The sequence below is a fragment of the Pleurodeles waltl genome, chromosome 1_1 (genome assembly GCF_031143425.1).
Source record: "Pleurodeles waltl isolate 20211129_DDA chromosome 1_1, aPleWal1.hap1.20221129, whole genome shotgun sequence".
In the NCBI taxonomy this organism is placed as follows: Eukaryota; Metazoa; Chordata; class Amphibia; order Caudata; family Salamandridae; genus Pleurodeles; species Pleurodeles waltl.
Window position 1 is genome coordinate 732,962,347 of NC_090436.1, and position 72,089 is coordinate 733,034,435.

The window sequence follows — 72,089 nt, forward strand, 5'->3', positions numbered from 1 at the left end:
GGGTCGCTCCCTTATGCTAATTTCCTTTTTAAAAAAAACACATCCCTGGTGTCTAGTGGCCTTTTTGACAGCTGGATTGCTTTCAAACGGCTGCCAAAACACAGAGAGAGACTTCAAAGGGAAGGAAATACATTTCCTTCCCTTTGAAGCCTCTCTCGGCCTCCCCCACGTGATCGGAAGAGAAATGCAAAGCATTTCTCTTCCTCAGCTTCCAGCGCGATGGGAGGAGGCTCTGTGACAATCAGCGCGCGCTTGCGCGCTGACGTCACGGGGGCAGGAGGGGTCGGGGGTGGAAGAGGAAGGGCTTCCTCTTCCATCCCTGACTAGAGGGTGGTGGGGGGAGAACCCCACAGAGGGAGCGCTAGCGCTCCCTCTGGGCTGTGTGCCCAGGAGGTAATGGTTACGTCCTGGGCACAGCAGCACTGTGCCGCAGGACGTAACCATTACGTCCGCGGCACAGAAGGGGCTATAGAAGGTAATTTTGGAGATTACCCAGGCCCTCTTGACCTAGGAAATGACTGGCATTTTCCTTACACTGATGGGCATCCCATCACATGGATATATTCCACCTTGCACAAGGTGACATTAGCATACCAGTACAATCACTGCCATGCTTATGTTTCCTATTGCCATGTTCCAAATGCCCTCGAATCAATAGGTGTGCCTACTGAAGGCCCTTAGGGCATACAGGCAGTGGGTGATTGTAGAATTGCGGGGAGGGAGTGCCTCTGTTTGAGTAGTGCAGGATATGTCTATAATTTCTGGGTGTACACTGGGAGGGATTCCACTGTTGGCCCACCCCGGTTGGCCGTCCACTTTTGGAGTTGGTGAGAAAATTGTATGGTAACTTGGTAGGGAACTTTTTAACAGAGGTCACCATTTATATGTTGTTAGCTTCTACACTGGTATGCAATTGTTTGGAGAACTGTTCAAAGTGGACACTGTTGTTTGTGGCACAGTCCTCTGTAACCATAAAGGTTACCCAAAGGAGCTTGTTTGTAAAAAAAAACTTGAGAGAGGACAAGACATTGCCTTGCATAGTGCTGAACTGTTAGCTGTGAAATTTGCAGACAGGAGGAATGTCCACATGCTGACTACCATCCATGATGAAAGTACTTAATTTGTGACTGTTTGTGTTCAGGTTGCTGAAGAACGCAAACCTGTGTGCATTTTAGACTACAATAAGCACATGGGTGGTGTAGAGAGAGTAGATCAGATGTTGGAACCTTACACTGCTGTTTGTAAGGCTTACATTTGGAATAAGAAGTTGGCTATCCATTTATTCCATTTAGCAACCTTTAATGCTTTTTCTGTGTGTTCAACCATTGTTCTCCAGAGTCAAAGATGACATTTGTTCAGTTTGAGAAGTCTGTGAGAGGCAGCCTTATTTTAGTGGAACAGGCCAATGTTCCTAGAGTTGGAATCGTGTAGCATGTGGCTAGATTGAAAGATCACCACTTTGTTGATTACATTCCTCCCACGCCCCCCCAAAAAAAAACCTGCAAGAGATGTAGAGCCTGTATGTGAAGAGGCATGTAGAAGGAGAGTTGCATGCACTACCATCAGTGTCCTTCTAAACCTGGGCTCGTGTGCCCACATGTTTTAGATTGTACCACACGCAAAAGAGTTTTTGGAAGCAGTCATAAACGTAAAAGTGAACTGCCTGGTCTGTATCATATTACACTTTTTGTTCAGTTTCACTGTTGGCATTAGTGTGATGTATTTAGTTACAGCTGTTGTCTTTGTAGTTTTGTATTTACTTACAATTGGTTTGTGTTTTATTTTTTCTCAAAGAAATGTGATGGTTTGCATGGACTGGAGCTTTGCTGGTGGTGTGCGTGGACTGGCGCTTGGCTGGCGGTGTGCATGGACTGGCACTTGGCTGGCAGTGTATGTGAACTGGCACGTGGCTGGAGGTGTATGTGAGCTGGCATTTGGCTGGCAGGGTGTGTAGTGACTTGCTGCTGGTCACTACACACATTGATAGCCAAACGCAAGTCCACACACTCCATCAGCTGGTGTGATTGCTGTGTAATGCACTTGGACCATATGAAAATGATGGGCCCTCAAATGGTGCTCTTTGTTGATGTGAGTGTTGAGATGTGCTGGGCCTGCAGCTGGTGGTGTGAATGGTCTTGTGTGTGTCACAAATGAAAGGTGTGTGAATGGACTGTAAAGTGTCTGGTGTCTTGACGTGGCTTTACAGCTCACAAGCTATGAGTCATTGGTTCAGTTTTTTAAACTTTCAATTATCAACAGTGCAGTTCAAAATTTTACATTCTGGACCTTCTCTCACCCTTGTGTCAAATCCAACCATGATGAGTGCATGTCAATAAAGAGAGTGAGAGGAGAGAGCTTGCTCACCTACCCAAATTACTATCAACATCCACAAGAAGCAGTGAGAATGCTACCAAGTCTCTTACTTTATTGATGTCCCAAATACACAAATTATGAAAATCACAGGTTTTAACATATGTCCAAGGTTACCACAATTAAAAACAAGCCATATTGGTAGGTAACCATAAGACAATTTTATTGCACTTCAAACAAACTACATATTTCATACCACCCAGCATTCCCCTCCGATAAAAATGATACCTCACTTGTGTGGGTGCCCAATGTAGAGTCAGCCTATGAAAAAAAGCTCACTTTTGGACCCACTTTGATTCCCCCTCAAACTCTACGTGTTTTCCCCCCTCCCTTTTGCCAGCACTTGGCCTACCCACACAAGTGTGAAATCATTTTTATCGAGAGACCGAGGGGAATGCTGAGTGGTAGGAAATTTGTGGCTCCCCTCAGATTCCAGAACTTTCCATCACAGAAATGTGAGAAAATGTGTTTTTAGACAAATTTTGAGGTTTGCAAGTGATTATGGGTGACAAAACTGGTGAGAGCCACACAAGTCATCCCTTTCTGGATTCCCATAGATGTCCAGGTTTAAGAAAGGTACAGATTTTCTAGGTTTCCCTAGGTGCCGGCTGAGCTACAGCCCAAACTCTACAGGTAGACATGTTGCAAAAAAAGGGGCAGTTTTCAACGCAAAAATTTGATATGTCCATGTTGCGATTTGGGCCATTTACTGCTGTAGACACTGGGCCTACCCACACAAGTGAGGTACCATTTGTATTAAGAGAAGGATGTTTGTGGCTCTCCTCAGATTCTAGAACTTTCCATCACAGAAATGTGAGGCAAATGTGTGTTTTTAGACACATTTTTAGGTTTGAAAGTGATTCTGGGTGACAGAACCTGGTGAGATGTCACCCCTTCTTGGATACCCCAGGGGTCTAGTTTTCACAAATGTACAGGTCTGCTAGGTTTCCCAAGGTATGGGCTGAGCGAGGACCCAAAATCGACAGATAGACACGTTGCAAAAAATGGGTCCGTTTTCAGTGGAGAAATGTGATGTGTCCACTTTACATTTTGTGCCTGTTCTTGTTGCGGGCACTTGGCTTACCCAGTCAAGTGAGGTACCGTTTTTATCAGGAGACCTGGGGGAATGCTGGGCGGAAGAAACTTTAAGGCTCCCCTCACATTCCAGGACTTTCCACCATGCAAATGTGAAGAAAATGTGTTTTTTTGTACAGATTTTGAGGTTTGCAAGGGATTCTGAGCGAAAGAACCTAGTTAGAGCTATTAGCAAAACAAAAAGATGATGGATGGAGTGCATATGTCTGGGTCCAAACTGGAATGGCATGAGCAACAAAAAAACGATGGATTTAGGCCAAGATCACTGTACTGGGGGTGAATGTTTGACAGTGTTCAGCATTTTGTCCATCACGTTTTGTTTTTGCTTTGTCGCCCTAAGTGGGAAGGGTATGCCCAGTCGTGGGTCCAGTGCTTCCCATGCCACTGGATTCAAGCTAGCCTGGCTGATGAGGGGTGAAACCCCGAAACCGGTCCCAGGATGCTTGTTTCCAGTCCAGGGAAGACCTGGCCTAGCAGTTCGGGCTGGACTGTTCCCATGGGGAACAGGGTCAAGACTGATTTGCACATGGCTGGGTCCAAACTGGAATGGCATGGGCAGCAAAAAAACAATGGATTTAGGCCCAGATCATTGTACTGGGGTGAATGTTTGACAATGTTCAGCATTCTGTCCATCACTTGTTGTTTTTGCTTTGTCGCCCTAAGTGGGAAGGGTATGCCCAGATGTGGGTCCTGTGCTTCCCATGCCACTGGATTCAAGCTAGCCTGGCTGATGAGGGGTGAAACCCCGAAGCCGGTCCCAGGATGCTTGTTTCCAGTCCAGGGAACACCTGGCCTAGCAGTTCGGGCTGGACTGTTCCCATGGGGAACAGGGTCAAGACTGATTTGCACATGGCTGGGTCCAAACTGGAATGGCATGGGCAGCAAAAAAACGATGGATTTAGGCCCAGATCACTGTACAGGGGGTGAATGTTTGACAATGTTCAGCATTCCGTCCATCACTTGTTGTTTTTGCTTTGTCGCCCTAAGTGGGAAGGGTATGCCCAGATGTGGGTCCTGTGCTTCCCATGCCACTGGATTTAAGCTAGCCTGGCTGATGAGGGGTGAAACCCCGAAACCGGTCCCAGGATGCTTGTTTCCAGTCCAGGGAAGACCTGGCCTAGCAGTTTGGGCTGGACAGGGTCAAGACTGATTTGCATATGGCTGGGTCCAAACTGGAATGGCATGGGCAGCAAAAAAACAATGGATTTAGGCCCAGATCACTGTACTGGGGGTGAATGTTTGACAATGTTCAGCATTCTGTCCATCACTTGTTGTTTTTGCTTTGTCGCCCTAAGTGGGAAGGGTATGCCCAGATGTGGGTCCTGTGCTTCCCATGCCACTGGATTCAAGCTAGCCTGGCGGATGAGGGGTGAAACCCCGAAACCGGTCCTAGGATGCTTGTTTCCAGTCCAGGGAAGACCTGACCTAGCAGGTCGGGCTGGACTGTTCCCATGGGGAACAGGGTCAAGACTGATTTGCATATGGCTGGGTCCAAACTGGAATGGCATGGGCAGCAACAAAATGATGGATTTAGGCCCAAATCACTGTACTGGGGGTGAATGTTTGACAATGTTCAGCATTCCGTCCATCACTTGTTGTTTTTGCCTAGTTAGAGCTACACAAGTCACCCCATCCTGGATTTCTCTAGTTTAGTTTTTAAAAATGTACGGGTTTGCTAGGTTCCACTAGGTGCCGGCTGAGCTAGGGCGCAAAATCCACAGTTAGGCATGTTGCAAAAAAAAGGTCAGTTTTCAGTGGAGAAATGTGATGTGTCTATGTTGCATTTTGGGCATTTTCCTGTCACAGGCATGAGGCCTACCCACTCAAGTGAGGTACCATTTTTATCAGGAGACTTAGGGGATTGTGGGTAGAAGGCAGTTTGCGGCTTCCCTCAGATTCCAGAACTTTTCACCACAGAAATGTGAGGAAAATATGTTTGTAGGCAAATTTTGAGGTTTGCAAGGGATTTTGGTGGACAGAACCTGATGAGAGCCACACAAGTCACCCCATCCTGGATTTCTCCAATTTAGTTTTCAAAAATGTACAGGTTTGCAAAGTTTCACTAGGTGCCAGCTGAGTTAGGGCCCAAAATCCACAGCTAAGCACGTTGCAAAACTAGGGTCAGTTTTCAGTGGAAAAATGTGGTGTCCATGTTGTGCTTTGGGCCATTTCCTGCCATGGCACTAGGCCTAACCACACAAGTGAGGTATCATTTTTGTTCAGGAGACTGGAGGGAATACAGAATAGTAGAACAATTGGTATTACCTATTGTCTTTCTCTGCATTTGCGCCTTCCAAATGTAAGAAAGTGTGCAAGAAACAAGTCGTTTTGAGAAATACCCTCAAATTGGCATGCTAGTGTGGATAGCCACAAATTCAGAGATGTGCAAATAATCAGTGCTTTTAAGTTCCATAGCTTGTACCTGTTAGACCTGGCAGCTTTTTGGTGGTGTCTCCCCTGTCTTTTTGCCCTCTGACCTCCTGTTTTTGTTGTATACTGGACTTTTGCTGGTTTAGTGTCTCTGCGCACTTTACCACTGTTAATCAGTGCTAAAGTGCAAATTCTCCCTATATAAATTGTACTGTTGATTGGTTTATCCATGATTGGCATATTTGATTTACTGGTAGGTCCCTAGTAAAGTGCGCTAGAGGTGCCCAGGGCCTGTAAATCAAAAACTACTAGTGGGCCTGCAGCACAGATTGTGCCACTTACACAAGTAGCCCTGTAAACATGTCTCAGACCTGCCACTGCAGTGTCTGTGTGTGGTGCTAGGTCCAAACCTTCCCTTTTACGACATGTAAGGCAACCCTAAGGTAGGCCCTAGGCAGCCCCAAGGGCAGGGTGCAGTGTGTGTTACAGGTGGGACATGTACTGATGTGTTTTACGTGTCTTAACTGTGAAATACTGGCAAATTTGGTTTTCCCTGTTGCAAGGCCTATCTCTCTCATAGGTTACCATGGGGGCTGCCTTTAATAATTCTTAAAGTGCAGTTTCCCTTTGAGAGCAGATAGAGATTGGAGTTTAGGGTCTCTGAACTCATAATTTAAAAATACATCTTATTATAAAGTGGGTTTTTAAATTGTTTGTTTGAAAATGCCACTTTTATAAAGTGGGCATTTTCTTGCTTAACCTATTCAGTGCCTTTGCCTGCTTGTGTATTCCACGTCTAGGTCAGACTAACAGTTGGGCTGTTGTGAATTCTATTCAGACAGTGATACAAAGGGAGCTGGAGTGCAGCCTGCATATCCTGATGGACCCTCTGGGCTAGAGTGAAGGGAGGAGTGGTCACTTACACCTGAAAGGGCTGTGCCTGCCCTCACACATTGCAGTCCCCAACAACTCCCTGGAGTGTGTCTGGGGCCAGGTCTGTGCCTGTCAGGATCTTGTGAACAACAGAGAATTCCCTTTGAAGTACGCCTACTTCAAAGGGAGAAAGGGGTATAAGTAGTGGACCCAAAACCCCAGACTTGTAAAATCTTTCTGGTTCAAGAGGAACCTCTCCCAAGGAGAAGCACTGAAGAGCTGGAGGAGGAGTACTGCCCTTTTGCTGTGTTACTTTGCTGGATTGGCCTGCAGTTGCTGCTCCTGCCTTAAAAGAGAAGCAAAGGGTGAACTTTGTTGTGTATCCTGCTTGAGAAAATGTTGCCAGGGCTTGGAGCAGAGCTTGCCTCCTGTTGGAAGTCTCAGGGACACCAAAGAAAACAGTTTCATCTGCCTACAGCACTAGGAACTGTGTGTTTTGTGCTGTTCAGGAAGAAAAACCACTGCGCTGCCGCCAACCACAGCGATGGCCTGCACTGTGACCTGCCGACGCTACACAGAGCCGCACCATCGCGCTTTGCACCGCAACCTTGGTCTCTCCGATGCCGCCATCTGACGCCACCACCAAGCTGCTGCTTAAACCGTGACCTGTGGGCCCGCACTCCAGCACTGCCTTACTCACACCGCAGCCAGGGCATTTCCACCGCCGCCGCTCCTTCTGGCGCAGGCACCACTACCTGCACCGTGGCCTGTGGACACCGCTTGTGAGGAACACAAAACACCATCCCGTCCCACACCACAGCCCTGGCCCACCAATGCCAGCATCAATGACTCCAGTGTTGTCAACAGAAGTCCCTGTCTGCACTGCGACCTGTGGATGGCTCATAAATCCCATCCCGCGCCACACCGCTGACTTGGGCCCACCGCCAACAGTGCTTCAGCAATGATGCTGCCGCTGCCTGCACTGTGACCTGGTGACACCACACATCGCACCGTCCCACTTCACACTTCAACCCTGGTCTCACAAACCTCACTGGACCCCATCACTGAGCCGCTGCCTGCACTGTGACCTTTGGGTACCACACATCTCATGGTCCCACTTCGCACCGCAGCCCCGACACCATCCATGCCAGCGCTCTTGACTTCATCAGCTCAGAGTTCGATCTGCAACTCGTGTTACTTCAAGGGCGCAATGACCCCTGTACCGACCTCCAGACCCGACACTGTGACACCAGCAATGCCACTCTATGGATCTCACTGCGAGGATCACAATGCCCTGCAATCCCAAAGGTATTGTTTGCAGGTCTTCCTGACACCGTAGCTGGCCCGCGACACCCAGGTCGGCCTGAACTGTTGATTTTGTTGATCACGAGGCCGTGATAGCCTCAGGTGGAGCTATCGACTTCAAGGAACTGTACTTTTAAGTTAATTCTTGAAAAATTCATATCTTTATTACTGTATGTTGGATTTTTCTTGTTTTTATCTTATTTTACACAGATACTTATTGGCTATTTTTTACAACTGATGTGGTGTCCTTTTGTAGTGTTTTCACTGCATTACTGTTTGTTATGTGCAAATGCTTTATGCATTGCTTTTAAGATAAGCCTGCCTGCTCGTGCCAAAGTACCAAGGGGGTGAGCAGGGCTTAACCGAGCTGGGTATCTCCCTTATCCTGTCTAGAGTGAGGGTTCCTACTTGGGCAGGGTGCAAACCTACTGCCAACTAGAGACCCCATTTGTAACAGTACCCATTTCAGAAATATATAGGTTTCCTTGATACCTATTTTTCACTCTTTACATTTTACCAAATGAATCGCTTAATAACTGGTGCATAATGAAAAAACATTGCAAGGTGCAGCTCAGTTATTGGCTCTGAGTACCTCGGGTTCCTGGTGAGTGTTGTAACGGAGAACTCCCACACAACGGATGTCTTCATTAAATGTTTATTTAGATAACACTAAACAAGTGTGACCTCCACCACGGGCAGGTTAAAATAACCGACCCCAGTGGAATGTCCCAGTTCCTAGGACACCGCGTTCCTATAACAACCTACAAACATTCTAATATACCCAAGCTACACATTATAACATATCCTCCTCCTTTACATAATAATACACTACCCCCTTCTGATTTATAACAATAGTAAATGCACATACAACGCATAACCAAAAATAGATTGAAATAATGTTACTTACAATTTGTACCACTTTAAATACGGTTATCTTACATAATCTTGCAAATACGAAGGAGGGCGTCTCTGTCTCTGCCCTCGTGTAGACAAACATTCCTCCTTAGGACTTTGTATACACCTTGGGACACCTCCGGAAGATCCAGGACATTGTTCACCACCTGGATTAATGTCAGGAGATTCAATCCCTGATGTTTGGGAAGAAGACACACTGTCCTCTACAAAAACCCTTGAGGAAAATGTAGTACCCTTCTCTCTATCGTGTGAAGTCTCGCCCCTGGATCCACCCACCTCAACATTAAATGTTAGAGAGTTTGACCCAACCTCTTTAGTAGAACTCGGGCATTCAACCTCTTTAGTAGAACCAACTTCTTTAGTAGAACTCAAACATTCCGAAATTACTCCTTCCCTCTCACCCAAAACTGGCCCCTCACATTCACTCCTCTGTGTGCCAAACTTTGAGTCCTGCGCACCAAACCTAGCCACTCTCCTAAAATTCCACTTTTCACCATTTTCTAACACAACATGCCATCTGCCGATATGCTTAACCTGAAATGGCCCTCGAAATTTGTTTAATCCTCCGAAACACCGTCCCGATTTTATTTTCACCCAATCACCAGGAACTATTCTTTTACTAAGTTTCCTTTCACTCTCCTGACTTTCCCGCTCTACTCCATTTCCTTCCAAAAGAGCTTTAATCCAAAACGGAGTTAGCTTGGTACTAGGTTTTCTTCCCCGCATCAACTCGAAAGGCGAAGATACCGATGTGTTATTTGCCGTAGTTCGATAGGCCCACACCAAATCACTCACAACTTTTCCTACACTCAGTCCATTTGCCAAAGCTAGCTGAATGGCACCCTTAACCAGCATATTAGCCCTTTCTACAGTGCCATTTCCCTGGGGATTATAGAGAGACGTGCGTGCATGCTTTACACCACACTCATTTACGAACTGCTTCATACGATCTGATGTAAGTTGAGTACCATTATCAGTGACGAGACAATCAGGAAAACCTTCCTCACTGAAAATTTCTGATAAAATCCTCATTGTAGAGACCGTTGTCACCCCCGCCATAAACTTACCAACTAACCATTTGGTATTCAAATCAACTAAGACAAACGCAAACCTCTGACTGTAACCCACACCTGCCATAGGACCAATAAAATCACCACAAACCGTGTGCCAAGCTATGCCTGGATCCCGCATAGTCCCACACACAGTTTGTTTGCCCACCTTCAACCTTTTCTCACTCTCTATGCATTCAGAATACGTTTCCACCCAGTTTACCACATCATCGTCCATACCTGGCCACCAAAACTCAGCTCTGAGACGTTTCTTTGACATTGGGCCTGATTCTAACTTTGGAGGACGGTGTTAAACCGTCCCAAAAGTGGCGGATATACCACCTACCGTATTACGAGTCCATTATATCCTATGGAACTCGTAATACGGTAGGTGGTATATCCGCCACTTTTGGGACGGTTTAACACCGTCCTCCAAAGTTAGAATCAGGCCCATTGTCTGTCCTAAGTGACCTTTATGGGCTATATCAAATAACCTTTTCCTGACACCTAACAGAGGTATCAATCTTTCTCCCGTACCAAAACTCCATTGACCAGAATGGACAACTCGTCCAAGACTTTACCATATGGCCTAAGAGCTGGGGGTAACGTGCTTTCTCTCCTTCCACTATCATTTTGACAACTCCCTTCAGCACCTCATCCTGTGTCAAAGCTCGCTCCCACTCTTCCACACTCACCGCCCCCAGGGTCCAATGAACAACATCACAGACACTCGCAACTGCACCTTCACTCTCATACTTCAACACACCCTCTCCATCAACTATCTCCCAATCTAAAGGTAAACGTGATAAACAGTCTGCCTACACGTTCTTCCACCCTGGTATGTACTCTAAGACATACATATATTCCTGTAACCTTGCTGCTAGCCGAGCCAGTCTTGCAGAACACTTGCCAGCCCCACCGGAAGACAGAATCTTCAACAAAGGTTTGTGGTCGGAACGTAGAGTCACACAATTTCCCCATATGTAGACTCTAAAGTATTCCATGCCCCAAGCTGCGGCCAAAGCTTCTCTCTCGATAACGGAGTAATTGCACTCTGAATCCGTTAGAGAACGCGAAGCAAACGCAACAGTCTTTTCACCTGTTGGGTGTATTTGCGCTAACACAGCTCATATACCACATGCACTCGCATCCACCGTGATTATAGATCTTTTGCTAGTGTCAAAAGGAGCCAAAATGCTAGCGGAGCACATCTCCTCCTTGATGGCCTCAAAACACTCTTGTTGCACTCTGGACCACTCAAATCTTGTCCCTTTCCTCAACAACGCTCTCAAAATCTCAGTCTTAGAGGCAAAGCTCTTCACGAATTTCAAGTAATATTCTATCATACCTAAAAAAGACCTCAATTGATCTTTGTCCTGCGGTGATGGGACCAATTTAATAGAATCCAGTAGGTTGCTCTTAGGTTTGATACCTTCCCCCGAAAGTGTATGCCCAAGATATTCTGTCTCCCTGACCAAAAACACTCATTTCTCTTTCCTCAACGTCAGTCCAGCATTAGAGATTCTGTCCAGAAACTGTTTCAAAGTGAAATTATGACTCTCCACAATATCTCCAAAAATCAAGATATCGTCCCGGAAATATAGTACATTTTCTAAATCATGGAATACTTCAGTCATCACTCTTTGAAACACACTGGCTGCCGAACATAACCCAAAAGGCATGCGTGTAAAACGGAACGTGCCCTCCATGGTTATAAAGGAAGTTAAAGATTTAGGGGCATATTTATACTCCGTTTGCGCCAGAATTGCGTCGTTTTTTTTTACGCAATTTCGACGCAAAACTAACTCTATATTTATACTTTGGCGTTAGACGCGTCTAGCGCCAAAGTCCATGGAGTTAGCGTCATTTTTTAGCGTGGACACCTACTTTGCGTTAATTATATGCAAGGTAGGCGTTCCTGTCTAAAAAATCGACTCCGAGCCATGTGCGTCGGATTTATACTCCCGGGCAAAATTCACGCCCGGGAGTGGGCGGGTCAAAAAAAATGACATACGGCCACTTTTGCGCCGTTTTTTAGCGCCTGCAAAAGGCAGGCATTAAGGGACCTGTGGGCTCTGAAGGAGCCCAGAGGTGCCCTCCCATGCCCCCAGGGACACCCCCTGTCACCCTTGCCTACCCCAGGAGGACACCCAAGGCTGGAGGGACCCATCCCAGGGACATAAAGGTAAGTTCAGGTAAGTGTTTTGTTTTTTCTGTGGCATAGGGGGGCCTGATTTGTGCCCCCCTACATGCCACTATGCCCAATGACCATGCCCAGGGGACAGAAGTCCCCTGGGCATGGCCATTGGGCAAGGGGGCATGACTCCTGTCTTTGCTAAGACAGGAGTCATTTCTATGGGGGTTGGGAGTGAAACAAAATGGCGCAAATCGGGTTGAGGCGAAAAAATTGCCTCAACCTGACTTGCCCCATTTCTTGACGCCCAAGCCCCATATCTCCCTACGCCGGCGCTTCAATAAATACGGCGCCCGCATGGCGCTTCAGAATGGCGTTAGCCGGCGCTAATTTTTTTGACGCAAAACTGCGTTGGCGCAGTTTTGCGTCAAAAAGTATAAATATGGGCCTTAGAGTCATTGTGCAACTTGATCTGATGATATGCGTGCTTCAGATCTAGTTTTGTGAAGAATTTTCCACCCTTCAGTAGAGTCAAGAGTTCGTTGATATTAGGAAGTGGAAAATTGTCTGCAACAACACATTGATTCAGGCTCCTCAAATCAACGCAAAATCTCAATTTACCGTCAGCTTTGCGTGTGATTACCACTGGAGAAATCCACTCTGACGTCTACACTGGCTCAATTATTCCCCTTTTTAACATGTTATTTATTAATTTGTTGACTTCCTCTCTTACCAAAACAGGTACTCTTCTAACTTTATGTTGGACTGGAATCGCCCCATGTTTCAATTTAATCCTATGCACGTACCCCTTAAGTTCACCCATTTCCTCACGAAACACATTGTCTGCACCCCTGATAATGTCTTCCAATGTCACCTCATGAACAACCATGACAGGATTTTCAGCACGTGGATTTATAGTGATGTGTAAATCGTATTGATGAGCCCACCCGAGGATCGGTGGACCAGCTTCCGCAAAATATACCTTCCTTTGAATAATCCTTTCACCAAAGTGATATCAGCTAACATATAGCCTACGAGATCTATTTTTTCTCCCTGATAACCACCAGGGTTGATATCTTTCGGCAATAGCTTAGAGTTTGGCCACTTGGATCTAAATAAACCCTTTGATATAAAGAGACCCAGAGTCAACCATTAAATGAATAGCCTGTCCCGTTATCAGGAATTCAGCTGTGGGTCTTTGTTTCCTATTGCATTCGTCCTCCACTATTAATACTCTGTCCCGGCATCCATTCAAACTATCGTCAGACCCTTCTGACAACACTGCTACACTCATCTTTGCAGTACTTCGACACATCCTGGCAAAATGTCCTTTTTGATTACACTTCCTACAATCCTTTCCCTTCGTGAAACAATTTCTAGCTCCAGTACTGTGATTGTAGCTACCACAGTTATTGCATGTTTTCCCAGTTACTTTTACATTTTGACCACCTTTACTGATTTTGTATGTACTTGCACCACTTTTGCTATTAAAAACTTCACAGTCCGTGTGTTGACCAATGACTGACACACCAATTTTTTCCTCCCTCTTATCCATTACCCTCATGCAATAGTCCGATTCTTCTATTACTTTAGCTATCTCTATGGCATCTTTTAGAGTCGGATTCTTAGCAGCCCACAACCTTTCTTGCGACTGTTGCACTGTACTGTAAGCTGATCGTATCATCTCATCTGTCATTGGGCCAAACTGATATTTTTAACGATAACTCTCTTAACCTGGTGACAAAGTCATTAATCGACTCACCAGGACGTTGTGGCTGAGTATAAAATTTGTGTCGTCTAATCACAATATTCCTACCCTTAGCAAACCTAATATCTAAACGTTTACGCGCATCCGAATAAACGTCAACATCAGGTTGATCTTCCTGGATAGGTAACGCCGGTAAGTACTTAAAGATGTGTTGCCCTTCCTTGCCCAAAGCATTCAATAAAATAGCCTTTTCCTCCCAAGAGAAAAGTTGCGCCCATCAATTGCTTCTAAGTAATTATCAAAAACATCTATCCATTCTTCCCACTCCAGCGATGGCTCACCTGGTTGGGATAAAAATGGCGGTGGTGGCATGATGGCATGCAAATCCATGCTGATACAGATACTTAAATAAACTAATGTCTATAACAGAAGTAGTTGATCACATACTGTACGTTGTACCATGCAGTTACACAGACTAACTACAGAAAATGTTAACAAAAATGAATAAATAAATAACCACCATAAATACGATATGTAAATAATAGTGTGCACTTGGTATGCGCTCAACACATCAAACTGAAGATTTAAGGCTTTGAGTCAATGTCACATTGACAGCTGTAACTTTCCCACTGTGCTGCAAGCAATTCCCTGTGAACAAACGGTTGGGCAACCATATGCTTTTAAGGACCTTTCCTCTAATGTCCACAACTGGAACCAAAGGACCTTTCCTCTAAAGTCGTAGCGCCGGAAACACTCTCCGACACTCCCACTTGCCGTCAATACGGAGCAGAAAAGTCACTGTGCTCGACGTATTCCACTTGTGGGAAACAGATCAGCGAGGTGAGGTGAGTCGCAAACTCCTGTCCGACGCGCTGTTCCACTGCGCTCCACACAGCCAGTCTCACGCGCTGCGCAAGCAGATGTTCTGTATTGCCGCGCTCCACACCACATGCGCGCGGTGTTTAATTACTGTTGATATCTCCAGTCACATGCGCTGTACAAATAAATATTAGATATCAGCGCGCTCCACGCAGCGCGTGCACGGTCTTTTGTCACCGTTGATTTCCTCCAACAAACGGTAACGCTAGACACCATCCACTGTGTTTAATTGCCGTTGATTTCCACCAGTCTCACGCGCTGCACAAATAAATATCGGAAATCAGTGCGCTCCACGCAGCGCGCACATGGTCTTTTGTCACCGTTGATTTCCACCAACAAACGGGAACATTAAACACCATCCACGGCTTGAACTCACACACAGTACCTACAAAATATCTCTGCGAAGCATAGGACAGGCAAAGTCCTTTCGTCTTCGAAGTCCCAGAATCACTCCACGCTTGTCCGTAGAGGTCACACTACTCCTTAGCCGTAGCCAGCTCCAACTCGTCGCCAAAATTATGTTGTAACGGAGAACTCCCACACAACGGATGTCTTCATTAAATGTTTATTTAGATAACACTAAAAAGTGTGACCTCCACCACGGCCAGGTTAAAATAACCGACCCCGGTGGAATTTTCCAGTTCCTAGGACACCGTGTTCCTATAACAACCTTCAAACATTCTAATATACCCAAGCTACACATTATAACAGTGAGCCTAGAAGCCTTATATAACAATGCAACCAGAAGGGTACAGCGGACAAAACAGTATATTGCTTTCGAAAATATGCCATACTTAGAAACATTTACAGATGAAAACGTAGACACAAATATTTGTGTTTTTTCAACTCAATTTCAATATTTTTTTATTTCAACTGTTGCTTTCTTGAGGAAAACCTTGAAGGATTTACACAAATGACCCCTTGCTGAATTCAGAATTGTCTCTTCTTTTCAGAAATGTATCGCTTTCTGAGATCCAGCACTGGTTTCACACCAGTTTCTACCACCAACTGGAAGGCGGTTGAAAGCACAAAACTTAGAAAAACAGGCTATGCCATAGTAAAATGCCAAAACTGTGTTGAAAATTTTGGTTTTCTGATTTAAGCCTGTCTTTTTCTGAAAGCGTTCTGCCTATTTCTGAAAGCTAGGAAGATGGTGATTTTGTGCACCGCAAACCCTTCATTGATGCCATTTGCAGAGGACAAAACAGACGCTTTTTTCTGCGGCACTTTTTTCCCATTATTCCCCCCAAAAAAACTAATTAACTATATTTTGGCAAATTTCTCAGTCCCCTCCAGGGGAATATACAAACCATGGGTATGTTTAGAATTCCCAGGATGTTGGACAAAAAGGACGTAAATTTGGAGTGGATACTTTATGTGGACCAAATTTATGGAACCAAAATCGCAAACTATCCCAAACAGCCGAAAAAGGGCTCAGCACTGGAGGGAGTTGGAAGGGAGGTCTAGCAGCGAAGGGCTTGAGGAATTCATCATAGCTTATCATAAATAAATGGTTAAAACCAGCCATTTTTCTCATTGAATTCCCCATGTACTTTGTGCAAAATATTCTAGTTTGTGTCATCTCTATTTAAAGTTATTTGCAGTAAAATCTTTTTCATGTAATACGTGTTGAACTATGCCCCTTTACCCAAAAGTTCCCTGCTAGGGGTGTATTCGATATGTTGGCATGAATCAAAATTATTTTTGTCTATCAATACATGTGCATCTTATTAATGAAAATGTGGCCTTTATGTTGTAAATGAGGCTTCTTTATGGCAGTATCCTGTAAACGACATGTCTCCTGTCATGCGGTCAACAGGAGGTAAGTCCCATAATTACAATGCAACAAAAAAAGTCTTACATTGTGGTTTTTTTGCTTGCTCACTCTGCTTATCAGTTCAATCAAAATTGGTTATGGCTGCAGTGTCATTGCTATTGTCACATGCACAGGTTACTTTCTCTGTTATGCAAGATGAAAAATGACAGTACCCATCAGCCAATACAGTGGACGGAAACACTGGCCAGGGATAAGTACATATGTTAGCTGGATGTAATGAAATGTACTGTACTGTACACGAAGTATTTACTATCTTCCTTGGGCATGCGGGACACAAGTGCAAGCCAGCCCATGACACACTTTCCTTTATAAAGAGACCTGATGCGAGCCCGCGAACCTTAGAGACATTCACGGAGTTATATGGTGAACGCAGCTCGCGCGCACCAGCGAAGAATAGAACAGAAATGATGCTGTCAGCGTCAAGACTTGGCAGCCCCCGCTAGGGCCGTTGCTTCCAATTTAAATTCCCATTTCTTACTCTATTTTGATGCACTCTCTGGGATTTCAGGAATGTTGAAACGTGCTGGCGGAGAGAGGGCCTTGAATGTAAAACAGTCACGCATGACTGAAAGAAGGCTCGCGCTAATGGAAACAAATCGCTTGTCAGCGAGGCGGCCTTCGAACATTTGTACAAAAGCACAAAGGGGTCAGGGAAAAGGCGGGTTTGTTGACTGGAATTGGCTGGGTCATTCGGTTCTTTCATCTTAATGTTCAGCTACAGGAATAGTTCGCCTCAACAATGTTAAGTAGCATTTGAGGGAAGAAGGACAATATGTTTTTTCTTTTTTTTTTTAAATTAGATTAAGAACTTTCATGGCGGCAGTAGAAGAAAATCCCCGTTAAAGTAAATATAGGAGGTGGCGACAGTTGCAGCATTCTGATTTTTCTGCGAGAATTTTAATGACTATTTTAAGCTCATGTTTTTTTAGCAGAAAGTCTGTATTAGGCACTTCAACAGAAAGAATATTTAGTTTTCATGAGAATAACTATTATGTGGCTAATGATATCATTGACACGTTTGTCCTCGTCATGCTATCCACGGGTGACTTGAACTCATAAAAACTGTCCTTGTGCTAGGGTTGTAAAGGTTAACGTGAACACCTTGATCTTCCCTTTCTCTTCTCTAATTTCAGGGATCCTTTCATTATTCGGTTGAGGCATGTGAAGGTGGTGCATCTTACATGCGTACGGTCCACGATGTCCTGCCTCGATCCAGGGATTCCATTATGAAACACACCAATGTAGCCTTCTTTCCAGATTCCATTGTTTACAGATGGCGGGCTTTTTTGGACCTGACTACTGTTTTCTGTTGGTTTCCAATAAATATTACCGCAAACATCTGGCGTCGCATTCTTTCAATGGAAACAAGAGATACAGAGCTCTCTGGTCTGTGATGCAGACTTACCTCAGCATTTAAAATGTCCATGTCATATTCCCTGATTCGGATTTGACATGGTATGGTAGGTCGCATCACTAACGGAACAACGTGATGGGGAAAAATGTGTGACCAACTGTACACTTTGCAGCCATTGGCCGCTTGAACGGTCGTTCCTTTCTGAAAGTTGAAGCACAATTGTATTGTGGTTGAAAGGAGATTGCAGGCTCCTCTAGAAAGAAACAGTGTGAGTTAAGCCCCGCCTTCAGAATTATGGGCCAGATGTATAAAACCATTGTGCATTAAAAAATGTTGTGTTTCGCAAAATCAGAGTTTGCAAACACAGTTTTATTTATAATGTACTAAACCCAGTTTGTGATTCGGAAATGCATTTCTGACTCGCAAAATGAGTTTAGTGCCACATACCGAATGGCAAGTAGAAATGGACGTGAAACGGACATTCCTTCCTAGTTGCAAACCATTGATTACTTACTAGCACCTCAATAGAGGTGGTAATGGATTCTTAATGGGCACCCCTTCCATCTTGGGAATCGTGTGACAGCATATGAAGGAGGAGGCGTTGGCCCCAGGGACCACTGACGGCTCCCTGCATATCTTTGCAAATGGAAAACGTTTTTTTTTTTTTAAAGCAGCGTCAGTTCTTTAAAAGAACATGGACTGCTTTTTGAAAGTTGTAAATTCAAGGATGGTTGCCTGCTTTTCATTGCAGGCTGTTGTCTTTGTGTCTGTAACCTATCACAAGGGGTCTCACATTGCGAATTGCCTAATTAATATTTAGTAGAAGGGTGGTTCTGCAACCCTTTTGCTGGAGATTTTGCAAAGTAATATTATAGCCTGGTAAATCTTGCCTTACATTCTTCCATGTGAGCTGCAGTGAAGGCTAACCCTTGGTTTTGGAATTGTACACTTCTGCCGCTTTTAGAGAGGTTCGATCATTTATAAACTAGAACACTTTCATCAGGATGTGGATCAGCAGTCACCGCAACGTGTTCTTGATGATACACTTGTAACTAACTCATGCAGAGTTAGTGGTAGATAGTGAAGTGCTTTGGAATGAGAAGAGATGCTCAAGTTTGTGAGTATTTATATCATGGGACTTTTTGAGCTGCATAATGGGGTGAGAAGGAGTACTCACTCTAGAAGAAAATAATTTAACAACTAGCTTATCCCATCTAGGTTATATTTATATAGTGGAGTGGACAATGAGATTGCCTAGGTATATGTATGTAAAATGTCACTCACCTCTTTCTGTTTATTCTGATGCCATCTGAAACACCAGTTAGAAGGAGGTGTGGTTTCCCTCCTTTAATTTCGGTATGATCAATAGGGCTAGAACGTCCCAGGACTTTTAGACCTGGGCACTAATGTAAGAAAAGGGATGTAAATGCAATTTGCTCTCTTTTCACACTAACGCATACTAGGTGATACATGCAAATTGAACTAATTCCTGTGCTTTTGCAAGTAGTTTGAACCTAGTCCTACCTGGTTGGTTATTTCCCACACAAAACTGTATGCTTGGGATAACAACACACAAAACATAGACAAGTACCATGTGAGCAACTAATCCCTAACAACTGCTACACATGCACTTAACAAAGTGCAATATCACATCCGATCCCCAATACAAATGTTATTTTTGCTGAGGTGAGGATTATTGCATAAGTTCTGCAGGAAACCGCTATCATTTACACCAGATTCTAAATCTGACAATTCACTGATATGACATATTATAGCCTTAGAACCCGCCGTAGCGGGCTCTACCGGCTATTAAAGGCCCTCGGGCTCCGTGAAGTTTTGTTCACAGCTGTTGCTGTGAATAAAGCGAACATTGGAATGTTGGCGCTGCGGGCTTTTACCGGCCAGTAAAAGCCCACAGCACTCCATTGTTTTCAATGGAGCTGCCAACGTTCGAATGTTCTAATATCAGTTACAAAATGACAGGAATTTCATTCATGTGCATATACGTGCAACAAAAAGGAAAAAATAAAAGTAGAAGCAAGCGATAAATACAAATGAACATTATATACATGCAAAAATGAAACAAAAAAAAGAAGAAAAAAGAACAGACATAATTATAAATATGGATTAAAAAATACTGTATGCATTTGCATCCGTAATTCATGCACTACAATTCATGTTTACAAGCCACTCCATGCTTTTCGTGAGAGATTTCTAAAAAGAAGTAGCAAACTGTCATACCCGATGTCTTAGTGCTCATGTTATAAGTGACATAATTAGGTTTTTAGGGCAGTGACGTTCGGGTGGTGTTCGTAGATAGTGAGGTAAAAAGATGTTTGATACACAATAAAATACTTTGTTTCTTGACACATATACACCCAATGTTTTCCGGAGAAGCTACAAGTTCGATCATAATGCCCTCCCATTCCACAGTGGAAACCCCCGTTACTCAACTATTTTTGATAAAAGGCTACCAGACGAATAAGCTTGAAAATGCATATAGCATTTCTCAAAACATATTTATAATTGGATATTGCATCAAACGCTGAATGGAAGCAGCAACAAGCAAGGAGAATACTTTGATTTCCCAGAGTAACTGATGCATTGCAAGTGTGCAGTAATGCACAACACAGATCCAATCTGTCTGATCGTTTTGCTATTGTCTATGAATAGTCATTTGTACTATGAGGGTATTGATTCCAGTACAAATAGTACAGTGGATCACTCACAATTGATTCTCTCACCATGGTGCAAGGCTGCATATGGCACAGTGGAGCCTCTAAGTACATCTGCAGAAGTGATAACTGATAACTCCAGCAGCAGGCCAATCTTAGTAGATATGGTTTAGCTTTGTTTTTCCCCTTCATGCAACTAGGAAATTAATATTAAGAAATCTGGGCTTTTGGCTACATAAGAGTGCTAATGATGAAGGCAAAATATACAACTTAATGAACAGTAAGGAAAAGTTAGTATCTAATCTGGAGAGATGAGGACCATTGTCTGATGTTCAGACACAACCACGAAACTGATTGAAGTTCATGTCAAAGCAAGCCTGAGAAACTCAGTTTTAGGAGTTTCCCGAATCACATTTGCTTGGATTCAGATCTACCTTTAGGCTTAAGGATGGTCCACATTCTGGGAGCTTGTTCCCCCAGAAATTTGCATCTTTGTTTCTACATCTTTAAGAGTTACTGGTTTATCAAATTTGCAGATGCTCAATATTTGAATGATGTATGGTAATGCTCATTACTGTTAGTTTTCTTATCCTCTTTTAATTTTCAACACATTGAGACGTTTCCTCCATGACAGACACTGTAGCTTCAATTAGACAGTCTACGTCACTTTCCCCTTTTCCTGTCCAAAGCTTTTCTTGCTCCACCCCATTGCCCTGCTATAATCAACCAGTGATGTAACACAGCTTCATTTTTTATTGTATGTTGTTGGGCAATGACACAAGCTCAGAGGAAGGTAGTTGATCAGGGGATGGGAGCACTGAGGGCTGATAACACTCTCCCCATTTTTGGCAGAGCTGCTGTTGCCTTACAGAGAATTGAAGAGCATGGTAAGCTAAGTGATGTAAGCCAAAAACAGGCAGCAAAAGGAGGCTGTTCCAGAATGGAGATTCTTATGCTGCTTCCTGCGTCAGAGGGCAAGAATTATGCAGAGTTGCAACATCCCAAATGATGTGCCTTCAGGTTGGACAAATGCTGTCCATTCATAGTACCTTCTACTTATTCTAAAGATCTGAAGAAGAAAGTAAGAGTGGGTCTTTGTTAGTGCTTCAGTAGGGCTTTAACTATTCACTTTTGGCGTTGTTTCTTTTGGTGGCCATGATGCATCAGATGAGCTCGAGTTAATCTGCTTGGTATAAGAGGGAATGCAGCTACCATTCTGCATCATGATATTCCACTTCTCTGTGGTACTGAAGGGGTGCAACATTGCAGGAAGAGAGGTTTTTGCCATGGTTAGAGATAGAACTGCTGGCATTAAAGAAACTGTGAAAGCAGCTGTGGCTAAGGACCATAGAAGCTGGAATGCCACCCCTTTCATTTCTGAGGAAGATGTGAAAGTGGATGTTGGACAACACTCTTAGGCCCATATTTATGAAAAATGGTACACAACTGCACTAATGCAGTTGTGTGTCATTTTCTATCAAGCCAGTTAACGCCATTCCCTAATGCCATCTGTGCACCATATTTATGAAATGACGCACATTGGCACTAAGGAATGGCTAGAGTCATTTTTTGACGCACAAGCAGCCAACAAAATGACTCCTGTCTAAACACAGACAGGAGTCATTATCCCTACCCCAATGCCCACCACAGGGGACCAGTGTCCCCTGCGCAAGCCCTACATACCCAATGCAAGGCAGGGGGCCCCATCTAAGGGGCCCTCAATGGCACACCACACACATATACAAACACTTACCTGCAACTTACCTGGGATGGGCTCCCTCCTCCTGTAGTGTCCCTGTGGTGTGGGTGGTGGTGTTGCTAGGGGTTGGGGTGGGCATCTATGTGCCCATTCCATGGTGCTTACTCATGGAAATGGGCCTACCTGCACTTAAAAGCCTGGTCTGACCAGGCGTTAAATAATGACGCTAAACGGGCTTAGCACCATTATTAAGGCCCGCCTCCCAGTTGTGCGCCATTTCTGCATTGGGAGTTAAATATGCCGCTGGGGGCTAGTTTCATTTTTAGGAAGGGAATGCCTACCTTGCATCTCATTGACGCAAGGTGGGATGGTGCATCCTAAAAATGTTACTTACTCCAATAATTTGATGCTAGATGGGTCTAGAATCAAAATATAGATATGGAGTTAAGTTAGCGCCGCTTTAGAGCCCAAATAAATGGCGCTAAGTGATGCTAACCTTCCATAGATATTGGCCTTAGTTCACGGGGAAGTACATAGTTCAGCAGGCCTTGTTGTATGTCAAAGTCAATATGAGGCTTGCTAATCAACATGTGCCAGCTTTGCTGAGTTGGGCCACCTGTGCAGACTCTCTCGCGCCTCTTGCGCCCCTCAGAAAAAACATCACCACCCGCAACATCAAGAACACCCCATGGTTCACCACTGAACTCCAAGAGTCCAAACGCAAATGCCGCAAAGCAGAGAAAACGTGGAGGCAAGAACCCTCCACCACAAACTTCTCTGCCCTCAAAACCACCACACGCAACCACCACCAACTCATACGCACCACCAAAAGAGCACACTACAAGGAACGTATTGACAACAACTCCCAAAACAGCAAAGAACTCTTTACCATCATCAAAGAGCTCTCCAAACCCAAAGCCAGCAACCTAGACCCCCCACACACACAAACCCTCTGCAACTCCCTCTCAAATAATTTTCACCGCAAAATCCAGGACATACACAACAGCTTCATGCCACACACACCCTCCACACACAACATCCACCCGCCCAACACAATCCCACCACACACACCCCCAACCTACTCACCACCTGGACCCCCGCCACCGACGAAGAAACTGAAAAGACAATGAACTCCATTCACTCTGGCTCCCCCTCCGACCCCTGCCCCCATCGAATATATAACAAAGCCAGCACCACCATCGCCCCCAAACTCCGAACCATAATCAACAGCTCATTCGAAACCGCCACCTTCCCAGACCCCTGGAAACACGCGGAAGTCACCGCTCTCCTAAAAAAAAAACAAAGCCGACCCTGATGACCTCTCCAACTACCGCCCCATCTCCCTCCTCCCTTTCCCAGCCAAGGTAACGGAAAAACTAGTCAACTCCCGCCTATCCAACTTCCTCGAGGCTAACCACACACTCGACCCCTCCCAATCTGGGTTCCGCAAGAACCACAGCACGGAAACCGCTCTCATCGCATGCACAGACGAAATCAGGTCCAGAGTCGACATGGGCGATACCGTTGCACTCATATTCCTGGACCTCTCTGCAGCCTTTGACACTCTGCCACCACACACTCCGCACACACCTTCACAACGCTGGGATCCACCACAATGCCCTTGACTGGCTCACCTCCTTCCTTACCGACAGAACCCAAAAAGTCAGTCTCCCACCCTTCCAATCCTCCGCCACCAAAATCACCTGCGGAGTCCCACAAGACTCCTCCCTCAGCCCCACACTCTTCAACATCTACATGGCCCCACTAGCCAACATCCTCAAACCTCACGGTATCACCATCCTCTCATACGATGATGACACAGAACTCATCTTCTCCCTCCCCCACAACACCACCACCGCCAAAACCAACCTACACGCTGCACTCCTTGACACCACTGCCTGGATGACAGCCAACCACCTCAAACTCAACTCCAACAAAACCGAGATAATCATTTTTGGCCCACACAAAAATGCTTGGGACTCCTCTTGGTGGCCCACCACGTTAGGCCCCGCACCCACCCCCGCAAACCACGCACGCAACCTCAGCATCATCCTGGATCCCTCCCTCTCAATGGCCCAACAAATCAACGCCATCACCTCCTCATGTTTTAACACACCCCGCACACTGAAAAAAACATTCAAATGGATCCCCACAGAGACCAGAAAGACAGTCACCCACGCACTCATCAGCAGCAGGCTAGACTACGGCAACGCCCTCTACGCCAGCACCACACTCAAACTCAAGCGCAAACTACAGCGAATCCTCCCCCTCCATGAACACATCTCACCGCACCTCAAATCCCTCCACTGGCTCCCCATAGACAAAAGGATCACCTTTAAGATCCTCATCCACACACACAAATCCCTCCACAACACTGTCCCAACCTACCTTAACGAAAGAGTGACCTTACACACTCCCACACTCCACCTCCGATCCGCTGACCTCTCTCTCGCCACAGTCCCTCGCATCAAACACACCGCCACTGGAGGCAGATCTTTCTCCTATCTGGCCCCTAAAGCCTGGAACTCCCTCCCCACCCACCTCCGCAAGACCCAGGACCTCCTACGTTTCAGGAATGGCCTTAAAACCTGGCTTTTCGAACAGTGATCTCCCGTCCCCTCTCCCCCCTTCCCCTAGCGCCTTGAGACCCTCACGGGTGAGTAGCGTGCTATATAAGTCTCTTTGATTCATTGATTGATTTTTAATAACTATAAAATGTCTTCCACTTCTAATCTACCCCTTTGAAAGTCTACAAAGAGTGTGGTCTTAGGTGAACAGAGGGACCAGGAAAACATGGTGATGCCTCAGTTTATGCCAAGATGTACTGTGGGGTTAGGAGAAACTGGGTTTAGTTGACGTGGTGCCTCTGGAGGCTTTGGGTCAAATGTGACTGACTTCATACCATGGTAATGGATAATGCCATAGGATTATGTGGACTGCAAAGTAATTTTCCATAACTTTTTATTGGCATTATACAATTTAAACAAGTGGCAATCATAACGTCTTAACAAATTTGAGTATTGAGAGAATAAAACATACCAGACTTATGGGTACAAATATGATTTCACATCTTGCATCATACCACTGAAATGACTGAAGGTGCATACATCTATTAGAGAGTTAAATAGGGGTAATTTTACATTGACCAAAATGCTGCTAAAGAGAAAATGTATGAATGCTTTGCAGTGTGTGACTGTGACCAATTGTCTTTGGGCACCTTCTTCACAACAACATTATGCTGCATGCACTATTTGTACCTCACAAAGGTTGTGATAGGAGGGAAACCCATTTAATTGGTTTTACTGTGCAGTTTCAGGCCTGAGCAGCTCAAAGGAGTCTCAATAGACTGACCTCTCCTATGCCTCTGTTGCTGGGACAGAGCTGCACCTTCAGCCTCTGGCCACTGTGAGAGTTCCTCTTTTCAATGGAGCATCTGTGGTGCATACGTACTTTTCCGTGGCATAGCCAAGAGACTGTTAGCCAGAAGCAGGGTGAGGTTGATACACTTATGTTAGACCTGGTAATCTTGGTGTGGTTTCCCCTGACGTTTTACCTTCAGACCTCCTGTTTTTGCTGACTTAGTTTTTGCTGGCCTTAGTATTCTGATTACTTTACTATTGTTAACCAGTGCTAAATTACTTGTGCTCTTTCCCTAAAACATGCTGACATTGGAGTATACCCATTTGACCTATTTAATTTACTTATAAGTGCCTAGAAAAGTGCACTACATATGGCCAGGCCCTGTAAATTAAATGGTACTAGTGGGCTTGCAGGGTGTGCCACTCTGAAGGAAAGTCCTCCTTTTTGACCTGGTAAGCCCCCAAACGTTTTGGACAGATACTGGTGGTTACTGACTCTTGGCTGTGCCCTGGAGATTGCTTACCAGTCCCAGGGCCAGTGCTCATTGTGAAGTGGATATGCAAATTAGGCTAATTATATTTGGTGGTATCAACCTACCTATAAGTCCCTAGTATATAGTAGGGCATGTAGGTGAAGGGACCCCAGCATAGGTAGTGCACCCATAGGTGCACTGCTAAGGTTCCCAGTGTTGTTTTAAAGGCAGGTCTGCTGGCTGCTTTTAAACTAAAGTTACATGCAAATTCAACTTTGGAATTAAAGGTACTTCCAAAGTCTTAAACTACCTTATTTTTACATATAAGTCACCCCTAAAGTGTGTCCAAAGTACCCCTAAGGTTGAGTGCCATGTAACTATAGGCAGGGACCTTATAAAAATTGTTTTATAAGCCTTGGTGAGGTAAAATAGCCAAATTCATTTTTCCCTCACTGTAGTGAATGGGTTCCACAGACTAAAATGGAGAGACTTTCTTTTAATTAATATAGACCTCCAAAGGAGCCAGATATTTTGAATTTGGTTTCAAATTGAGTGTTATAATATTTCCCACAACTTTCCATTGTTGGATTTAATATAACTAGTTCAGGGAAAGAGTTTTAAAACTCCACCTGAAAGTTGCCAACTTCAGCTCTGTAGGGCCCTTCTCTGATTGGCCAGCCTCTGGCAGCCAGGTCAGGGTGCCTTGATGAGGTGTGAAGTAGTCTGGGCTGAACACAAAGAAAGTGCCTGGGGGAGGAGATCAGCCTCAGCAGATGGTAAACAGGATGGGGGAGAGCAGCCAAACTGGTCTCCAACGGAGGGAAGGACATTTGGAGCAGTTCAGGACCTACCCCATTTCTTGCAACCCCAGACAATTAGGTGCCCTCTTGATTAGATTAGGAGAGGGCAGGAGAGGGGTGTGTTAAGGACTTTTAGCCACAACAGTGAGTGGGCTCAGCTAGACCTAACCTCCAAAATTCAGTTTCAGCCGTGTTGGATTTTTAAAGAATGTTGCTCGCTGGAATTGATTTTTGCCACACTTCCCAGGAAGTGGTCATCCAAGGGGGTAGTGGCCTGCCTGTGATTGGACATTCACCCCCCTTTGCTTTTCACCCCCGAAAGCAAGGATAAATATGGCAGAGCTGCACCCACACCTCAGATCCCTACAAGGAATAACATCAGAAGAAGAAGGATTGCCCTGCTGGACCCCTGACCTGAACCTGGATACTGCACTCTAAAGGACTTCACCAGATGCACACTTGGGCTTCACCACTAAAAGGACTTTGCCTGTCTTCAACTGGTTCAAGAAGGGACTTGCTGCTTGCTACAGGTGAAAAATAGCTAACCAGAGTCCTGTGCATCAGATCCTGAAGAAACTGACCAGCGGACCACTGTCCAATTGTCATTTTAGAGTTTGAGCCAGGTGCTTTCTGGGAGTTGGAGTCCTAACCCTCAAGGAGCAAATCAGAGATTCTGGAACCTTGTGGTGAGCTGTGGACTCCTAAAGGACCTTCAAAGACCTTCTGGAAGAAGATCCAGAAGCTTGGAGAAGATTGGAAAACATTTGGTTAAAAGCTCCATAAATGGACTGACCTGCTGTCGAGAGTCAAGCCAGCATATGTGGACCGCAACCCGGCCTGACTTGTAGGTTCATCCTGCTGAAAAGCTCCGAAGCCCCAGACATCCAGAATTTCACTCGGGGCTCTTGGAAAGGCAATCTGATGATGTTGACTTGAAATTGGCTTGCTGTGGAGGGTCATCCGATGCTGGAGAGAAAAAGCTAAAAGAAAGTGACAAAGTCTAAACTTAAAACGTTGACCAGGACTTCCCGCGCAGCGTATACAAGGAGGACTACAAGGACATTGGCTCAAGATTCAGCTTTGGCCCGGACGAAGATTTCCTTCCTGAAAAATTGTCTAAGTCCGAAGGTCTCCTGGGACCGATAAGGCTCCAGGGAGGTCAGAAATGGATTGGTGACTTCGTCCTGCTGAAGAAAATCTTTAAGAAAAAAACTAAGGCCCATATTTATACTTTTTGATGCAAATCAGTGCCAGGGCAGATTTGCGTCAAAAAGTTTCCCGCTGGCTAACGCCATTCCAGCGCACCAGCCGGGCGCCTTATTTATGGAATGACGTTAGCCGGTGCTGCGGCCTGGCTTGCGTCAAAATAAATGACTCAAACTGGGCAGCGGAGGTGTAGGGAAGAATGGGGGTTGTGCGTCAAAGAATGGACCAAGTCAGGTTAGAGTAAAACAAATTGGCTCCAAATTCACCTTTGTCATTTTCTGACACACAACCCCCATGGAAATGACTCCTGTCTTAGCAAAGACAGGAGTCATGCCCCCCTGCCCAGTGGCCATGCTCAGGGGTGTTCTGTCCCCTGGGCATGGCCATTGGGCACAGTGGCATGTAGGAGGGCCCAAGTTAGGCCCTCCTATGCCACTCTAAAAAAATATATATATATACTTACCTGCACATACCTGCACTCACCATGGTGGGTCTCCCCATCCATGGATGTCCTCCAGGGTGGGCTAGGGTGGCAGGGGGTCTCCCTGGGCGCAGAGGAGGGCACCTGTGGACTGCTTCCATGGTGTACTGCCACCGAAAAGAGCCTACAGGTCCCTGAATGCCTGCCCTGACCTAAGCATTAATGTCTGACGCAAATTGGGGTTTACGTCATTTTCCACCTCCGCCTCCCAACCATGAGCCATTTTTAATAAATATTGCACACAGATGTTTAAGTGTGCACGGAAATGCCTACCTTGCATGTCGTTAACGCAAGGCGGTTTCACACATCCAGAAAATGTTGACGTTAGTGGGGTCTAATGTCAAAGTATAAATATGGTGTTAGGTTTGCGCTGAATTTGTGTAAAAAAAAAAATTATGCAAATCCGGCGCAAGCAGAGTATAAATATGCCCCTAAGTCCGAAGGTAAACTTTTCACAGAGGCCTCCCACTTGCTGTAGCCAAGCAGGGCTCCATCGCGGTCGGCCTGAAACATTGACTTTGTCCCAGTTGAGGTGCGACCAGATATCCGAGTGGCGCTTTTAGTTTCTAAGCACTAAAAAAACATTTGTTTTTGAAAAACCATATCTCTGGTTCCCCTTATCTGATTTTAGTCGTTTTGGTGTCAAATTAAAGATAACAATATATCCTGTTTTTATAAATTGGTTTTGGATTTTTAAACTGTTTCCTGTGTTTTATTTTATTACTGTTTTGTGATACTTGAATGCTTTACACACTTTGGCACTCATTATGACATTGGAGGTCTTTTCCAAAGACAGCCATGGTGATGGCCACCACAGACTTCAGCAGAGGTAGCAATCTGCCAGCCACATTTTGACACACAAGCACAAAACTGACAGAAAGCAGCCACAACAACAATTCCGCCAGACCCACGGAGGCGAAAAACTGCCAGACCCACCACCCTCTCTGCTACGCCTGCAACACACTGCCCTCCAAATTATAAACCATGAATCACCACAGTGGACACACAATGGTGGTCAGCCATTGGTGGTGCAGACCACCGCGGTCGAATTGGCCCCCACACCAACAAAAGGCAACATTGGCCAGATCGAAAAACCCACACCTGACACATATACACACACCGTACACTCTCACCAACAGCACTGTAAAACACACCCCACACAAACCACAATTCTTTGCAAAGTTGAAAAAACTGTCAGACATTGCCAGCCCACATATCCCTAGAACTGCACACACAAATCACAACCACCAATACACCTGTCACACATCACACACCACACACCATACCTCAACATTTAACACCCGCTGCACAACACCCACACTACACAATAGGCGTGTCCCCACAAAAGAACCCCTGTTTCACTGATGAGGAGTTCCGGGTGATGGTGGAAGAAATCTTCAGGGTAGAGCCCAGCTGTTTGGTGTACAGGGCCAGCAGATATCCATTGCCAGGAAGATGGAGCTATGGCAGAGGATCGTGGACAAGGTGAACTCCGTAGGAACCTATCCACGCACATGGGCGGACATTTGCAAGAGGTGGAACGGCCTTCGGGAAAAGGGTCATGCAGTGGCCTCCAGGCACCACATTGCCATTAGTGAAAATACAGCAAAATCAGGTGGAGAATGCCAAAGACGTTCGCACATTGACATAGGTTAGTCCAAAGTTCATTAGTTATAGTCTTTTAGGAGCAATAATTAGTAATGGGTGCCAGGCCAGTCGTACACCTGCCACCTCAGGTGTCGAAGGAACACCCACTGGGACCAGTGAGTGATAGCCTGTGTAATTCGAACAAAAGGCTAGGGCACACCCAAGATGTAACTTTGTGTAGTAAATCCAAGTGGTGCTTCATGAATTGAATCAACGTCCAGCAGATAGGTGACACTCGATATTTATTTACAGGTGAGCACACAATGGTCAGTATTCCAGTCAAGTGACCACATAAAGTACAAGTCCAAACAGCAAAAACAGCTGGCACGTGTTTCGTCTTCAAGACTTTGTCAAGGCTGTGAAATAAATAAAACATATAAACTCAAATATGAAATGTAATGTAACCCACAGATAGTTAACATGAAAGTCAGTATATGTGTGAGAATAGGGAAGAATCAGACCAATAAGACCAATGTGGCCGGATTAATGTCCGATTAAACCATGACTGACAGGTTGATAAGTCATATCAAAATACGAGGGATGCGTATCCAAGGTGGGAAACGTGCGCGAATAGAGGGTGCTCCATATATAAGTCACACCCATTGAGGAGACAGTAATATGAAAAGGGTATAGTAACCCAAAACCAATTAGTATATCAAAAGAAACATGGGTATAAGTCTCCCACACACGTGAATCATGCATGTTTACGCAAAGTGTGTGAAGAAAATATATAGGAAAGACAATGCCCCAGGAAGAAAGTGTTCTTATTATTATAAAGAAATGCGAAGTGAGTGGGTAGGTTCGTAAAGCAAAAAATTATAGGAGTAATACCTTTGGTTTTGCGGATATATAGAAGTCCAAGTAAGATGCAACAGAGTCCCAAGAATTCATTGGGATGATGTACGTTGACCGATGAGTCAATCAAATTACATGTAGTAGCAAGGAAGGGCTATGATAAGCCTAATGTAAAGAAAAAGAGAAAATGTCTAAACCGACTGGCACTAGACCGGAAAACATATGTAACAAAACCGGAGATATGACAACATAAAGGTAACCATACAGGTTTTTGTGTAAGAACTAAGGGGGTCATTACGACCTTGACGGGCGGCTACCGCCGCCCGCCAGGCGGTAACTGCGTGCGGCCGCCAATGCGGCCGCACTCAAGCGGCCCCCATTATGACATTCCCGCTGGGTCGGCGGGCGCAAACCAAGTTTGCGCCCGTCGGCCAAGCGGGAATGAGGCCGCAACATAGGAGCTGGCTCCTAATGGACCCGGCGGTGTTGCGGCCGTGCGACGGGTGCAGTTGCACCCGTCGCGCTTTTCACTGTCTGCTATGCAGACAGTGAAAAGCTGGCTGGGGCCCTGTTAGGGGGCCCCTGCACTGCCCATGCCAGTGGCATGGGCAGTGCAGGGGCCCCCAGGGGCCCCAGGACACCCCTTACCGCCAGCCTCTTCCTGGCGGTGCAAACCGCCAGAAACAGGCTGGCGGTAGGGGGGTCATAATCTCTAGGGCAGCGCTGCTCTGGCGGATTATCGCCGCCGGGGCTAAAACGGCGGGAAACCGCCGGGGCTAAAACGGCGGGAAACCGCCGGCCCCGGCGGTGCGACGCCAGGAAGCACCACCAGCCTGTTGGCGGTGCTTCCGTAATTTTAGCCCTGGCGGTCTCGGACTGGCAGGGTCAAAATGACCCCCTAAGTGTCTTTAGTGCAGAACCGTGGAGGAAAAATGCATGCGCTGTATAGTAATAGGAAGGCTTTCAATAAGTGCCTAAACATGGAATTACTCGGAACTGATGAGGAGTTCTGGGTGATGGTGGAAGAAATCTTCAGGGTAGAGCCCAGCTGTTTGGTGTACAGGGCCAGCAGATATCCATTGCCAGGAAGATGGAGCTAAGGCAGAGGATTGTGGACAAGGTGAACTCCGAGGGAACCTATCCACGTACATGGGCGGACATTTGCAAGAGGTGGAACGACCTTCAGGAAAAGGGGCATGCAGTGGCCTCCAGACACCACGTTGCCATTATGAAGACTGGCGGTGGATCCCCTCCTCCTCCCCCACAGTTGACAACATGGGAGAGGAAAGTCTTGGCTATCCTGCACCCAGAAAGCCCCACTGGAATCACTGGAGGGCTGGACACTGGTAAGTCACCAGTACTACCGCACCACCACTGAAAGCTGAATGGCATGTCACCCCCTCACCCTGACTCCCTTCACCCCACTCCATCCCATACAGAGAACCACCCCCATTACAACCTTAAACTGTGTACCCTGGCATGCCCTACCCACTGCAAGCACACCCGTCCCAGCTCTGCATGCAAACACAACACATAGCGCATGGGCAGAATGTAGCACTACCAATCCCACAATCCATCACCATACACTAACCAAAGGTGGAAGGACAACACCCATCCCATAGGGAAAGCCAGAAATGCTGAACGTGTAACTGACAATGACTGTAACAAATAATTTACATTTCCACAGGTACACCAGCCAATGTAAGCAGCGACCATGTGTCACGGCAATCCAGTCCTCCACCAGAAGAAGCCCTCAGTGATGACAGCAACTCTGGATGTCTCAATATGGATGATCTCCCTGGCCCATCTGGGACCACTGGTCAGTCGGGTACCAAAGCCAACACCCCGTCCACCACAGGGCCCCCCATCCGACTCCAATACCACAACAGCCACCCAACGTCCCAAACCTCTGTCCCCAGGACACGTCGATCAACAGTGTGCCCACCTGTACAGGGACCTGAGTCTACACTACACAGGCACGGCGATGAAGGTCATGGTGTTAGTGGGAGTGGGCACACAGTTCAGGGACACAGGCACAGGGGGCCAGTGAGAGGTTAGCTGTGTGCCAAAGGGAGGCTTATCCCAGGGAACCCACTGTCCAGGAGGCATTCACACATGTCCTTGGAGCCTACCAGAAATCCCAGGACCGGATGGGCCAGGCACTTACCATCTTGCAGGAGAACCAACGGCTGCAGGGGGAACACCACCAGGTCATGCAGCAGTTGCAGGGCTTCAATGCCAACATGGCCTCCAATGGAGGGGTGCTGGGTGACATGGCAAACATTATGCATGAGTACACAACACACCAGTGGGCCATTTAACTAACCAGTCTACTCACCAGCCTTCCACATCTGCTGCAGCTAGTGGACAGGAGGACCTGCCACAAGACTCACAGGCCACCAGCAGCCCTCCCTCTGCAGCAGAAGAACCACCCCACAAATGTACCCTGTGACCCAGACAAACACCAGAGACTGTAGCCAAGACCCAAATCACAGACAGGAAATGAGCCCCTCCTGAATGTCTCCCTTGTGTGCCACTGAGATACCTTGTTCACTTTGGACTGCTATTGCTCCTTTCCCTATGACCCCATGGATACTGGACCTGTGCTACAAACCAACTGGGCCACTACACTGAAGATTCCGTCCATCATCACCCCACTCTATTGCCTTATGCCTTCCTTTTTGTCACTTCAATAAACACCGTTGAACACAACTGAAGTTTCTGTGCTTTATTTGCAATATGCAATGTCTTGACCTGTATTATTCGGTGCAAGTGTCATGTAAAGTGTGAATCCATCCACCAAATGTGTGACAGCAGTCTGTAGTCATCACATTAGTTCTCAGTTGTGACCACACCAACATGTGCAAAAAAGGAAAACATTAGTGACAGTCAATTGAGAAGTAAAGGTATTAGAGCAACATGAGCCCCTGTAACATTACAGCCTACATTCAGCTGGTAACTTCTAATCAGTAATTTGCACAGCAATTGACTCCAAACACCATTAGTGAGGAGCAAGAACCCATTTCAGACCCCCACACAAGATGCCACAGTACTAGCTATGCCACTTTGTCAGCATGCCAGTCCCTCCTCTGGACCACCTAGTCTGGGCAACACTGTCAGGGAAATAGAAGTCACAGATTGGTTGTGTAATCACATTGTAAGTCACATGACATTTCTAGCAACATATGCTAAGTACTGTATGGGATGAGGACACAGATTGCAGTGGCCATGTATTTGAGAAAGCTAAACTACTGGCATATTGCATGGGCAGAATAAGCTTGAACAACATCACAATAACACTGGCACGACAGACCACAGATGGAACAGTGTCAGCTCACATAATGCACACATTTTTGCTTGGCACAACACAGCAGTCACACAACACTTAACTGTAATGTAGTGTCATTGGAAGTACTGCTGTATCAGATGTGTCCTGTTGTCCACATCCTCCTCACTGTCTTTAGTGTCCTATGCTGCCACAGGTGCATTGTCTTCCCCCCTCTTCCTGCAGGAATGGCACATGGCGTCTGAGTGCCAAATTATGCAGCAAGCCACCACTAACTGGCAGACCATCCCAGGGGCGTGGAGTAGGGCTCCACCAGTTACATGGAGGCACCTGAATCTGGCTTTCAGTAGCACAAAAGTCTGTTCAATTATCCTTTTGGTATGACTATGTGCTTCATTGTACAGATTTTCTGCACATGTCCTCGAATTCCTCACTGGTTTCAACAGTCAGGATAGGTTTGGGTAGCCGGAGCCAACTGGAAGTAGTGAGTGAGACACACATTACTCATGTTTAATGGCACAGAGGACAACTCTAAGTGGCATACAGTGACATACATAGGGTGACAACTTGAGCTCACCTGTGAGCCACACTTTCTCCCTCTGTAGTCATGCCATCACTTGTGGGATGCTGCTATTTCTCAATACGTAGTCATCATGCACAGATCCAGGAAACGTGGCAGCAACGTGGAAGATGTATTGCTCATCTGGACATTTATTTAGAGGTAACTCTTCTTGTTTCTGCAAACTTGCTCATTTGTCTTGGGAGGGACCAAGGGAATATGTGTCCCGTCAATGGCCCCAATCACATGTGGTATGTGTCCCATGGTGTAGAATGCAGCCATCACAGTGGGCAAATATTCACTCTGGGGCAATGAGATGTAGCTGCGCATGTGTTTCATCAAGGCAGCCAAAACCTTTCTGAGCACATTCAAAAACATTGGCTGTGACAGTTCTGCAGCAAAGCCCACAGTCACCTGGAAAGAACTACTTGCCAGGAAGTGGAGCACTGACAGTACCTGTACTGCAGGGGGTATTGGTGTAGTGCTACGAATAGCATGAATCAGATTGGGCTCCAATTGTTGACACAGTTCAGTAATTGTTTCCCTGTCCAGACAATAAGTCCTAATAATGTGTTATTCCTCCAGTGTAGGCAAGTGCACTAGTGGTCTGATCATGGGTGATTGCCTCCTCCTCCTCCTCCGTAGTTGGTATCTAAGTAAACCAAACATGAGAAATGTTTGACTACAGGAAGGATTTACACACAATATCACAGTACACAGAGCAGTCACATCCAATATACTCCAAAAGTTGATATAATTTGCACTGGTGTCCTCTACATGCAAGTGGACTTCCTCTAAAATACCAATACATTTTACTAGCCATTGTGTCTCACAGATGTAGTCGGAGTCATGTGCCGTGATTAGTAGCTTCCCATTTTTAATGCCCTGTCAACTACTCACCTGAAAGCAGTGCACTGGTATGAGATCTAATTTGAGTGCCAACAAACCAAAGTATGTAGCGGACTGGAGTTGCCTTGGTGTCTACCATTGGTACCTATGATGCACATTAAATTGACCGCCATGAGTACTAGCATTAGGAACTGGCAACCGTCTGTCCTGTATGGAGGGACAGGTGGGAGTGACCTTGCTCCGCCGACGTTTGGCGTCATGGTGGAAGACGGGCTGCACCGCCATGCAACTCCTCATTGGTTGACATGAAGTCTATGGATCACAGGAACCAATGATGATCACCGCCGGGAGTGACGGTGTTCACCGGCGCGGACATGACTGTCATTTTCTCTATCCCACTTCACTTGATTCTTGACTCTCAACACATCGACAACTCTACTGCGTGTGTTGCTGTGTCCTGTGTCTGGAACCTGCAATGGCCTGTGCTACAGGGGATCCGGCCCCAGCCTTCACATTGGAGGAACTGGAGAAGATTGTGGATGGGATCCTACCCTTGTATGGACAGTTGTATTGGCCTCCAGATCAACAGGTGAGCCCCTTTGGGTACTTTAGATGTGACATGGCTGTATGAAGATGTATGTATGTGCTGGCAGTATGTCATTTAAGGATTGTATTTTAGCTGCATGCAATGTATACGCAGAGGTACGAGTAATGTGTAAGGTTAATGTGGGATCTGTGCAGTATGTATGCCATTGCTGTAACAGAATGGAGTGTTAACTTCATGGTGTCCTTTTGTCTGTGTTCCCTATGCAGGTCAGCGCCCATCAGAAGAAAGGGTTATGGCGTGCCATCGACAGGGACGTGTGGACCCTGGGCTCACATATCTGACAGAACACCCACTGCAGAAAGAGATGGGAGCACCTGTGGCCCTGGGCCCAGAAGACCGCGGAGGCCCAGCTGGGGACGTCCTCCCAATGAGGGAGGGGTGCCTGTCAGACCCTGACCCCCCTAATGCCCGCATACTGGTGGTGGCTAATCTGGAGTTGGATGGGCACTTGAGGGCAGCACAGCAGCTACAAGGGGGTAAGTACACACTGTGTGGAAATCTTTCTTGATGCCTGCCATGTTGTATGGATGCATTGTTCTAGTCAGTGGTTGACCCAATATGCCCTCTTGGCTGATCTTGTAGGGTACTGCTTAGCATTGAAGAGTGGTATGTACATTTGGTATTGACAAGTAGATGGCATACCATGGCAGACATGGCTTAGTGAATCCCAGTGGGTGTGCAGATGGTAGTGTTTGAGTTAATTTCTGCTGTAGTTTCTAGGCAATGGTGTGGTATTCTGGTTGTCCCTTCATAGAGTTATTTAGCTGTGAGTCATTATGATGTGAATGCTATATGTTCTGTTATTGCTTTTATTGACCCTGTGCTCCCTTTCTTTCACCCCACCCGCCCTCCTTTTCTTCTCTTGTCTTTGTGTGCATTAGCATCATCTGGCGAAGGAGCAGGGGCACTGGCGGGTGGGGGAGCTGCAGTCCACGGGACCCAGGAGGCAGAGTCCACTGACACAGAGGGGACCAGTGGGTTGGAGGGCGAGGGGAGCACCACGGGGGGAGACAGGAGCTGATACTACTGACTATGATTCCTCTTCCAATGGAAGATCCCTGGTGGTGGTGGACTCCTCTGGGACCACCCCAGCTACATCATCACCCGCCACCCCCGTACCAGCACCGCCCTCCCAGTAGCCTACCACCCAGTTGCCCGTGCTCACTCACCCAGGAGGGTGGGTGTCTCCTTCGCCCCAAGCACCTCAGGCCCTGCCCCAGTCAGCCTGCTGCTCTCACTGAGGAGGCTATTGACCTCCTGAGATTCATCTCTGCAGGGCAGTCAACCATAGTGAATGCCATCCAGGGGCTGGCATCCCAGATGTAGCAATGCAATGCCTACCTGGAGGGCATTCACAGTGGCTTGGCTGCCCTACAGAGATCATTTCAGGCTCTGGTCTCCTCTTTGACGGCAGCCAATGTTCCTGGTTCTTCCGACCCTCCTCAAACTACTTGTTCCCAGTCCCAAAGCCCTCTCCCCCCACCCATCCCAAGCACACAATCAGATCAGCATGCACCCAAGGTAACAGACAGGACTCACAAAGACAAGCACAGGCACCACAGATCACACCACGAGCATACACACAGCCAACACCAAGGTGTACACACAACAACAACCACTGCCTCCACTGTCTCCCCCCACTTCTTCTCCCTCACAGTCACATCAAGACTCGCACCTGCAAGCACTGCATCTTCAGTCCCAGATCCTGCCACCTGTACAGCCTTGCTCACAGTCACCACAACAGCAGACACGCAGACAAGCACCCCATTCACCACCTGCGCAGTCACCACCACCACCACCATCACTATCACATGCAGCACACCCACCTCACTTGCAGACACCACCACAACATACATTCACATGACCTCCCTCTCTGTCCCCTCTCCCAAAAGATAGAAACACTCCCACTCAGATACTCAACAGCTCCCCACCTCACACATGCACACTGTACATGTACCTGCAACCCAGTCCAGCACACATACTCCTCCTACAACCACTCCTTCTACCTCCACTCCCAAACCTGCTCCCACAGCCTGCCCCATTGTACCAAAGAAACTTTTCCTTGCCAGTCTTGACCTCTTCCCTCCTCCTCCCCTACCCTATCCTGCCTGAAAAAGGAAGGTCCCGCTCCACCAGCCCAGTACCTCCAGCTCCCAGTCCTCTCAATTCCCTCCCCCTGCAGCAGAACCTATCGCTAAGGGGCACAAGACTGCCACTCCGATCCCACGCTCCAAGCCCACTCCTCCGCCCCTAAACAAAAGAGCAAAGACCTTCCCCCTCCCAAACCCAAGTACAAGGACCCCCCTCCCAAGAGCCCCCCCACCCCCAACAACCCCCTGTCCCTTGAGGTGCCTGCCTTCCATCATGATGTCCCTGCCCAGTGGAGTGACTTGGGCTATCAGGAGTCAAGTTGGGCCTTGTATGTTGCCCTGTGGGTTGTTCGGAACATTGGACTGGCCAATGGCTCTTTGTATATGGTTGCCTCATTTGTTGTGGGTGCAAGTCCACCGGAAAACAGTGGTTGAACCAAAGGTATGTGTCCTGGATTTCTTTACTTCTGGCTCATGTTGTTGTTGGATTGTTCTCAGTGTATGGTATGTGTGTATGGTGTGTGTTGTGTGTGTGTCACTCTCCCCTCCATCCCTTGTGTGCTAGGTGGCTGAACTCACCATCGGCACTGGCGTTGCTGCTTCTGGGCAGCCATCGCTTGGTACAGCATTGGCAGGGCTTCAAGTTCGGGTTCCATTCAGGGGCGGACTCCTCTGTGTCCCTGGAGGTGAGTGTTTCCTTTTAGATGATTAGTTTCGGCCAGGCTTTTCATGGCGGTGGTCCTGCCCCGGAAATCCTGGCTGTCTGCTGTGTCTTAATATGGTGGGCGGTGAATGGTGTTCCCTGAGCCTAAAGATGTAAACCGCTGTGGTCAGTGGCTGGACCGCAATGGAGGTTCAGGTGGCTGTCTATGGAAGGGATCACTGCCGTGGTCATAATGTGATTTTAAAAATCCTTTACATTGTACTAGTGCAAACATTGTTTTTGATTTTTAATTTAGACTAATTTCAATTATTGCACTTTTGTGTTTTCACTAAATTCTTGATTCCAATTTTTGCAAATGTTTTTTGTTGAAACAAAAGTAGGGAACAATGGAGCTTGATATGGCCAGCCTACCCACAATGACAGTAGTCCAGCTTAGGGGGTTGTGTACTGAGAGGGGGTTTCCTGCAGCCACTAACCTCAGGAAACAGGTTGATTAAATCCTTGACAGCATGGGCTGAGGCCCAAGAAGAAAGCACAGAAGAAGCTCCAGGGGAGGAAGAAGTATGGGATAGATGCCAGCTCCAACCATTCAGGGGAGGGAGGGCATCTGAACCTTAGTGAGGAGGAAGACCTCATCAGTTGGGAGAAGGGGGTCCCTTCAGAAGGAGAAAACCCATCCCTTAGAGAGAGAGAGCTGGAAGCCCAGCTGACATACACAGCTTTGGAGGCAGAGAAGCTGCCCTGGAGCAGAAAAAATGGGAAAGGGAAGAGAAAAGAGATGGTGGCAGCGACAGAGAAGCTGAGGTGTCCATGGGTGGAGGGCTTAGACCCAGACTACCCAAGGGGGTTGTTCCTGCTTATGTGGAGGGAAATAATATAGATAAATGTCTGAGGGCCTTTGAGAGGACCCTCCAGATGAGAAGAGTTAAGCCTCAATATTGGGATTCAGTTGGTCCCCACTTTTGAGAGGGATATGGTTCTGATCATAAGTGGGGAAGATGCAGACTCATACCCTAGTATGAAGATGTGCCTAACTAACAATGCAGATGGCCTTTCCAGGTTTGTCCACTTAGCTGATGAGGGGCTACCAGGGTGTAGGTTAGTGCCCATCACCTTTCATCTGGGGTGGGCAGTGTAGGTAAGTCCTCCTTTTTGCTCTGTTCACCCCCAAACGTTTTGAACAGATACTGATAGTTACTGACTCTTAGATAGCCCCTAGGTACAGCTTACCAGCCCCAGAGCCAGTGCTCTGTGTAAATTGGATGCAAATTAGGCTAATTATAATTGGCAGTATCAACCTACCTAAACATCCCTAGTATATGGTAGGGCATGTATGTTTGGAGAACCCAGCGTTGGTAGTGCACCCATAGGTGCACTGCTCAGGTGCCCGGTGCCATTTTAAAGGCAGGCCTGCCTTGCTGGCTGATTTTAAACTAAAGTTATAAGCAAATTTGACTTTGGAATTAAAAGTACTTCCAAAGTCTTAAATTACTTTAAGTTTACATATAAGCCACCCCTAAGATGTGCCTTAAATGCCCTTAGGGTTGGGTGCCATGTAACTACAAGCAAGGAACTTATACAAATTATTTTATAAGCCTTGGGGAGGTAAAATAGCCAAATGTGTTTTTCCCTCACTGTAGTAAATGGGATTCACAGGCTAAAATGGAATGGCCTGGGCTGAACACAAAGGAAGTGCCTGGGGGAGGAGATCTGCTTCAGCAGATGCTGAAACAGGAAGGGGGGAGAGCAGCCAAACTGGTTTTTCAAGCAGGGAAGGGCATTTGGAGCAGCTCAGGACCTCCCCCATTATCTGCAACCCCAGACAATTAGGTGCCCTCTTGATTAGATTAGGAGAGAGGTGTGTTAAGGAATTTTCGCCACACCAGTGAGTGGGCTCAGCTAGACCTAAACTCCAAAATTCAGTTTCAGCCATGTTGGATTTTTAAAGAATGTTGCTCCATGGGATTGATTTTTGCCACACTTCCCAGGAAGTGGTCATCCAAGGTGGTAGGGAGAAGATTGCCCAAAATCTGTCTAACACCTGTGTTCCAATAAATGATTACTAACCAACTCAAATGCAATGCTGATAAGATAGAGGTTCTCAGCTTTGGCTCCAATTTTACTTTAAACCTGAAACCTCACTGGCCGGGTGGGGCCCATCCACCTAACGTACAAGCTGGTGCTGTACAAAAATTGGGAGTCAAGTTTGAGAAACAACTGACATTTCAAAACCAAATTAACACAGTAGTCGGCACATGTTTTGACCTCATGCTTACTGCAAACAATTTTTTTTACAGATCCTCTCCATGCCTGTGAGGATAACAGTAATCTCCACCTTAATTGTGTCCAAGTTGGATTACACCAATTACCTTTATGCGGGGTGTAGGAAAGTACTCTCTTTTTAGCATGGTTACCCCTACTTTTTTGCCTGCTGTCCGTATGCTTTGACTGTTTTTACTGGGATCCTGCTAACTAGGACCCCAGTGATTGTGCTCTCTCCCTCTAAATTTGGTTGCCTAGGACTTAGCACACCAAACAATTGGCATACTGGTGCCCCCATATAAGTTCCTACTATGTAGTACGTAGGTACCCAGTGTAGGAAGTTGGCTCTGTATGTGCTATTTCAAAGTAAGGAATAGCATGCACAGAGTCCAAGGGTTCCCCTTAGAGGTAAAATAGTGGTAAAAATAGATAATTCCAATGCTCTATTTTGTGGTAGTGTGGTCGAGCAGTAGGCTTATCCAAGGAGTAGTGTTAAGCATTTGTTGTACATACACATAGACAATAAATGAGGTACACACACTCAGAGACAAATCCAGCCAATAGGTTTTTATATAGAAAAATATCTTTTCTTAGTTTATTTTAAGAACCACAGGTTCAAGTTCTACATGTAATATCTCATTCGAAAGGTATTGCAGGTAAGTACTTTAGGAACTTCAAATCATCAAAATTGCATGTATACTTTTCAAGTTATTCACAAATAGCTGTTTTAAAAGTGGACACAGTGCAATTTTCACAGTTCCTAGGGGAGGTAAGTATTTGTTAGGTTAACCAGGTAAGTAAGACACTTACAGGGTTCAGTTCTTGGTCCAAGGTAGCCCACCGTTGGGGGTTCAGAGCAACCCCAAAGTCACCACACCAGCAGCTCAGGGCCGGTCAGGTGCAGAGTTCAAAGTGGTGCCCAAAACACATAGGCTAGAATGGAGAGAAGGGGGTGCCCCGGTTCCGGTCTGCTTGCAGGTAAGTACCCGCGTCTTCGGAGGGCAGACCAGGGGGGTTTTGTAGGGCACCGGGGGGGACACAAGCCCACACAGAAATTTCACCCTCAGCAGCACGGGGGCGGCCGGGTGCAGTGTAGAAACAAGCGTCGGGTTTTCAATGGAAGTCAATGGGAGATCTCGGGATCTCTTCAGCGCTGCAGGCAGGCAAGGGGGGGATTCCTCGGGGAAACCTCCACTTAGGCAAGGGAGAGGGACTCCTGGGGGTCACTTCTCCAGTGAAAGTCCGGTCCTTCAGGTCCTGGGGGCTGCGGGTGCAGGGTCTCTCCCAGGCGTCGGGACTTTAGGTTCAAAGAGTCGCGGTCAGGGGAAGCCTCGGGATTCCCTCTGCAGGCGGCGCTGTGGGGGCTCAGGGGGGACAGGTTTTGGTACTCACAGTCGTAGAGTAGTCCGGGGGTCCTCCCTGAGGTGTTGGATCGCCACCAGCCGAGTCGGGGTCGCCGGGTGCAGTGTTGCAAGTCTCACGCTTCTTGCGGGGAGCTTGCAGGGATCTTTAAAGCTGCTGGAAACAAAGTTGCAGCTTTTCTTGGAGCAGGTCCGCTGTCCTCGGGAGTTTCTTGTCTTTTCGAAGCAGGGGCAGTCCTCAGAGGATGTCGAGGTCGCTGGTCCCTTTGGAAGGCGTCGCTGGAGCAGGATCTTTGGAAGGCAGGAGACAGGCCGGTGAGTTTCTGGAGCCAAGGCAGTTGTCGTCTTCTGGTCTTCCTCTGCAGGGGTTTTCAGCTAGGCAGTCCTTCTTCTTGTAGTTGCAGGAATCTACTTTTCTAGGGTTCAGGGTAGCCCTTAAATACTAAATTTAAGGGCGTGTTTAGGTCTGGGGGGTTAGTAGCCAATGGCTACTAGCCCTGAGGGTGGGTACACCCTCTTTGTGCCTCCTCCCAAGGGGAGGGGGTCACAATCCTAACCCTATTGGGGGAATCCTCCATCTGCAAGATGGAGGATTTCTAAAAGTTAGAGTCACTTCAGCTCAGGACACCTTAGGGGCTGTCCTGACTGGCCAGTGACTCCTCCTTGTTTTTCTCATTATTTTCTCCGGCCTTGCCGCCAAAAGTGGGGCCTGGCCGGAGGGGGCGGGCAACTCCACTAGCTGGAGTGTCCTGCTGGGTTGGCACAAAGGAGGTGAGCCTTTGAGGCTCACCGCCAGGTGTGACAATTCCTGCCTGGGGGAGGTGTTAGCATCTCCACCCAGTGCAGGCTTTGTTACTGGCCTCAGAGTGACAAAGGCACTCTCCCTATGGGGCCAGCAACATGTCTCGGTTTGTGGCAGGCTGCTAAAACTAGTCAGCCTACACAGATAGTCGGTTAAGTTTCAGGGGGCACCTCTAAGGTGCCCTCTGGGGTGTATTTTACAATAAAATGTACACTGGCATCAGTGTGCATTTATTGTGCTGAGAAGTTTGATACCAAACTTCCCAGTTTTCAGTATAGCCATTATGGTGCTGTGGAGTTCGTGCTTGACAGACTCCCAGACCATATACTCTTATGGCTACCCTGCACTTACAATGTCTAAGGTTTTGTTTAGACACTGTAGGGGTACCATGCTCATGCACTGGTACCCTCACCTATGGTATAGTGCACCCTGCCTTAGGGCTGTAAGGCCTGCTAGAGGGGTGTCTTACCTATACTGCATAGGCAGTGAGAGGCTGGCATGGCACCCTGAGGGGAGTGCCATGTCGACTTACTCGTTTTGTCCTCACTAGCACACACAAGCTGGCAAGCAGTGTGTCTGTGCTGAGTGAGAGGTCTCCAGGGTGGCATAAGACATGCTGCAGCCCTTAGAGACCTTCCTTGGCATCAGGGCCCTTGGTACTAGAAGTACCAGTTACAAGGGACTTATCTGAATGCCAGGGTGTGCCAATTGTGGATACAATGGTACATTTTAGGTGAAGGAACACTGGTGCTGGGGCCTGGTTAGCAGGGTCCCAGCACACTTCTCAGTCAAGTCAGCATCAGTATCAGGCAAAAAGTGGGGGGTAACTGCAACAGGGAGCCATTTCTTTACACCCAGGGCATTTGGGCACCAGGGGTTTCCCATGTGCTTCAGCATGTATTGTGCCACCCATGAGAGCCCATGTTAAATGTGTCTGCAGGTCTGCCATTGCAGACTGTGTAAAAAGGTGCATGCACCCTTTTACTACAGGTCACTGCACCAGGTCACTGCAAGTTACTCCTATGGTAGGCCCTCCTAGCCCAGAGGGCAGGATGCAGGCACCTGTGCTCATACAGAGGTGCCCCTATGAACTCCAGCTCCATTGCACTGGACTTTGTACGTGCAGGGAAGCCATTTTACCCATGTACTGGAGATAGGTACCTGTGTCCAGCTACACAATGGTAACTCTGAACCAGGGCATGTTTGGTATCAAACATGTCCGATTCGTTCCCCAATACTGTTGCCAGTTTGGTTGTATGATTCCATGCACTCTGGGGGCTCCTTAGAGGAACCCCAGTATTGACCCTACCAGTCTTCTGGGGTTTTCCGGGCAGCCCAGGCTGCTGCCACCCCACAGACAGATGTCTGCCCTCCTGCTGCTTGACCAGCTCAGGCAGGGGAGGCAGAACAAAGGATTTCTTGTGGGAGAGGGAGGCAACACCCTCTCCTTTTGGAAATGGGTGTTACATGACTTGGGAAGGGTAGCCTCCCCAAGCCACCGGTATGCTTTGAAGAACACATTTGGTGCCCTTCTTGCATAAAATGGTTGACACCATTCCAGGGACAATGGAAAGGGGAGTGACCACTCCCCTGTCCATCACCACCCCAGGTGTGGTTCCCAGAGCTCCTTTAGGTGGCCACTTGGTTCTGTCATCTTGAATCCAAGATGTACAAAGGCCTCTGGGAGCATATGAGTGGCCAGGTCAGGTAGGTGACATCACAGCCCCCTCCTGATAGGTGATAATCCTGCTAGGTGACCAATCCCCCTTCCTGGGCAATTTAGGGCCTTCCTCTTGGATGGGTCCTCAGATTCGATGTGCAAGAATCTAGCAGGCCTCCTCTGTATTGTTTACTTCATCTTCTGGTCACTGGAACCGCAACTGGGCTCTTCAGGAGCCAACAATCTGCAACCACAGCAACAACACTGCTTTGCAACCTTGTTTCTCTGGTTCCTTCCAGCAACTGCAACATTTCCCCGGCTATGCATCCTCTGAGGTCGATGAGACTGCAGCCTACATCAAGAAGTAAAAAAGAATCTCCCTTGGAGTGAAGGAGTCACTCCTCTGCATCAGCAGGCACCAACTGCAACAATGACTGGCTGTCCAACTTGGGGAATGGTAAGCCCTTGCTATTCCTTACAGGATAGTACACCTGTGCACTGTAAAACTTGCAGCTACCAAGGCTTGTTTGCCCCTCCTCCAAGGGTTCTTCAGGCTTTGTGTAGCCCCAACCCCCAGCACTTCTTCCTGCCAAGCACAGTCTCCTCTCTGCTGCTCCAGCAATGTCGGACTCCTCTTCATGTGTGCTGAGTGGGCCTGACTGCGACTGCTGTGCCTGCTGCCAGTGGGTTGCCTGTGGGGGCTGCCTCCTCTTCTAGTGACTCTCCTGACTGCTGAGGGTCATGCCGGACTTCCCTCCTTGGGTCGAGTCCCCTGGGCCCTGCCGGTTCTCTTCAGCCTCGCAAATCGTCTTCTTCTTCTTTTGCATTTGCCAAGGCTTGTTGGTTCAATAGCACCACTGACCAACTGCAACCCAACAGATGACGTGGGACACCATCTACATCACTTCAGGAACTCCTCTTCATTTCCTCTTCATTTCCTGTGCTGCACAGCTGGTCTTCTTCGTCCCTGGTCGACCTAGTCCTGCATCCACAGAAGGGTGGGTAGTGGCTCCTGCCACGACCGGACACTCCATCATGAATTGGACTTGGTCCCCTTCTTTTTCAGGTCCTCTTCTGCCAGAATCCACCTTTGGATTCTTCCAGTCTTGTTTGGGGTCTTGCATAATCCTTTTTCTAAGTCCTCCTGTTGGGTTTGGGGAAAACCAGATACTTACTTCTGCTCTCCTGGTCACTGGGGGTCACTCTCTTACCCAGTTCCTCCTGCTCCCCTCTACCGATTCCACATCCTTGGGTGGGGAACTGTATCTTGCGTTCCACTTTCTTAGTATATGGTTTGAGCCCCCCCTGGGGCCTACACTGTTTACTATTGCCTTTAACAATGCCTATTGCTTTTTATGCTCTTTACTAATTGCTAATGTGTATACAACAGTGTGTTTACTTACCTCCAGTTGGAAGACTGCCTATTAGTTTGCTAGTATTTGTGTCACCATAATAAAGTACCTCTATTTTTGTAACACTGTGTGGTTCTTTCATGTGGAATGGTGATGCGAGACTATAGTGGTATTGCATATGCTTGGCATGTCTCCTACATAAGTCTTGACTGCTCATCCACAACTACCTCTAGAGAGCTCTGGCTTCCTTAGGGGCTGTCCTGACTGGTGGGTGACTCCTCCTTGTTTTTCTCATTATCTCCTCCTGCCTTGCTGCCAAAAGTGGGGCAGTGGCCGGAGGGGCGGGCATCTCCAATAGCTGGGATGCCCTGGGGCGCTGTAACAAAAGGGGTGAGCCTTTGAGGCTTTGGGTGCAGGGCAGTCCTCTGAGGCTTCAGAGCCTTTGAGGCTCACCGCCAGGTGTTACAGTTCCTGCAGGGGGAGGTGAGAAGCACCTCCACCCAGTACAGGCTTTGTTCCTGGCCACAAAGTGACAAAATCACTCTCCCCATGTGGCCAGCAACATGTCTCGTGTGTGACAGGCTGGCAGAAACTTGTCAGCCTACACTGGAAGTCGGGTATGGTTTCAGCGGGCATCTCTAAGAGGCCCTCTGGGTGTATTTTACAATAAATTGTACACTGGCATCAGTGTGCATTTATTGTGCTGAGAAGTTTGATACCAAACTTCCCAGTTTTCAGTGTAGCCATTATGGTACTGTGGAGTTTGTGTTTGACGAACTCCCACACCATATACTCTTGTGGCTACCCTGCACTTGCAATGTCTAAGGTTTTGCTTAGACACTGTAGGGGCATAGTGCTCATGCACATATGCCCTCACCTGTGGTATAGTGCACCCTGCCTTAGGGCTGTAAGGCCTGCTAGAGGGGTGACTTACCTATGCCACAGGCAGTGTGAGGTTGGCATGGCACTCTAAGGGGAGTGCCATGTCGACTTAGTCATTTTCTCCCCACCAGCACACACAAGCTGAGAGGCAGTGTGCATGTGCTGAGTGAGGGGTCCCTAGGGTGGCATAAGACATGCTACAGCCCTTAGAGACCTTCCCTGGCATCGGGGCCCTTGGTACCAGGGATACCAGTTACAAGAGATTTACCTGGGTGCCAGGGTTGTGCCAATTGTGGAGACAAAAGTACAGTTTAGGGAAAGAACACTGGTGCTGGGGCCTGGTTAGCAGGGTCCCAGCACACTTTCAAATCATAGCTTAGCATCAGCAAAGGCAAAAGGTCAGGGGGTAACCATGCCAAGGAGGCATTTCCTTACAGTCGATCTTTACCTTTTCTGGGCCCTCAAGCCTGGAACGACTTCCTGCTGAATTGCGCTAGATTGAAAGCGAGAGGACTTTCAAAAAGCAAATCAAGACCAGGCTTTTCACTATCTAGGTCTGCCATTTCTGTTCTCTTACTTTCTGTTTAGCACTGGGACACTCCTTTGAGTAGCTGTGCACTTTAAAAATCTAGCTATTCATTCATTCATAATTCTCTTCGTTGCACCTTGTTAGAAATTGAGGTCTCTAGTTGGTAGAGGTATACAACTTTGCCCAAGTAGGGACCACAATCCTCATCAGGGTAAGTCACAACACAATCCAAATTATCCTGTGCCCACCCTCTGGTAGCCTGCACTGAGCAGTCAGGCTTAAATTAGAAGGCAATGTGGAAAATATTTGTGCAATAAATCATACAGTAACACAGTGAAAACACCACAAAAATACACCACACAGGTTTAGAAAAATAGGTCATTTTTATCAGAATAAAATAAGGTAAAAACGGCAAAGATCCAATAAGCACAAGTTGGAATATCACTTTTAAAAGTTTTAAATTAGTTGTGTCACCAGTCCCCGTGCATCAAAAATAATGACGCACGGGGATCGCAGAGGAGGAGATGCGTAGAAAAATAAGGTGTTACGTTGGATTTTCCACCACGGCACAGACAATGCATTGCTTCTTTCCATGCTGCAAGGGTTTGCGTCGTTTTTCAGGCACACAGTCTTGGTTACTAATTGCAATGCAGGGATATTTTGACACCCAGGGATGATGCGTTGAAAATCCTTAACACGCTGGTGTAAGGAGCAGGCGCTGCGTTGATCTGGTAGGCGATGCATCAACTTTTCCATCACAAGGCAGGCGCTGCATTGCATTCTCCATCGGGATATTGGTGCTGCTTCATTCTGGTTGGTGGTGCAGCTATTTCCAAGCCGTGGAGCAGGCTTTGCATAAATTTCTGCAGATGTTGCATTGATTTTCGATGCACAACGAGTTTCTGGAAGAGGTGAAGTCTTTCTTGGCCCTCAGACTTCAGAAACAGGAGGCCTGCTGAATTCAAGCTCTTGGAGAGCCCTTCAGGAGGAAGGCAGAATCCTTCAAAAGAGTCAGACGCCAGCAGGACAGCAGAACAACAAGCAGGACAGAAGTCCTTCTCAGCAAAGCAGTCCAGATGTGTCCTCTGACAGAGTGTATGGTAGAAGCGTCTGATTTGGTGAGTTCAGAGACCCAGTTTATATACCCAAAGATGTCTTTAAAGTGGGGGAATCTTCAAAGAGTGGTTTTGAGCTGCCCAAGTTCCCCTTTCAGCCCAGTCCTGTCTGCTAGGATCCCTGTGGAGGTTATCAGTTATTTGTGTAATGGCAGCCCACTGGCCATTGAAATTTATGTTTTATGCCCCTCCACCTTTCCTGCCCAGGAAGACCCATTCAGTATACAGATGAATGCAGATCTGACTGAGTGTCCTGTTCTTGTGGTTGTCTGGGTGGAATGCACAAGAGGAGCTGTCAACCAGCACAGACGCGACATGAATTGGAGACAGGCTGTAAGGGACAGATGGTAGTAAGTACAAAGAAATTCGTACTTTCTAAAAAGTGCCATTTCCAAAACAGTAATATTAAGTCCAACTTCACCACTAAGCAGATTTTCTATTACCTTTCTGGCCGTACTAAATATGACCTGGCTACTCTTTCCAGATCAGAATCTACCACTCAAAAGTATATGAGGGCGGTTCTAATGCTAGTCTAGGAGAGGAGCAAGCCTCACAGTAGTGGAAAACAAATGTATGAGTTTTTCACTATGAGGATAACACATAGGTACATCTTGCCTTTTACCTACATAGCACCCTGCCCTATGGGTTATCTGGGGCCTACATCAGAGGTGACATATTTGTAGAAAAAGGGGAGTTTAAGGTTTGGCAAGTAGTTTTAAATACCAAGTCGAAGTAGCAGTGAAACTGCACATGTAAGCCTTTCAATGGTAGGCCTGAGACATGGTTAAGGGGCTACTTATGTGGGTGGCAGGCCCACTAGTAGCATTTAATTTACAGGCCCTGGGCACATGTAGTGCACTTTACTAGAGACTTACAGGTAACTCAGATATGCCAACTGGATACGAATCAATGTTACCATGTTTAGAGGAGAGAACATATGCACTTTAGCACTGGAAAGCAGTGGTAAAGTGTGCAGCGTCCTAAAACCAGCCAGAACGTGTCAGAAAAATGTAGGGGGGCAAGCAAACCATTTGGGGATGACCACCCTAAGGCTGTCAGGTCTACCACACCACCCCTGGGGAGGCATACATTTTTGATGCATCCCCAGGTTTACAAGGTCACGTAAGTTTGTTGATGCGTCAAAATCCATGGGTGTTGTATGGGAACACTCACTGCATTGCCCACAGAATGCCCCCCTAGCACAGAGCAAGGTAACGCAGCGATTTGTGTGGCCTTGCCTTACTCCGTATTTATGAGGCCATTCAAAGCCACACAAAGTGGTTTTGCATGGCTTCGGAAATATGATTTAGGTGGTCATTACAACCCTGGCGGACAATGTTAAAGCGGCGGTAAGACCGCCAACAGGCCGGTGGTAAAAAAATTGCAATTACAACCGTGGCGGAAACCACCAACAAAGACAGACACTTTAACATTCCGACCACCACGGCTGTACAAACAAACAGCGCGGTGGTCACCGCAAACAGACAGGCGGAAGACAAAGTACCTCCCACAGTATCACAACCTACCAATCCGCCACCTTTTTCGGGGCGGATTCACCGTGGACAAAAACACAGCGGAAACAGGACTTCGAAGGGAAAACTCTCACCTCTACACACCCCACAACGAATCCGGATGGAACCAGAGCTGCAGATCCTGCCAACCCTTATCTTCTTGCTCCTCTACCAGGAGCACAAACGCCGGCGGCGAAGACAACGGTGAGTACAACTCCTACGACACAGGGGAGGGGGGAGGGAAAAAACAGACACACACACACGCAACACCCCCACCCCCACCTTCACCCACCACAACACACACACTAATACAGCATGATACATTATAGTTACACCCCTCCAACCCCCCCGGAAGAATGCAAAGACAAAAGAAAATGAGTGTAACCATTGTAATATATTAAAATCAAGTACGCAAAAATATATATATACACTATAAACAAAATATACACCAAGCTTAGTAGTCCAGGTAGTGCCCCAATGAAGTCCGCGAAACACTGGGCCCACACTGTATGGGCGAGGCCCACACGAGATCCCTGACCATGATGGAGAGAACACTGCTGGGGCATCAGAGAGCAAGAAAACAGGCATCTCAGGGGGAGGGAAAGGGGGGGCACCTCAGCCGGTTGAGTGCACAACGCCAAATCCACGAGAGGGCCACATGTCCACTGTTCTATCCTGGGGAGTGCAAAGCCACAGTCTCACAAGTCTCTACAGTGTGTGGGTTGCCCACTGTTCCATCCTGGGGCGTGCAAAGCCACAGTCTCTCATGTCTCTGCAGTGGGTGGGTTGCCCACTGTTCCATCCTGGGGAGTGCAAAGCCACAGTCTCTCAAGTCTGTACAGTGGGTGGGTTGCCCACTGTTCCATCCTGGGGAGTGCAAAGCCACAGTCTCTCAAGTCCCTACAGTGGGTGGGTTGCCCACTGTTCCATCCCGGGGAGTGCAAAGCCACAGTTTCTCAAGTGGATGACAGTCTCCACTGGTTCAGGAGGAGGCATGGTGCCCAGAGTGCTTCATCCTGCTAAGGACTGAGGTAGTGGATGACAGTCTCCACTGGTTCTGGAGGGGGCATGGTGCCCAGAGTGCTTCATCCTGCTAAGGACTGAGGTAGTGGATGACAGTCTCCACTGGTTCTGGAGGGGGCATGGTGCCCAGAGTGCTTCATTCCTGCTCGTGACGGACTCAGTAGCATTAGTGCCCTTGGCGCTCATGGGCCAGCGGTGCTTGTGGCTGCGGTGCCCTGTTCAGCGGTGCTTGTGTCGACGGTGCCCTGTTCAGCGGTGCTTGTTGGGGCTGTGCCCTGTTCATCGGTGCTTGTGTCGGCGGTGCCCTGTTCAGCGGTGCTTCATGGCCCAGCGGGGCTGGTGCTGGTGGCCCTCTCTGGCCCAGTGGGGCTGGTGGTCCTCTCTGGCCCAGCGGGGCTGGTGCTGGCAGTCCTCTCTGGCCCAGCGGGGCTGGTGCTGGCGGTCCTCTCTGGCCCAGCGGGGCTGGTGCTGGCGGTCCTTCATGGCCCAGCGGGGCTGGTGCTGGCGGTCCTCTCTGGCCCAGTGGGGCTGGTGCTGGCGGTCCTCTCTGGCCCATCGGGGCTGGTGCTGGCGGTCCTCTCTGGCCCAGCGAGGCTGGTGCTGGCGGTGGCCTCTTGGGCAGCAGGGCAGGTGCTGGTGGTGGCCTCTTGTGCAGCAGGGCAGGTGCTGGCGGTGGCCTCTTGGGAAGCGGGGATGATGGCGGTGGGCTCTTGGGCAGCGGGGATGATGGCGGTCTTGTCCGACGTGCTGCTCTTCCCAGACCTGCTGACTTTCTTGTAGGCCTTCCCCACCTTGGAAGGTGTCGCAGCTGCCTCCACACTCCCACCTGTACCTCTGGGAGCGGCTTTGGTGGCTGGAGTCTTCCCCCTCTCCCACCAGTCACTGGCCAACTTTAGATGCTTCACAGGTGGGGGACTGTCCGTGCTGTGGCTCCGTGCCACACTGGCTGCCCGGGTGGCCGGTGCACTCCAGATTCCAGTGACTAGAGGCACCACTGGTCCTGGAGATGTTGTGGCTGAGGTGCTAGTTTGGGACCTGGAGAGTCGGGCCCTAGGAGGCGGACGGGGTGGGGGAGGTGTGGGAAAGAGGTCAAAGTTGGACAGGAAAGGTTTTTTGGAAACACTGGGATGGGTAGCTGGAGGGGGTTTGGGAGTGGAGGACAAGGTTGTGTTTGTAGGAGGTGTTGGTTTGGTGACTTTGGGTGAAGGTGCATGCGCTGGAGGCTGTCGTAAGGTGGATGGATGTTGGGTGGGTGTGTGCCTGAGTTTGTGTATCTTGGGAGGTGGCGTCACAGACACACTGGGAGAGGACACAGGGGAAGTGTGAATGGCAGTCGGGGTGGTGACTGCACATGAGCGGGGTGTGGTGGCGTGTGTGCTGGTGATGGCAGTAGTGGCTGTAGATGTAGTGCATGCAGGTGTGAGTGGAGATGAGACTGGGAGGGAGGAGGGAGATGAGGAGGAGGGGGACACAGTGGAGGCAGTGGATGTTGGTGTGTCTGCATGTGTGTGATGCTTGGGTGAGTGCCTGTGGGATGTGTGGTGCTTATGTTTGCCTGAGCTTTCCTTGTGTGTTGATGTGTGTACATGCTGGTCTGAAGGTGTGCTTGGGATAGGCTGAGGTAGAGGGGATTGGGTCTGGGGGGAGGAGGTTGGAGGGGGGAGGCTAGACACAGGGACAATGGCTGCCATCAGTGCTAAGGCCAGGGTCTGAAAAGCTTGCTGAAGGGCCGCCTGACCAGAATAAATGCCCTCCAGGAATGCATTTGTTTGTTGCAACTGCCTTTCTACACCCTGGATGGCATTCAAAATGGTAGACTGCCCAACAGTGAGGGACCTGAGGAGGTCAATGGCCTCCTCTCGGAGGGCAGCAGGGGTGACTGGGGCAGGGCCTGAGATGCCTGGGGCGAAGGTGATTCCCACCCTCCTGGGTGAGCAAAGGCTGAGAGGCTGCTGGGAAGGTGGTGCTGGTAGGGGGGGTGGCGGCTGTACCTGTAGATGCGGGGGGCACAGATGTTGCTGCCACCACAAGGGAGCTCCCATCAGAGGACGAGTCCGTGTCCCTGGTGTCAGCTCCTGTCCCCGCCGTGGAGCTCCCCTCGCCCCCCGTCCCACTGGTGTACTCAGACTCCGTTGTCTCGCCCTCCAGGGCCATGTGGGATGCCACTCCCTCCTGCGCCATTACCACTGCTCCTCCGCCTGATGATGCTAATGCACACAAGAACAGGGAGACCACAAAAAGGGGGGGACGACAGAAGAAATACATATTGAGTGCATGCATTACCGCTACCGTTGGCAGACACGACAGACACAGAAGACCCCTGCACTACGCCACACACTTGGCCTTCACTGTTCACTCCCTGGGACATGGCCTACATCTGCGCACATCGATTTCACAGGAGCCTGACTAGGTGTACTTGGCACCGTACACAGGTGGGGTGGGGTGCCACAGGCTCTGCCAGCACAAGGGGACCTTGCCTCCTACACTCTCCCTGGCCTAGGGAAACCCACAGCCCACTTCTCCCACCCAGACACCTCCACTACGCGCAAAATCAGCAGAATGAGAGTGTACTCACCTCCTTGTGGCTGCTGTGATGCCCCCAATCGCCCATCCAACTCCGGGTACGCCACCGCCAGGATCCTGAACATCAGGGGGTCATGGTGCGACGGGCACCCCTCCCACATTGGGAGGCCATCCCCAGCTGGGCCTCCACTGTCTACTTGCTCCAGCAGCGAATGTCCTCCCATCTTTTACGGGAGTGGGTGCTCCGTCTGTGGTAGACACCCAGGGTCCGGACGTCCTTGGCGATGGCACGCCAAATATCTTTTTTCTGGTGGGCGCTGACCTACATGAATTGTATAGGGGGAAAAGAAAAGTTATTACCAAATGCACTGTCACAGCCATTGGCCCCCATCCCTACCCTTGCCATTATGCACATGCACTCACTGTTGTTTCATGCACGCCTCAATCTCCCCCCCCCTTCTTTCATCCACCCCAATCCACACAGGCATAGCCCATACAGCATGATCACAGTGTATTTACCTGTTTGTCTGGAGGACCGTAGAGTAGCGTGTACTGGGGGAGGACCCCATCCACGAGTTTCTCCAACTCCTCCGATGTGAAGGCAGGGGCCCTTTCCCCAGTTGCACGAGCCATTGTCTCTTCTAGACCGAGGTCACAGCAGCACTTGCAGTGTAGGTCCTCTCCTGTCAAAGATCAGGTATCGAGTGATTGAACAGATAGAAAATGGCGGTCACGTCCGCGGCGGTGCGTACCGTCACCGCCGGCGTACATCGTCATTGGCTCCTGGGACCCATAGGATCCAATGTTAACCAATGCAGGATTGCGCAGCGGTCTTTGACCGCCTACTGCAACGGTGTACAACGCCAGCGCAGTTACCTCACATCCCATTGTCCCACTTTACAGGCCAGGCAGCCGCCATTTCAGGGGCCCACATGGCTCAATTTTTAACTGCGTCACACATACCTAGGCCTAGCCTCAACACACATACAGGCCAAATATCGGATTATGATACGTGTTCTGTGTAAGCTGTGTTTACGTACCTCTGAGTTGTTTGACTGGTGTACTCGCTTTAGTCCTTCATAGGCACCGTCCACTGGGACATGTGAGGAGATGGCGGCATCCTCCGGTGTACAGACCGCTGGTGGACCTATCGACAATGGAGGAAAGACATGTGATCATCACCTACAGGCTTGACCTGGCCACTATCCAGGAACTGTGTGCCCAGTTGGAGCCAGACCTGATGTCAGCTATCCGCCATCCCACAGGAATCCCCCCTCAAGTGCAGGTGCTGTCAGTACTCCATTTCCTTGCAAGTGGGTCATTTCAAACAACAGTGGCCATAGCATCAGGGATGTCCCAGCCTATGTTTTCCAACGTGTTTGTCCAGAGTGTTGTCTGCCCTGCTGAAACACATGCAGAGCTACATCGTTTTCCCTCAGGTGGAGGATTTGCCTACAGTGAAAGACGACTTCTATGCCCTGGGACATATCCCCAACATCATAGGTGCCATTGATGGGACACATGTGGCTTTGGTCCCCCCGCAGGAGTGAACAGGTGTACAGCAACTGGAAGAGTTATCATTCCATGAATGTGCAGATGGTGTGTTTGGCAGACCACTACATCTCCCATGTGAATGCCAAGTTCCCTGGCTCAGTACATGACGCTTACATTCTGCGGAATAGCAGCATCCCTTATGTGATGGGTCAACTCCAGAGGCACCGTGTGTGGCTATTAGGTGAGCACCTGGAAGCAAGTCAGCGGGAATGGTTGTCCGGGTCTAGGGATATCCCTACAGGTTAGTGTGTGTCTAACAGTTGTCCCTCGCCATTTGCAGGTGACTCTGGTTACCCCAACCTGTCATGGCTACTGACTCCAGTGAGGAATCTCAGGACAAGGGCAGAGGAACGCTACAATGAGGCCCATAGGCGAACACGGCGGATAATAGAGCGCACCTTCGGCATCCTGAAGGACAGGTTCAGGTGCCTCCATATGACAGGTGGATCCCTATTCTACTCACCAAAGAAGGTATTCCAGATCATCATGGCCTGCTGTATGCTTCACAACTTGGCTTTGCGATGACAGGTGCCTTTTCTGCAGGAGGATGGTCCAGATGGCGGTTTTGTTCCAGCTGTGGAGCCTGTGGACAGTGAAGACGAGGAAGCAGAAGAAGAGGACAAGGACAACAGGAACTCGGTGATCCTGCAATATTTCTAGTGAGACACAGGTAAGAATACAAACCTGCCTACTAAATGTACTTTAACACTACTACCTCTCTACTGTCTGTCGTTTTCACCCAGTGTATGGTCACTGAGTTGTCACTTTCCCTTAAAATTTCACAGATGTGGGTCCCACTGTGTGACATCTGCTTTGATTCCTCATGGAGTAGAGCTGTGTGACATAGGTATGTTGACATTACAATTGAAAGTGCATTTTGCCACAGTAATTGCCAATACACTATTCTGAAATCACGGACTGACTCCAGATTGTTTTGTGCTTCAAGGGTGTTTATTTAAGTGCTCAATATTGGAGGGGGTTGCAAAATGGTGAGGGTTGATGGTGGAAGAATGTCAATGACAGAGTCCAGTCTATTAGTCTCACAGGTGCATTGCCCAAATGGGCATAGGAAGTGGAGCTGGGGCAGTTTAAGGATGGACAGGGTGACAAAGTGGGACAGAAGGATGGCATTCAGGGTGGTCTCATTTCTTGGCGGGGGTCTTGGCATCGTTCTCTGTCTTTGTCCTGGATCTCAGGGACCGTTTGCGTTGTGGTTCTCCCTCTGCAGGGGGTGGGGTGCTGGTGTGGTGGTCCTGTGGCGGTGCCTCCTGTCCACTAGCGCCGGCAGAGGTGGTGGGCAGATCATCGTTCATGCTAGTGTCAGGGGCCCCTTGTTGTGCCACAGTGTCCCTCCTGGTGTTGATTACTTCCTTCAGCACCCCTACGATGGTGCCCAGGGTGGAATTGATGGCTCTGAGTTCCTCCCTGAAGCCCAAATACTGTTCCTCCTGCAGGCGCTGGGTCTCCTGAAACTTGGCCAGTATCATTGCCATTGTTTCCTGGGAGTGGTGGTAGGCTCCCATGATGCAGGAGAGGGCCTCGTGGAGAGTGGGTTCCCTGGGACTGTCCTCCCCCTGTCGCACAGCAGCCCTCCCAATTCCCCTGTGTTCCTGGGTCTCCGTCCCCTGGACAGTGTGCCCACTACCACTGCCCCCAGGTCCCTGTTGTTGTTGGGGTGGTGGGTTAGGCTGGGTTTCCTGTAGTGGTAGACATACTGCTGATTGGCGTGTCCTGGGGACAGAGGTATGGGTCCGCTCGGTGGGTGCTGTGCTGGTGTTTCCAGAGGGAGGAAGCTCTGTGGTGGCCTGTGACTGTGTCAGGGGAACCGACTGTCCAGAGGTCCCCGACGGGCCGGGCTGGTCATCTAGATCCAGTTGGACACAGCTGCTGTCATCACTGTGGGCCTCTTCTGTTGGTGGTGTGGACATGTGCGGACCCTCCTATCCGGTGACGTTGGGTAGGGGTCCTGCAGGGGTATAAAAGAATGTTTATTACATCTGTGTGTGCCATGGTGTGCAATGGGTGGCTGTCCGTGTACCCCAGTGCTTGCATTCCTGTATAGGACCTTGTCTGATGATGGTTTAGGGGGGTGCATGGGTATGTGCAGTGGCCATGCTTTGGTGATGGGTGTCCATGCTTTGTTGTTGCTTGCAGGGCTTGGTGTTAGGATGTGTGGGTTGTGATAGTGGGATGCTTGTGAGGAGTTGGAGTGATGGGGGTGAGGGTGAGGGTGGGGCTATGTGAAGGCATGCAGATAGGGTGGGGGATGTAATAGTTAAGATTTGACTTACCAGAGTCCATTCCTCCATCTACTCCTGCGAGGCCCTCAGGATGCAGAATCTCCAAGACCTGCTCCTCCCATGTTGTTAGTTGTGGGGGAGGAGCTGGGGGTCCGCCGCCAGTCCTCTGTACCACGATGTGGTGTCTTGAGACCACGGAACGCACCTTCCCCCGTAGGTTGTTCCACCTCTTCCTGATGTCATCTCGATATCTTGGGTGTTTGTCCCACTGTGTTGACCCTGTCCACTATTCTTCGCCAAAGCTCCATCTTCCTAGCAATGGAGGTGTGCTGCACCTGTGATCCGAATAGCTGTGGCTCTACCCGGACGATTTCCTCCACCATGATCCTGAGCTCCTCCTCCGAGAACCTGGGGTGTCTTTGCCGTGCCATAGGGTGGTGTAGGTGATGTGTGGGGTGGGGTGTGTGGTGATAGGTGGGGTGATATTTAGTGGTGTGTTGTGTGAGGTGCATGGAAGTTCTGTGTGTGATGGTATTGTGTGCCTGTGGATGCTTGGTAGTTGTTTGTGGTGTCTCTCTCTGGCCTTCGTTCTGGATTTTTGGTCGTAGTGGTTTGTGGGTGATGTGGGTGTGTGTTTTATATTGTATTGAGTGTGTGGGAGTGGTGTGTGTATGTGTATCAGGTGTGTGCATTTGGAATTGTCCAATGTGGCTGTGTTTTGTATGTGTGTGTGTATTTTGAGTGCGGCGGTGTGTACCGCCAATGGAATACCGCAGTTGAAAGACCGCCGCGTGGATTCGTGTGTCGTGATAGTGTGGACGTATTTCTGTTGGCGTGACGGTGGAGGTTTTGTTTTCGCCAGTTTATCACTCACCTTTGGTGTGGCGGACTTGTGTGGGTGTCTGAATTTTGGCAGATTCCGTGTTGTGGGTCATAATGACCGTGGTGGAATTCCACGGCCGCGGCGGTGTGTTGGCGGTCTTCTGCACGGCGGTAAGCGGCTTTTACCGCCAATGTTGTAATGACCCCCTTAGTGATTTCAGCAACCATTGCATTACAAAAAGTGATGCAACGGCGGCAGAAGAGCCTTGTAAATATGGGCCTTCCTTCTGTTTTCATCATCGCAAAAGTTGGCTCAAAAATCTCAGCGTGCAAAGTGCCCTTTGCTTAAAAGCCAGACTTGACCAAAGGCTTCTTCAACTTGACATGAGCCTATTTTGGAACATGTAACATTGAATGTGAAAAAACACTGTATAAAACATAATTTTGCATACATTATTTCAAATTGTTACAGATTAGTACAGAAATAGTAACAGAAGTATCTCCATATTTATGACAGTGTAACCATGGCTTAGCCTTCACACTGCTTACATCCTCAGAGCTGAAGCTTCCAGGTAACTGGCAGTAACAAAACCTATTTGTTCATTTTCATCATTGAGCAACTCACTCCTATCTCCTCCACTGGGGTCCTGCAAAGTAAATCATGCCAGTCTGATAACCAAAATTTGAAAGTAAAAACAATTTCTAAGAGCAATGTGCCTTCATTTCTTTCAGACTTATTGTACGAGGTTACTGTCTATTGAACTATGGCCCTCATTATGATATTGGCGGTAAATTCCACTTACTGCCTCTGTGACGGCCGCCAACATAGCATCGCAAAGGTGAACATCCGTCCACCATATTATGATACACACACACACCAACAGAATACTGCCACAAACACATATCCGCCAGACCAAAGGTTAGTGTTTAACTGTCGGCACAAACACCCATACCATTACGCCAACAAAACAATGCCCTCCACATTATGACCCACAAATCACCACAGTGGACATTCAACGGCGGAAAACCATTGGCTTTACTCACTGGCGCAGTCATAATGGCCACCCAAATACAAAACAACACAACATTTGCCAATACTAAAAACACACACCTGACACTAATGCACACACCACACCCACACACCAACAGCACTATAAAACACACACACACATTACCCACAACCCTTTGCTAACACAAAAAGACTGCAATAGCTAGCCACACAGATCATAGAGACAACTACACACACACACCACAACCATCCATTCATCAGTCATGCACCCCACAACCCACACCCCAACACATTACTCAACACCCTCTGCACAACACACACCACACAACACCCATGTCCCCACAAAGGCACCCCAGTTTCACTGATGAGGAGTTGTGGGTCATGGTGGAGGAAAAAGTCAGGGTAGAACCACAGCTGTTTGGAGCACAGATCCAGCAGATCTCCATTGCCTGGAAGATCCATCACCTTACACTAATGTCCTAGGGGCTTACCAACAATCCCAGAACAAGATGGGTCAGGTGATAGACGTCATGCAGGAGAACCAGCGGCTGCAGGAGGAACACCACCAGGAGATGAAGAAAGAATTGCAGGCCCTCAACACCACCATGGTCTTGATAATAGGGGTGCTGGGTTATATGGCCAACATCATGAGGGAGTACACATCACACCAGCAGGCCCCTTCCACTAGCCAGTCAGCTGACCAGCCCTCCACATCTGCTGCAGCTAGTGGACAGGACGCCCTGCCACAGGACCCACAGGCCACCAGCACCCCTCCCCCTGCAGAAGGTGAACTACCCCACAACCATTCCCTGAGACCCAGACAGACACCAGAGACACTTGCCAAGACCTAAGACCACCACCAGGAAATGAGATCCTCCTGAATGCCCCCACTGTCTTCCACTCTGTGCTAAAAACAGACTGGACCACTACACTGGACTGTCCTCTACCATTCTTATCCACCACCTGTCCTTGGATTCCTTACAGGGCTCAAGAGCCAGGGCACGTTTGGGTAGCCAGAGTCACCTGCAAGAAGTGTGGGACAAACATTAGCCTTGCACAATGGCATGGGGGATAACTCTTGAAGGTATACACTGACATACATTGGGTGAGCACTCAGGCTCACCTATAGGCCACACTCTGTGCCTCTGTAGTTGTACCATCAGCTGTGGGATGCTGCTATTCCTCAGGACGAAGGCGTCATGCACTGACCCACGATACTTGGCAGTGACATGGGAGATGTACTGGTCAGCAAGACACACCATCTGGACATTGAGTGAGTGGAAACTCTTCTTATTCCTGAACACCTGTTCATTGGCCCGGGGGGGGGGGGGGGGGCGGGACAAATCCTATATGTGTTCCATCAATGGCCTCAATAAAATTTGGAATATGTCCCATTGCATGGAATCCAGCCTTCACAGTGGCCAAATCTTCTACATGGGGAAAGCGATGTAGCTGCACATGTGTTTGAGCTAGGCAACCAAAACCCTTGCCAGCACTATTGAGAACATTGGCTTTGACTGTCCTGCAGCCAAGCCCACTGTCACTTGGAAAGAGCCTGTTGCCAGGAAATGGAGCCCTGATAGGGCCTGCACAAGAGGACGGTCCCAGTGGGATGACAGTTAGGAGATATCAGATCAGGATCCAATTGAGCACACAGCTCTGTGATTGTTGCCCTGTCCAGTCTATAGGTGAGTATTATGTGCCTGTCCTCCAGTGTAGCCAAGCCCAAAAGGGGTCTGTACATGGGGGCTTGCCTCCTCCTCCTATTCCTCTGCAGTGGTAGGTACCTAAGGGACAGAAGAGTGACAAGGGATTGACAACAAGAAAAATGGATCTGCCACTTCAGTGTACATAGAGCATGTATATAACTGGACACTGCAAATGGCTATGTATGTACAATCAACACCAGTGATGCATTTTTTATTCTAAAATTGTGTACAAGCACTATCACATGGCAACCACCTGTCCTATATGTAGGGCCAGGTAGAAATTATCTCACTCTGCCGTCATTGGGCGTCATGGCAGAAGGCGGTCAGCACCGCCGTGCAATTCCTTATTGGCTAACATGGGGCCCTATGGAGTACAATATTCAATGAAGATCACCGCCGTCGGTGGCGGTGTACACCGCCGCGGACGTGACTGCCATTTTCTGACTATAACCTCACTTGATTCCCGAATTTCCACAGGACACACCTCTACTGAGTGTTCTGCTGTGACCTGTGTCTGGAACCTGTCATAACATGTGCGATAGGGGAAAGGGCCCCTGCCTTCCCGTCTGAGGAGTTAGAGCACCTGGTGGATATGTTCCTACCCCTATATGGACAGCTGTATGGGTCTCAAGACAAACAGGTGAGTACACCATGGGGACGTTGCATGCGACAAGGCTGCATGGAGATGTGCGTGTACTGGCAGTGTGTCATTTGGGTGGGGGGTATGGCTGGTGGTAGTGTACATGCAGAGCTCCGGGTGATGTGTGTGCCATTTGAGGGGCAAATGATGTCTGAACGCCATATGTGTGACAGGCTGGATATTCGGATTTATGGTGTCCCTCTGTTTGTGTTTTTCATGCCGGTCATCGTCAATCAGAAGAAGGGCTTGTGGCGTGCCATCGCCAAGGGGGTGTGGAACCTGGGGGTCTATGGCAGGTGGAGCACCCACTGTCGCAGACGGTGGGAGGACCTGAGATGCTGGGCACGGAAGACGGCGGAGGCCCAGCTGGGGATGGACTCCTAACGAGGAAGGGATGCCTGTCGAACCCTGACCCCCCCCGATAGCCCGCATACTGGGGGTGGCCTATCCAGAGCTGGATGGGCACTTGAGGGCATCACAATAGCCACAAGGGGGTAAGTCCATTGTGTGTGACAACCAACTTTGTTGCCCGGCATGGGATTCTGGTGGTGGGTTTTAGTCAGTGGATGCCTCGTTGTGCCAGATCATACATTGCTGCATGGTCCAGCTCAGGGTTATTGGGTGAATAGCAAAATCTGAATAGCTAGCTAGGTGGATTTCCATGTCAGATAGGGCTTAGTAGGTCTCAGGAGGGGTGCAGATGGCAGTGTTTGGCTCTTATCCTGCTGTGGTACCTAGCCAATGGTATGCCAGTGCGGTGCATACTGCTCAATCTTGGTCCCTGTGTGTGATGGTGATGTGTATGCCATCGGTGGTGTTGGTACTGTAATTGACCCAGTGCTCCCTTTCTTTCTCACCCCTATTTTCTTCTGTCATGGTGTCCATGTGTACATTAGCATCATCTTGCGAAGGAGCAGGGGCACCAGTGGGTGTGGGAGCTGCAGCCCCCGGGACCCAGGAGGCAGAGTCGACCGACACTGAGGGGACCAGTGGGACGGAGGGTGAGGGGAGCACCACAGCGGGGACAGGAGGTGACAACACTGACTCTGAAACCTCCTCCAATGGGAGCACCCTGGTGGTAGCAGACACCTCTGGAACCACCCCAGCTACTGGTACAGCTGCCACCCCTTTACCAGCATCGCCCTCCCAGTAGCCCCCCACCGTTTTGCCTATGCCCGCTCACCCAGAAGGATCGGCATCTCCTTTACCCCAGGCACCTCAGGCCCTGCCCCAGTCAGCCCTGCTTCCCTCAGTGAGGAGGCTATTGACCTCCTGAGATCCATCTCCATAGGGCAGTCAACCATAGTGAATGCCATCCAGAGGCTGGCATCACAGATGCAGCAATGCAATGCCTTCCTGGAGGGCATTTATGGTGGCTTGGCGGCCCTACAGAGATCTTTTTAGGCTCTGGCCTCCTCTCTGATGGCAGCCAGTGTCCCTGGTCCTACCGTCCCCCCTTCAACTACCACTTCCCAGTCCCAGTCTCCTCAACCCCAACCCATACCATGCAAGCATACAGACAAGCCTGCACACAAAACATCACACAAGAGTAGCACAGACAAACACAGGCACCAAACTTCAAGCCACAAGCACTCACACAAACAACAGACAGATGCACACACAACAACATCCACTGGCTCCACTGTCTCCCCCTCCTCCTCCTACTTCCTCACAGTCACATCTGCACTCACACCTGCATGCATTGCATCAACAGTCACAGATCCTGCCACCTGTGCACCCTTGCCCACAGACACCACAAGAGTAGACCTGCAGACATGCACCCACACACCACATGAGCAGTCACCACCACCACCATCACCACCTCATGCAGCACACCCACCTCACTTGCAGACACCACAACATCCATCTACACATCCTGTTTATCCTCTCCCACCCTGTCTGCCCTCCTCCAAAGAAACACAAACGCTCACACTCAGACCCCCAACAGCCATCCACCTCACACACACACACTGTTCATGCACCTGCACCCAAGTCCAGCCCACCTACTCCTCTTACTACCACTCCCTTTACCTCCACTCCCATCCCTCCTCCTACATCCCACCCCAATGTCCCTCAGAAGGTTGTCCCTGCCCATCTTGACCTCTTCCCTACCTCTACCCCCGTCCTGCCCATATGTGCAAGGTCCCAACCACCCAGCCCAGCACCTCAGCCAACCAGTCTGCCACTGCTCCCACCCAAAAATCTACTGCTGGCACTAAGGAGTACTTGAATGGGACAGCAGCCACTCCCAGCAAGGACACACCTCTGCCTCAAAAATGAAGATCTAGGCTGGTGGAACCTAAGAGACAGAGGATGGGGTCAGTGGAGGCACCTCCTAAACCTGGAGGCAAGGACACAAGTCACATGACAAAGGCCAAGGGGGGCCCTCACAGGAATGAACCCAAGGATCCCAATTCACCACCTGATGGCAAGGATCCCCATCCACCATCTGAGGGCAAAGATCCCCCTCCACCACCAGAGGCCATGTAGCCCCCCCTCCAGAGACTGTGGCCTAAGACTCCCCTCCAGGGACAGTGGGCAAGGAGCCCCCTCCAGAACCAGCAGGCATGGAGCCCCCTCCAGAACCAGCAGGCATGGAGCCCCCTCCAGAGACTGTGGCCTAAGACTTCCCTCCAGGGACAATGGGCAAGGAATCCCCTCCAGAAACACTGGGCAAGGGGCCCCCTCCAGAACCAGTGGGCAAGGAGCCCCCTCCAGAACCAGTGGGCATAATACCCACTCCAACTGAGGTGCCCCCCAATCCTCCCTTCACCCTGAGGTGCCAGCCCATTTCCAACATGATGCCCCTGAACAGGGGAGTCCGGATGATGTCAGGAGCCAGGTTGGGGCTTGGACGATGCCCTGTGGCCTTGTGGCCCTTTGGTACTTTAGACTAGCCATTGGCCCAATCTGTACATAGATGTGTATATAGTTATTTATTTATTCATTATGGTGGCTGTTGGCAGCAAATTACAGTGGCTGTACTACAGGTATGTGTCCTTGCATTCTTTGCTCCTGGGTTCTGTAACTGTTGATGTACTGTGCAGCTAGTTGTGTGTGTGTGTGTGTGTATGGTGTGTGTTGTGCATGTGTGTGTCACTCTCCTTTTCCTCTCTCCCTCCCTTGTGTGCTAGGCGGCTGTACTCACCATTGTCGTCTTCGTCGGCGTTGGTGCTCCAAGACAGCCATGGCGTGGTAGAGCATCGGGAAGACTTGGAGTTCTGATTCCATGGCGACCGTGGAGTCCTCTGTGTCCCTGAAGGTGAGTTTTACCTTTTCTGTAATGTGCTTCCACCAGGCTTTTGATGGCGTTGCTAATACCCCTGAAATCCTGGCGGTTTGCAATGTCATAATATGGTGGGCAGCACGTTTGCTTCCGCCTGGCTGTAGGTGTCTACTGCTGTGGTTGGTGGTGTTAACGCCCTGGCGATTGGTGTGGTACATTGGCTGCCTATGTCAGGTCTCACCATAATTTGGCGGTAATTACCGCTAGCCTGTTGGCAGTGTTACCGCCAATGTCATAATGAGGACCTATGTGTCTGATGCAGTGGACCCCTCTCCAGCAGCTTGACACTGTGTGCAGAGAGGTGCAAGGTATTCTTCCAATGGTTAGTGACTTCATATAAATATTTCCAGGGGGCGATTTCATTTAGCCCCCACGAACTCGGTACCAATGCATACCTCCACATCTGTGTGTCTTGAGGGAGGACAGATGAACATCATCCCTTGAAGACGTCGAGGGCCATCCTTATGCTTGCTAAGATCCTTATACATTTAAATATCAAAGAATATCTCAACTTGAAATTCGGATGCTCAAGCTATTGGAGAACAACAGGACTCTTGATTAAATTAAGTAATAGGCACAGTTAGGATGTTTCAGCAAGCTCATAGAACCACGCCCCCTGTAAGCTTCCTACGGGAAGCAGACTTATTAGGTGTTTAAGAAGAAAGACCCATATTAATTGTAGAGCAGGGATATTAACCGCTGGCTCCAATGTTTGATATTGTAATCTGAACCTCAACCATTCATTTTCTTTAAAATAGAACTGTTATCTTGTCCATGTAGAAGTCATGGCTTTTGTACTAAAATATATTACGATCCTCAAAATGAGAAGCGAGAAAATAATGAAAAAGCAAACTCTAACAAAAGTTAGACAATAGACTCATTCTCGAATTGTGTTACATCACGAACCATTAACTTAGACGGTCCTCATAGCTGGGACTTCTCAAAGTGACGCATGAAAAATGATGCTGGCATTTTTTTCATAAAAGAGAGAGATTTTCTGTATTACCGTGAGCAGGACTAGGATGGTAGCACCGTTTTCATGACTGACGTGCCAAGGGGGAGAAATTGTTCAGCTGTAAAAGAAGCGATTGCAGCACCCTTGTCCTTGCTTTAGTTACACTGCTGTGGCTTACATGCCGAGTGTGGTGTGCATTCACACACATCAATTCTGATCTCGTGGCCGAGCACTCCTCAGTTTCACGGGCCATCTGGTAAAGAAAATGCACATAGTAGCAGGGCAGTCAAGTGAAATAGGTGTTCAAGATTTCTTTCAGCTTTCTTTTAACGGTGATAAACATTTTTGCAGCGTGTATGTTCTGAAAAATGTATTAGATTCTGGAAACCTTAAGGGGCTAATGATGAAACATTTCTCCCTCTATAGGTAGCGGCTTCTTTGAAAACTTTAAAATGGAACCCAAACACGACAATCTGGGTTCCATATGTGTTCAACAAACCAGATTTGTTTTCGTTCTAATCTTACAGTTGATATCTTGAAGCTGCGTCAATAAATAAGCTAGTAGTACAATAAAATGGCACCGAAAAAAGCTGTTCATAACCCTTATTGGAAATGCGTCTGTGACGGGCGTTAACCACTGTTAATTGCCCGCCGAATAATTAGGGTCCGAACTGAATGAGCTAGAGAGGGCTCATTATTAGGACATGGGCTACCAAAGCTAACATTTGGGAGAATAATACAAGTAAATAATTGATGACCGCGCACTCTAGTACTGTCACAGATTCGTGCTGTCAATTACAAAATAATTGGAATGTATGGACTGGAAAGTCATCATACATTTACTCCGACGTTTCAGCTCCCTGGTTAAAATTTGTGCCTGATTTCCTTCAGGATGTGTTGTATTTCATGTAATAAGAGAAGCCCATTTTCGTATAGACTTGCATATTAAAATAGAAGTCAATGATGAGTTGTACATCTTTTGGACGAATTTCAGTTTAAACACTGCCACAGAGTTCTCTGTTAGGGAAGCAATGGTTTCGGCGTTAAAGTGGCTATCTCCGCCTTGAGTTCAGGAGGAAATATTGAGTGGAAAATAGGTAACGGATTTATTGGCTGGGGAAATTTCTGTCACTATGTTTGGGCCCAGGAAATACATCGCAAATGTGGTGGTTCATTGCCTGGTGTCCCTAACATGCTAGGGGTGTTTCCTAATGTGTTGTAGGCAGTACACTCTCTTACTCCTAACTGAGATTCTACATTAATTTCCATGACTGTCTTCCACTGCGACAACTTCACCATCAATAGTTTAGGATATCTAGAAGAGGTCACTGATGCATCACATGGTAGGATTACCTCCATACCTTGGTCAACCTGATGATGGAGTCAGCAGAATCGACCCTTGTGGGATCACCACCTTCTAGGGAACTTAAAATGAAACGGTAATTGAACAGCTAAGTAGGAAAATGCTCTTTTTGGTACCTTTCTCATTATTACCAACCTATAAATCAGGTTTAGGTTTCTCAGCCTTGTCTGTAAAAGAAGAATTGCAACTCTTGTTGTGTAGGCTTTGTCTTATTAACGCTTATACCTCTTAGAGTACAGTGTTTGGTGCAGGTAAAATTATGTATTCAAGATCTTTGATATTTGACTTATCACTACACCAACTCATAGGCCAGTTCTGGCACCGTGATTCCAATTTGGCTGGTTTACTGGTGCATTATAAATTCTAAATATATTGTAAATCAATTAATTCAAATTAATTCATAAATTAAGTTTCATCTTAATTTGAGTTCATACAGGACTTTATTTTGAACAGATCAACAGTTCACCATTCTTTTTTTAATTTTTTTTTTAAATGTTTATATTGAAAATAAATTATTAGAGCAAATCAATATCGACCATTTAAAATTCGCATGTTGACAGTGACACACGTCCAGCCAAAGTTTCAAACACACACAATCAAGTCATGAGGAAACTACATGCACACAAACAGGTCATGAGGAAAAGGGGACACCCTATGTAACAATTAGGAAATGACAAATTACTAGTGCAGCTTGATCTGAAGGATACTTATGTTTGTGTTCTAATTTGTCCCAGATGCTTCAATCCTTCAACTACATTAGCACTCATAGGTTTACCTGTTTACATCGCTCCCTTTTTCGTCTGTTAGACACTGCATGGTGCTTCATCAAGCTTCTCTAGCCTCTTGTGGTTGCTCATTCAGCTCAGAGTCCTTGCATGGTGATTAATCTGCACAACACACTGTTGTCTTTTGTTCAAGAGCCAACCCTGGTCTTCCATTCAGATCTGGGATTTGTGATCACCTGGGAAAATGATCTTTCATTTCCTCTCAAAGGATGGAGGTTCTGGGTTTCAATGTATAATCGAGCAATACATTTTGCAACAAGTATACTCCAAGACAACACTGCTCAAAACTGTGAGAGTGTTAGCTTCTTCAATCAAGCAGTATTGCTAGGCCCCTCCACTACTGTGACATTCAGTGTCTCAACAACAAACATTTACTGATTTTTATTTTATTTTAAATAGACCAAGTTATTTTTGACATTGATATTCGGAGTGAGATGAGATGGTGGTTGGACCCCCTGTACATATGGAACAGTAGCTTCATGTGTGCTACATCCCAAGATCTTGTTTTGGAGTCTGTTACCAGCCACTTGGGGCAGGGATGCCTGATTAGGGGCTGTGTGTGGACAATTCTCAATTGGCGGAACATGGATCGTTTTGTGAATGGACAACATCTTTGATGTCAAATATACAAACCATTTAGGAGATACCAATGCAAACCCTTAATGAAAGTGGTTATAGTACTCTCTCTAACACAGACTCTCAGTCAGGGTGGAATATCTGATCTGTATACTCAATAAGGTAGCAGACTGGTATTTGAGACTCCTAAATGATTGAAGACATTTTATACATTTTTTGCCACCTTTGCGACATATGGCCCATTTTCTAGACCCTTGTCTCGCCAAAGCACATACAGGGCCAACTTACCAACTTGAGACAGCAAATCTGGTGCACTCTAACCCACAGACCACTTATACATTACATAAGGTTGGAAAACTCTGGACAACGATCAGCCCTCTTGTTATTTGGTGTATTAGTGAGTTCTGAAACTCCTTTTACCATGAATAGACATACACAAAAAAATCAAAATACATATTTTACAGATTCTATTGAAATTGATGTCCTAATCTAGGTCAGATAATATGTATAGATGTAACTATAAAAAACACAATAAGGGGAATGAAAGTAAGTAATAAACAAAATAGTAAAAACAATTGCAACATTGTGATGGTATTTCATTAATTCATTGCATCAAACGATGGAACCAGACTTTCGTAACCAACTCTCCATTCTATACCCTACTAAGCTGTCTTAGCAGCGACGGTGTCTTTCTGAGTTTCCTTAGGTGGCCTCTAGACTGCATACCTTAGGCATGCCTTAAGTGAACAGTAGATTTGTTGCTTTAGTTAGCTTCTGCACTTTGAGAGGATCACCTTCTGTCTCAGTTATAGTGTTCTCAATCTGATGAGGCCCTGCATGCTCTGCAGAGCCAATAGTCTTTGCGAGTCATGAGTTTTCACAACCTCCCAGTCTCCCAAGAAGCTGAAGGTTCTTCTCTGCCTAAAACATGTCTATATTAGGCTTAAATACACTATTATGATTATATTGAAAAGGGGAGATCTCTTGATAAATTATGTAAAATTCAAGAATTAGCATATTAATTCTGTCTCCACTAAATTGTATCACATATTATGAATCCTATTAATATGTATTTAGGAATAGTTGATGTAGTATCAACCTATAATAAATCAAACATTTGTTATACATGTGCGCTTAAAACTAAACTCAATAAGTGCTAATAAATGAAAATTTTGCACTCATATACATATGTGAGATGCAATGAGTTACAGAAGCAGAAAACACAAATATCATATCAGATTGAAACAGATTCCAGTGTTTTTTTCCAGGATTCACTCACCACTGGGGACTACTCTCCATAAATCTTAATGCATCTCTACATTTTTTGTAGGATTGTTCAATCAGTCCACTGCTTTTCTCCTTTTACTGTGATCGCTAGGTGCCTGGCTCTGATTCAAAGACAAAAATTACAGGCAGTCCTTATCTCCCCAACTGAGGAGCTCAGGTCCTGTTCCCCATCCTTCCCAAACTGTCTGCATCGTCTCCCATTCTTGCAGGAGCCCCATGGCAAGAGTTACCATTTAATCCTATCTTTTAACCTTCAGTTCAAGGCCTGGAAACCTTCCAGTCATCTTGGTCTCTCCCAGGCCTTTTGTTGTCAATTGCAGCCTCATACAATTTTTGTGGCCCTGGAACCTCTCAAATCCTGCAAGGCAGTTTTGCAATCATTTCTAGTTGGTGCATAGAAAGGAATCTCAATCCTGGGTCAGCGAATGTCTCTGCCATGTTGAATTTTCAAAACTTATTAGCATCTCGGAGCAAATCTTTCAGGACTGTTAGTGGTTACAGAGTAGCAGTTTCTGTAGGGTATTAAAATATTGAGAATGAAGCTGTAGGGGAAGATTCCGTGATGTGCAGATTACTAAATGCTATTCAATATTCTAAGCCCCTAAACCCTCTAAAAATAATTATTCATCATTGTAGTATGTTAGTTAATCCTACAGGTTATACAAACTGGGCACTGGTCACTAAAATGTTGCCAACAATGCTAACTACATTACTGTGTTTGAATGCCTTTCAAATTGATCCCTGAAGATGTAAGATACGTCAGATGTCTCTCTACCAGTCTCCAGTCGTGGACTGCTGAAATTGGGGCCTTAGGCATGGAACCGCCAGGAATCAACAGCTGCAGGAGATCTTCCGCAGATGGCAGAGTATCTTGTCCCCGTATGAGGACTCAAATAAGCCCATGTGGTGCATGATGGTGGCAGTAGCATACATTTGAGGAGGTGGTTGGCTTTGGATTGGTGGCAACTACACTGACGGGGCATAAATCAAATAGAGTCCGGACTGGTATAGTGAGAGAGAAGTGCAGCTCTCAAGAACAGAGTGCCTCCCCCAGTGTCTGGTGCCTCCATACTACATAGCATAGTACAGTGGCTGGCCTTGCTGAATGCTCCATGAGGACTACAGACGCAGTCCCTCCTGGCAAATATGCAGCACAACATTTGTGATGTGATGGGGTGGTGAAGCCCTGCTGCCCCGGGCATTGAATATAAGTGTTTAATTGAGTGCAGGTGAACCTGTGCACCATATGGGATGGTTACAGATTGTTGTCTTCTAACAGAACCATGATCAGACATATATATATTGGTGCCTGAACTCGCACATACTGTGATCAGGTTGAATGAATGACTGACACAGCGCAAAAGTGCTGCCCTGCAGCAATGAGATTGCCAGTGAACCAATGGTCCATATAAAGCAGTCTAATGTCAGAGCTTACCCCTCAGGACAGGCTGTGAAAGCTGGCAGGCCCACTTGAAGGTGCAAAAGGCCGTGGCTGAAGGGTGGGGAAATGGTGCTAGAAGATTTGCTACCAGCAGGTGACTGGATACTGTTGTCTCCCTAGATATCTGGAAATTAACACAGGTGACTGCCCCCATGAGAAACACTATGCTCAGGGATGCACTAAATGGGAGCCTGTCACATCATGCATGAGTACTGACTGGGCTTAAAGGTATGCATTGATACATTGATGGCACCACAGTGGCAAAAGCTTCAACTGAGACAGCTCAGACAGTGAGCAGGACCTAGGGAAGATACAAACTGCGG